This window comes from Seriola dumerili, unplaced genomic scaffold, assembly GCF_002260705.1.
Source record: "Seriola dumerili isolate Sdu_G_001 unplaced genomic scaffold, Sdu_1.0 BDQW01000056.1, whole genome shotgun sequence".
Lineage (NCBI taxonomy): Eukaryota > Metazoa > Chordata > Actinopteri > Carangiformes > Carangidae > Seriola > Seriola dumerili.
The window spans coordinates 4,929,168-4,999,982 of NW_019174311.1; the positions used below are offsets into that span (position 1 = coordinate 4,929,168).

Here is a 70,815-nt window from a genome sequence, read left to right on the forward strand (position 1 = left end):
AATCCATCACCTGCACAGCAGCAGGGTAATGTCCTGCTGACTAACCCATGGGGTTAGTCCCCCTGACCCCCCCCCCCCATTCTTCTATCTTTTCCTCTCCTCTTCCTCCACTCATATTTCTCCTCTCACAGCTTAAATCAGCAGCACCCGGCCGCTTCCGCTGACAACTTGCTGCCCATCACTGTCGGTGCGTGCACGTAGGCCAACACGTACAAATGTACAAATGCAAGTTTATGCATGCAGAATAATTGTCATGGTCCACGTACACGTGATATCTTCTTCCCCTGTCTCACACACACACACACACACACACACACACACACACACACACACACACAGGATCTTTAATCTTGTATAAAGGGAGGTTGGCATAAACACTAGATCCCATTATTAGTTATGGCCACTTTACAACCACAGTAAATCTGGAGATGAGCTAGACCCAAAATAGAGATCTAACTCTTGCGTCAGTGTATCATCACTCTGCCATACACTGTATAATGACTGTTATAATTCACAGATTTCAAGACTCATTATTCATATTCTGGTATCAATTTAGTCACACTATAGCTTAATGCGCACTGTCAGTGGTAGTGTGGGTAGTGAGAAGCAGTCTCTAAATTCTTTTCGCAGTATTAAACCTTCAGTAGCATGGTTCATTTGTTTTCAAGTGAAATAAATGCAAATAGCGATATAGTAAAAGAAGCACCATTTTAACCTGGAGACAAACCAAAGCAAGTTATTCTTTCACTCAGAAAGACCACATATCCAAGTGCGTATGGGTGTATGACAGTCTTATATAATTTTTTTCCTTTATTCTGTAATTACTTATTTTGTCTTTGTATGTTTTGCAGGGTTGGGGGTGGGAGTATTATGTTCTGGTGGTTGCTTTGTATGTACAGATGTTCTACAGGCATGTGTACGTGCAGTCACATGTGGAGTGCTAAACTGTTCTAAAAATAAATAAAGATATTGTTGTAATAAAAAGAAAGACCACATCTGACAGGTTCTGAGCAGAAGTAATATATTTTACTGTTGACATTAATGTTTAAAGAAATCATACACCTCACAGGCAGATTAGTTTGTAACCTTATTTGCCTTATTCTCTCATTGTGGATGAACAGATGATGTACAGCTAAGGTCCATGAAAGCTGTCACAGTACATGGCATCCTGGCACAGATATCCTATGATAAAATAAAGAATATCACTTCCCAGCATTTAAATGCTCTACGTGAAGCACAGTCCATGAGTCAGCCTGTGGTAATTTCAGTAACCTGGTTATATGGCTCTGATGTTGATTTGTTTTGCCCGGGCTTCCTTACACTGACAAATAAGTCAGGATATCGTGGCACTTGTGCCCTTTTTCTCACCAACAGGTGTCAGATTCATTTCACTTCATATGAATGCCATCAACTGTGGAGGAGTTTTCCATATTTTTTGTGTTACTTATTTGAACCACTTGAGTCATGGAAACTCTGTCAGCTTGTGCCTTGAACAGATGTTTGGTCAAACCCTACAGTATGTAACAGGCAGAGGTCTACAGAGGGCTACAGTGACCCTCCATCACCATCATCCAGATGAGGAAGATGACGAAGCGTCTGAGGAGACAGCCGGAGAGGGCGTGGGGAGATCTCGGGCATGGGGAGGGTGGGAGGGAGTGTTGGGTGGGAGTCGGAGGTGGATAAAGAGAGGGAGAGAGTGCTGTACCCCCCACCCCCCCCCGCCCCCCCAACCCAACCCCACCCCACCCCCCTCTGAGGAGTTCTGGGAACCTTCATGACTGACTGGAGAGTCGGGGATCCAGTGTGAGGTGTCGGAGAGCCCGGTAACAGCTGTTGTCCAGGGTTGAGGGTGTTGAGAGAGTCCAGTTCTCCTGTCGCTGTCATGGGCTTCACGGCCGTGCTGCTGTCCTTCCTCCTGGTGTCTCTGAGCTGGTCCAGAGGAGCCGTCATCACAGGGGTGAGTGACAAGTTTCCGGCTCTGCTGCACACTGTTCAGTCTGTGATTTTATCAGGTTTTAGATTCATGTGATCAGTTCTTAAAGGACTGTCTAATTCCTCTAAATGACTAATTACTTATCTATCTAATTAGATTTTACATTGTTATTATCGTCTCTTTCTGCAATTATCTGCAATTACTCACTTATTTACTATGGCTGCAACTAACAATTATTTTTATTATATGATGATCTTTTCATTTTTTTTTTCAATTAATCACACAATGAAGTTATTCTACAACATGTAAAACGGTGCTCATCACAAGTTTGATCGATCAAAGATTAAATTCACAACAAAATAAAACAGAAAAAAACAGCAAATCTTCACCTGCTGAGAAATGTTTTGACTTTTTGCTTGATAAATTAAATTGTTTGCAGTTGACAGATCAATAATTGACTAATTGTTTCAGTCTATACAAAGGGAAGTGTGCTCAAAACTCTGTTTTACTTCAACAAGACTGTTGATTTCTGGTTTGATTTTCTCATATTGAAATGACAAATTCACATAAACTATATTTTAATGGAAACACAACAGCTCACTTTGGTGGATAATTTTATAAAATTTGATTACACATGACTAATGAGAGACCACATCCTCCTCCGCTTCAAGTCCACTGGAAAAACGAGAGGAAATTATCTCAGTCCTCTGATTGATATTCATTTGTAAATGGATTAGGGAGATGACAGGCGATGGATAAAATGGCTTTCACTGTACGGACATGAGAGGGTATCTCTATTACAATAAATAAAAATGAAATATTCAAACACAAAAGGGTATCTCTATTAGCATTAATAAAAATAAAACTGATTCACTGGCATTAAAAGAACTGCCCTCCTCTTCATCTCTCTCCGTCTCTTTTATTCTTTTCTGTCTGTACCACCTCGTCTCTCTGTGTCTGTCCTCAGGCCTGTGAGAGAGATGTGCAGTGCGGGTTTGGTCTTTGCTGTGCTGTCAGTCTGTGGCTGAGAGGGCTGAGGATGTGCGTCCCAAGAGGCGTGGAAGGGGATGAATGCCATCCCTTCAGCCACAAGGTGGGGAGAAATGTCATGTTACTAATCTGCATCCATCCAACCTGCATCACACTCTCTGCTACACACACACACACACACACACACACACACACACACACTCACACACACACACACTTGAAGTTCAGATTTTATCAAGTGCTGGCAGGTTGGCTGAAGCTTTAGAAAAGCTGCTGATAACTGCAGAGGCTATTGATCTTCTCCACAGAGAAGCGGGCGATCAGAGCCATACATCACTGCGATCATCTGGAGATGGCAACAGTTAGTTCTGCTAACACCACATCCGTCTCCGGATTCAGACTTTTAAAGAGCAGCTTTTTTTTTCAGACCTGCCGCTCCACCTGTCAGTTGATGAAGGATTTACACTGTCAGATTATTTCCCCCCTCCCCTTTTTTTTCCTCCACTTTCAGGTGCCATATCCAGGGAAAAGGCAGCATCACACCTGCCCCTGTGTCCCTCACTTGGTGTGCACCAGATACGCTGATAGCAAGTATAGATGTACTGATGACTTCAAAAACATGGACTTTTAATGGACGCCTAAACATTCAGATGAAGAAGAGCACGGCAGAAACGATATTTCAGAGTGAAGAGTTGAACAAGCTGTGGATCCAAAATGCACATTTCATCTTTACTGACTGTATTCTTCATTTGTGTACTCTATGCACTATAATATATAGTTTGTATTCTCTTAATGCACACCAAGAGGACAGGAGAGGAGATGGCAGGGCATTGTGACCAATCAACAAAAAACACAGATTTACTTAATGAAAACAAGGTTATTTGTAAAGCTGTAAAACATTTGCTGTTTTATTTTCATGCTCATTTTATGTTAATTTATGAAGAGAAATGTGTAGATATAATTGTCAATAAAAGTATTATAACAACATTGTGTGTCATGTGATGTGTCCTCTGCGGAAGGTTTTTTTGTTTTCTGTGCTCAGTTTGTGTTGCTTGATTAAACATTATGTGTGTTATGGGATGGAAGTATCAAATGGTTTTAATCACAGTCTGATTATGATAAAGGTCATAATCATAATCAGATTCTCTGTGCCTTCTCGAGCACATGTGACCTTGCTATATAACTGAACTGATGACTAAAGGCATCTGACTTGTGCCAAACATTTGATTTGTGCAGATGTCAGTTAAAGGGTAAATACACCACGTTCCACCACCAACGTTCCCAACAGAAGATTTAGGTTCAGGAAAATAATTCATTTTTCATAACATTCCCAAGAGTTTTTTTCACTAACATATGGATCTTGACAAGCTCTGGATAGTAAAAAAAAAAGAAAAAAAAAAAAGAAAAGAAAATTAATGATGCAGTGATGTGATGTCGTATTTTTGTGCACAACCTGGTTTGAAAGAAAGTTTAATGAACTTTTGCGACCTCATTGCACAGATGCTGCTACCATACCAGACGATGCAATTTTATCCTTTTACATGATAAGGATATGTCTTTGTTATATGAAGTGAGAACAAGAGTACCTTTTGTGCAATTTTAATGTCTTTACAACAGACAGAATCCTTTCATTTATTGTTATTATTATTATTGTTGTTGTTGTTTATATTAGAAGTATTATTAATACTACTAAATACTAGGGCATTATTGTACTTTTTCCTTCATTACACAGTCATTGTTATTTTGCAGATCAAGTACAAAACCTTTGATGAGCTTATGAAATGCCGAGCTTTGCTATAGATTCATCTGCTCATAATATATGAATTTAAGAGTAGCTCGGCTTCAGCCATGTGCAAAATAAAATGCTGCTTACACATTCATGCATAACTAATGATAACTGTCCAAAGACATAACACACATTACACCGACAGGAGCCATTTTTTCTGCATGATTAAATTTACAATCAATATCTATACGCAAAGAGTCTGAATACGTCCTCAGCTATTGTGCTTTGATAAAGGTTACCATCGGTATTTCATGGGATAAATTCACTTACAAAAAGGTTGTGGAATCAGTATAAAAATGGTTTTAAAATTAGATTCAATGTGTAATATTAACTGTGTAAATATGAAACAAACTTTCCAGTCAAAGTCAAACTGCAACTTATGCTCTGGAATTTGAGTAAGCTCCTTAAAATGCACTGAGCATTGTTTTATTCTTTGTTCACACCACAAGCCGTTCCCCTCTGTGTCTTGGTTTGTGTGTCATTGTTATCAGATAAGCCTCAGTTCACACCTTTGGTAACCCGTGGAAAGTTTCCATATCGATGTTAAACAAAGGCTCTGGACATCAGGTCGCCTAATCTACATATCAGCACATTAAACGTGCACTTTTCTTGCTTTAGTAAATTCAAATGACCTGTTAGATGATAGAAGTCAGTCCTCTGAGAAACCTCCTAATCAATTCATTTTGCTCAACTGTTTTCTTCAGTGTGTTTCAACAATGTCCAAGTTAACTTGGTTTTTCAGTAAATTCTCTCTGCAAAATATTTTCCTGATTATCAGTGTTCATTTGTTTCAGTGGTATATTTGCTTCTGGATAAGACGTAATTTATAACCATATCACATATTTCTTATCTCCAGCTGATACATGATATCAAGTTATATGGAAGGGCACATTGGAGACATAACCTTAATGTGTTGTATATAAAGGGCTGAACTCTGTGACTGAACTTCACTCGTCTGAGTCCAGCAGCAAAGTGACCAACATGATGAAGTGGCTCGTTGTCCTGTCGGCCCTCGTGGCTTTCTCTGAATGCCTCCATAAGTAAGTCTGATGTGGCCGGTTGAGAAGCAACCTGCACCGTCATTTCTTTGACATTTTACACCTGAACGAACTGTTGGAAGACAATCTCTTCATCTAGTATTCCTGAGGGAAAATCTAAAGGCCATCGTGCTGCTTCTTGCTTTGAGCTATCACACCTTTCAGATCGGCGCTAAGTTGAAAGCAGAGCTTATTTTCTAAAGTCTTCAGCTATACGATGGCAGACATATGTGCATTTTGCTGATTCTTTATCCACTTTGCTGTGTGTGTAGGATGCCCCTGATCAAGGGCAAGACTGCCAGGCAAGCCCTGCAGGAGAAAGGATTGTGGGATGAGTACAGGAAGAAGTACCCATACACCCCAATGAGCAAGTTCATCCAGTCTGGTACTGAGGGCATGACCAACGATGCTGACGTGAGTCCAGAGCAGAAGATTTAGATTCGGTTCAATATGAAGTCAAGAAACATCTACTTACTGTGCTTCTGTCACAGCTGCTGTAACATTTGAATCAACTTGATGTTGATCTTTATCTCTGCCACATGCCTTCTCATGTCCCTCTAGTTGTCCTACTATGGCGTGATCTCCATTGGCACCCCTCCTCAGTCCTTCAGCGTCATCTTTGACACTGGCTCCTCCAACCTGTGGATCCCCTCCGTCTACTGCTCCAGCCAGGCCTGCCGTGAGTACCGCTGAGATTACTGCTGCAGCCCAGGCTGCTGTTCAGGCAGTTTGTGGACTATTGGGGGATTTAAATGTTTGCTGATAATGCTTCCAGCAGATGGACTAACTATATGTTTTCTAGCATATACCTTTTACTCATTACACTACATTTATTTCACAGCTTCAGGTTCAAGTTACTTTATGGCAAAAATTGACAAAATTGCTAAATGATTACATGAGATCAATGGACAGTTTGAATACAACACATAGCATAGACTGTTGTAGATTGAAATGCTTACTTATATAAACTGTAGGCTGTATAAACTAATGTAGTAAAAACTCCCATTTGACCAGCTGCACTGAAATGTTTCATGCATAGTGATGCATCAGCAATAATAACCCATAAATATGATTATATAAAGCTGACAGGATCCATTCTGCAATATTAGTATGTTTTGTTGCTAATAACTCTGTATTTCTACTTAGATAAAAATTTGATAGCATTGTATTTATTTCCTACTGAGTATTTTTACTTTGAGATCTTTCAGTAAAAGATCCAAGTTGCTTGAAATTGTCATAAAATGCACATGTGAAAGAGAAGTTGTCCCTCTGCAGAGAACCACAAGAAATTCAACCCACAGCAGTCCTCCACCTTCAAGTGGGGCAGCCAGCCTCTGTCCATCCAGTACGGCACTGGCAGCATGACTGGACGTCTGGCCAGCGACATTGTTGAGGTAAACAAAGCCGCTGGAACAGAATGCACAGCGTATTTAGACTTCAAGCAGGCATACAGTATCACCGCGGTCTGTTCAACTCGTGACTGACAGCTGTCTTGTGTGTCCAGGTGGGCGGTATCACTGTGTCCAACCAGGTGTTTGGAATTAGCCAGACAGAGGCTCCCTTCATGGCCCACATGGTGGCTGATGGCATCCTGGGACTGGCCTTCCAGAGCATTGCCTCTGACGACGTCGTGCCTGTCTTTGACAACATGATCAACCAGGGACTCGTGTCCCAGCCCTTGTTCTCCGTCTACCTGAGCAGGTACTGAGACAGGATGGAAATCTGTTGGTTGGGAGCGTGTGAGTCATTTTTACATGAAATTCACTCATTGTTTTGTTTTTTTCTCTCTTTTAGCCACAGTGAGCAGGGCAGTGAGGTGGTCTTCGGTGGTGTTGACAGCAACCACTACACTGGACAAGTCACCTGGATCCCTCTGACCTCTGCCACCTACTGGCAGATCAAAATGGACAGGTACACAGAAATGCATCCAAAATCAGTGACTCAGACCAAAACTGTTGATTACCTTATCACATGCAGAATATTGGCAGTAAACATAAGTGGCACAAAGCCTTCTGGCTTGACTGTAATCAACCTTCTATTCTTCCTTCTCCCAGTGTTACCATCAACGGACAGACTGTGGCCTGCTCCGGTGGCTGCCAGGCCATCATTGACACTGGCACCTCCCTGATCGTTGGCCCAACCTCTGACATCAACAACATGAACGCCTGGGTTGGAGCCTCAACCAACCAGTACGGAGAGGTGAGTCATACCATCATACCATACCATTTGACATAGACTTTCCCTTTTCCCTGAACTCAGAGTAAACAGACTTTTAATGCTCTGACGTCAAAACTCTCAAGTAAAAATAATTAAGCAGGACTCGGTTACTTGCTTCAGCTGCAGCAATGAATAGAACTTCTGCTGCTACGTGGTCTTCAACTCTGTGCATGATGTTCTTCTCACAGTCTATAGTGAACTGCCAGAACATCCAGAACATGCCTGATGTCACCTTCACTCTCAACGGACACGCTTTCACCGTCCCTGCATCTGCCTACGTCTCTCAGGTCAGTTAGACCCCAGCCGCCGCCCACTGCAACATAAAAGTTCTCAGCACTACAATGAAGATTTGAGTGAATTAAAAAAATGTTTTCTCTCTTCTCAACACAGAGCTACTACGGTTGCAACACTGGCTTTGGCCAGGGTGGCTCTGACCAGCTCTGGATCCTGGGAGATGTCTTCATCAGGGAGTACTATGCCATCTTTAACGCCCAGGCTCAGTACATCGGTCTGGCCAAGTCTGTGTAATCAAATAAGACACCAGATGAATAATCTGTAGGTGTGTATTTCCCCGTAGGGGCTTATTTGATTGAAGACTGAACAAAAGAAGGGTGCAAATGGGACACTGTGAACAACACAGACATCAACATGTTGTATTACCTTTGCATTAAAGAGATTGTAGCAACTAAAACATTCTGTGTGTGTGTGTGTGTGTGTGTCAGTCTGACTGTGGTGGCTACAACCAAGATCCTATATCAGTGCAGAAAAACATCTTTAACAACATCTTTAGTCACAGTCGTTCTGTGGTGCAGTGTTGCACTGAAAGGTCACAGGAATAAGAATCACTCCGGTCTATTCATTCAATCTCTCTTCAGAGAAAGCTGATCTTTTATAGATGATACCAAAGGGACTGCCAGCAGCTTTTTTGTGCAAAGGAAGAACAAGCCGAGAATAGATATCGAGCGGCTCCCACAACAACAGAGGGCCAGCTGATGATGACAAACACTGATATAAGAAAAGATAAACTGATGACACGACCTGATCTCACCCTTTAAACAAGAGAGAACCACAAGGAAACCAACACAACCTTTCACCAGATCGTGTGCATTATTGTAAGGGAGATCATTTCTTTAATTCCATTACCATTTCATTTTAATGCCTTCAATCAATTTCACTAAAAGCTCCTGTTATGTACATTTTAAATGGTAGTTCAGTGATTTGACATTACACTCTTAGAAAAAAACAGGGAACTCAAAAGTGACAAAAGTTCAAATAAAAGCAGCAGAAGCCAAGATGCCTTGTCCCTTGTGTGGTTCAAGCTCTGTCTGGATCTAACAAGGCCGGACCCTTAATTTCCCATAATGCATTTTTGTTAAACCCTCTCTGCCTGGGAAATGTGTTTCAAACTGTGCACAGGCTGAGAAGTGCTAAACCTGACTATTGAACTGACATGTATGTGTACAATCAACGGAGTTCCCTTTAAAAACACAGTGGTGTCACTAACAGATTCAGTCCCACGTTAAAATCAGAACCTAACGAAGCTTTCACATGAATTCACTGGTGGATTGCCAGTGTGGAGTACTCCACCATGTCAGCCCGCTCGGTGTCAGCAGCTTGTGTTTTGGGCATCCTTAGGTTTGCATACACCTCGGTGGGTTTCTCGTGAGCTCTGAAGTCCACCGTGGTGTAGACTATGCCACTCATTTCCTGGGGGAGACAAACTTTGTCAAGAGACGGGATTGTAGAGGAAGTTTGCATCATAAACATTCAATCTGCTTTTAAAAGCCAGTGACAGTGAGTCACAGAGGCTACGTTCCCAGTTTAGCACTTACCGGGGCCTCTTGTTTCAGTGACTCACACAGAGTTTCTCCACATCTGTCTGCAAAGACAAACAACATCACGCTGTGAATATTTTTGAATGTGTTCTTTCAGAAACATTCAGATCATCCAATTTAAGGAAACTGCTTACCAGACGGTTTACGGTTTGCTTTCACTCTGAAGCAAACGACGCCAATAACCGAAGTGATCAAAATCATGACTGAAATGGACACAATGACAGCCAGCGGCAGGCCAAAACTCCAGGGGACCCTGGGAAGGAGACAGGACACATAATTGAGATAATCCCACGTTCCCCTTCAGTCAGAAAGAAATATCAGAAAATGAGTAATCTACAGAGAGAGTACCTGGGACTGTCCCTGTGGTCCTGTGCCAGAGCAGGACCAGTGGAGTCTGGGAGTGTTGTGGAGGTGTTGAGGACTGTGATGGTTGTTGGCAGTGCAGGCTGAGACTGACTGTGGTGACTTGAAGCATCTGCAAAATACAAAAATATCACAGAAGCTTCCTGAGTTAATGGCTTGAGTTACGGTGGGATTTCTCCTCCACAAACACAGGGGGAAAAACTACACTGAAAAACTATTTTGCAAATCAACATTTGTCTCATGAAGCTGTTGTAATGCAGTTTTCGCCCAAGTGTTATTGGGCACACTAGAGGCTATTGCATAACACAGAACATCACATTAATGAAAATCATGAGAATACTTACCTGAGACCTCCACATAGTAGTCCCTGTAGATGTGGTTTTGGGTTCCCTGCACAATACATCTGTAGAAGCCTCCATCCGCAAACTGCACGTTTGATATTTTGAATTCAATCCAGCCGTCCTTCTCCGTTTTTGTGACTCTTCCTTTCAGTAATTCACAGGTGTATCCTGTGCTATCCACCAGCTTGTAACAACCTCCTGGATAGAGTTTACAGCAGGACTTGTTGTGACTATTGTAAATTGAAGGGAAGGCAAGTCTCAGCAAAATGTGTTCAAACTCTTCAATCTTCTGCTGCCCTCTCAGATGAGGGACATCTGGAAAACAAACATTTCTCATCAATAGGTCAGTACAGGCACTGGAAAACAGAAAACTACAACATTTAGTTGTTTGTTTTTCATACCTAATAAAAGAAGAAAGACAAAGGAAAACTTCATCTTCAGAGTAATGTTGACTGAGTCTCAGCACTTTTCTTTTTTTTAGTCTTCTACTCTTTTTAGAGGATCTGAGGCTCCTCCTTACCGATGAAAGATGAGGAAGTTGTCAGTGCATCAGCTGGGAAGCACAAACAAACTACCAGCCCTTTGAGAAATGTTGTGGCATAAATTTTCATTTTTAACTTCTTTTTTAAATTCGGACACAGAACACAGGAGAGAACATTTCTGAAGTTGTAGTTTATGGTGTAGTTGTGTTGGATTGCTTTACATTGTCTCTATATTTCTGTTATTGCATCAAAGCCATATGTTTTCTTGCACAAATGTTGCACAAGCTTAAATTGTCATTAGCACATTGTGATGCAAAGTAACACCACAAACTGTGTCACAGTGACTGTAGAGCTGTATCTGTTCCTGTTTGTAGAGTGATTGTACTGGAATGACTTTGTTTTAATGTCTGTTGCAATATTTGAATATATATATATATATATATATATATATATAGATAGAATATAACACATTATAAATAGCTTATAGATATCAAAAGTCATTAGAGTACGCTCTAGCATTAATGGACAAAATAGATAATATACACAAAGTTTACACAAAGTGATTTATTTGGTGTCAGCTTTCAGCTTATTAAACACTTCATATTGACTAAATCAAAACATATCCTCCATTATGGAACAGAAAACAAATGCAAAAGGTATGTACAATTTAATATTCAGTAAAGACAAAGTTGTGGCATTCTAACAATTAACATATGTTATTACAGGCCAAAAATAAACACTCCTTTTTCATTCCCTCTATTTGAAAACTGAAATGTTCATTTAGATGCTCGGTAAATTTTCTAAAACATGATATAAGCCATTTCATTCTCTTTGATAACATTGTCTTGCAAATCGAAGCAGTTGAGGCACATGAACACAAATAATTTTTAATAATTACAGACCAACTGTTAAATGCACAGCCCCTATGATTAAGTTAGAAGCGATGGGTGCAATAATCTGAATTTACAAAAAGCTGTTGATCTTATTAAACGGTGCAACTGCCCCGAGCAGATGATCCTGTGGAGGACATAATGCTTTAGTTCACAGCCAGCTGAGTGCATAAATAAGTTGAGGTCACTGTACTTGTCAGCTCATAGTGGTTCGTATTGGTCCTGGTCGGCGCAGGTTTGTACCGTGGTGGGTTTAAAAAGACGTCTATTCGTCGGTGAAGGTGATGACATCATAGTGGATGCCCTGCTGCTGCAGCTGCTCCAGCTGTTCAGGTGTAGCTTCAGTGTAGACGGTCTGGGTCTGTGCCATTGTTGCCTCTGCTACTGCTACAACAACAAAGATTACCCACTTAGTTTGATTCACTGTCAGAGTGTTGTAGTTATTATTGATTTTCATAATGGTGATTCCATAGTTCATGTTATTGTTAAACTCATAGTTAGCCTGGTTGCCTAAAGGACCCTGTCTGTTGTTGAGCATGTTGTTTGCCCATTATCTATAAGTGGTGTATATCCAGCATAAAACACACAACATTCACCTATGTGCAATAATAACGGAGTGCATGGACTCATGGTCTGCTTTTGTACCTCTGTTTTTTTTACTATTTATTGTTTGTTTTTAACTATTTATACAGATTGCAGTGTGTCTACTGTAGTATATGTTCCTGTATATAGTTATGTACAGTATGTATTACTGTATGTACCACTGGAGACAGTAATTTCACTGTACACTGTGCAATGACAATAAAGGCATTGAATTGAATTGATTTTCTGCATTTCAGGGAGCAAACTGTTATCAATCATTTTACTAAAGTTTGAAAATCAACTTCCAGAGACCTAAAACTGTTCTCGCCTCCATGATGGTGCTTTCAAAAAAGCTCTAAAAATCAGCTCTTATGAACAAGGCTGGCCAAGAGCGAGCTTTTGATTTTAAGGCATTTACATCAGATGTTATGAATGACATGCTGTTTGACAGCTGACTCTCAGCTTTGTGTGAGAGCATCCTGAAACACACCATCAAAATGGGTCCTGCTCTCAACTGCATTAGGAGACTGTAATAACACAAATTGAAAGAAAAAGACTAAATCGAAAATAGATTAGAAAACAGAAAAAGACTCAATGATGGGCTGGACATAAATGTCAATAAATTAAATTGTTCCAACTTCTAATAGGTTTCATAGTAATTTTTACATATGTGCTTTTATTTTATATCTACATATATTTCATTTCCGTATGGATATTGTTATCTGATCTGACAGATTTTAATAGCAATATGAGAGGGAGTCAAAGGCAGTTTTTAAACTTAGAAACATCCATCAATCCATCCATTGTAATTATAAACAATCTAATAATGTAGTGGCGGACTGAATATAAAACAAGTTCATTGCGATCTGCTAATTAAGAGAGCCAACCTGTGACAGCAGAGTGAGCAGCAGCCTCCAGATCTTCAGGATTCACTATCTGTTGCTCCGAGCTGACAGGTAGATACTGGATCTGACCGTCATGACTCACAGCGATCTGAACACATGAAAAACACGGAGCAATGAGCTTTTGTCAAAATAAACCACTCTCACTGTAGAGCCTTTTAGATGACCTGCCTCACCTGCTGCTCCTGCACAAAGGCCCCGTCGTGCTCATACTGGATGATCTGTCCATCTGGCATCTGAGAGAGAGTTAGAGAGATCAGTCAGAACAACACGGCATCACCTTCAATCTCATGTATCCATCATGAGTTAAGGTGACTTCTTATGAGGTGATACACTGACCTGTATGTGGTTGCCGTCAGCTACTACAACATACTCCTGAGGGATCAAGTGCTGTACTCCATCCTGTGAGATGATATACTGGACCTGGAACAGGACATGAAACATGAGATGAAAGCTAAACGATATGATGAACGCTCTGTTGTAAATATATATATTTTGTCTTATATTCCATTAAAATCTCGTAGATTAAAACATGAAGTGGGATAATCTACGAAATGGCTCTTACCTCTGTCACCTGGTTGTCTCCTGTCATCAGGTGCTGAACTGTCTGTCTATCTAGGGTGGTTATCTGTTGAATATATGTGCCCTCCTCCTGATAAGGTACACATTCATGCATTTAGTTATAAATTAGTGTGTATATACAGTATGCACATAGAGAATTATGTGAAGTTACAAACATGTCAGGTATCATGTGAAAGCTGGTACCTGGTCTGATAGCGTCTGTTCCTGAGCTACAATGATGTGCTCCTGTCCCAAAGCCTGCAACCGCTCTGGAGTGATCACTGTCTGATGTGCCTGCAGAGCTGTTGTACACACACAGACACACACACACACACATGCACGCACGCGCACGCACACACACACACACACACACACACACACACACACACACACACGCACACATGCACACACACACACACACATTTGAGATTTATTTTTACATGAATGTAGTTTCTGTTTATAATCTGTAAATCAGTTTTGAACAATAATCCACGGTATCATTCATTTATCTTTAAACTGTAAGTCTTGTGTTGTGTTGTTCCTCACATTGCAGTGTGGCTAGGGCCTCCTCATCACTGTTGACTATGATGGTCTGCTGAGATGTGGCCGTGCGGCTTTTGCGAGTAGGATGATCCTGATTGTGGAGACGCTCCATGTGAAACTTCAGATGGCCATTACGGTTAAACCTGAAAATAAAAAACAATCAACATTCATAGCTATTCATTACCACTTTACGCTCTTATGTAACATTTTGCATTAGAGTTTTTCATGTTAACTAAATACAAGTTTTGTGGCAACTCAAATGAGTTCTGATCGCACCTTTGTCCACATAGTTTGCAAGAAAAGGGTTTCTCGTTGGTGTGGGTCATCATGTGTCTGCGCAGGTCTTTCTTGTTTTTGGAGGCAAAGCTGCAGTTTGGACACTTGTGGGGACGTAGGTAGGAATGCTGCTCCATGTGAGCCTAAAACAAAACAGCATGTCGTCAACAACTGTCAGAGAAGTCAAGGTCTGAAACACCCTGTAACAGTGCTGCACAATTTTGAGAGACATACTGTACCTTGACCTCAGGCCAGGAGGTGGAGGTGAAGTCACAGTCAGGACACTTGAAGGTGTTGGGATCCAAGTGCGCCCTCTTGTGGTTCTCCATGTCAGAGCGTCCGTGGAAAGACTCCATGCAGATTCGGCAGGAAAACCTCTTGGTGCTGAGACTGGGAGAGCTCACTGCAGAGGGAGAGGTCGGAGCTTCACTGCTCAGCTGACAATAAAAGAAAATGACACAGTCAGAGAGAGGGCATACAGAAGAGTATTTCTCTGTATGCCAAAAAATGAAATTACAGCTGATAGTTACCTCCACTTGTTGCAGTACGCCATCAGGCAGCGCTGAAGTAAGATAATACTTGTCGCTTTTCGTGCTCTCTGATCCAGAGACCTCTAAAGCCTGAGAAGGACTGCTCTCACCATTACTGCAAAAACAGCAGTTTAATGACATTAGAGATTGTTGAGACATTGTAAACCTCAATCTATTTCTCAGTGTAACAACATATGTTTCTCATAATCTGGGACAATAAGACCATGTGTGTTCTGTTACCTGTATCCAGGACTATGGATTTCTTCAGCGGTCTGCTCCACCACACTGAAGTCCCCACCGCCTTCGTAGGCTTCGATGGCAATCTGGGTGAGCTCTCCTGTTTCAGAGGTGGCTGCCTCGTAGGCCTCTTGTAGCACTGTCTCACCGTTCTCAGACACGTGGAAGGTCATGACCTTTTGGGCCTGGCCCGGTGCTGCGGTCACTGTATTCCAAGTGCCCTTCTCCAAAGCTTTGCCTTCTGACTTCAGCACTGCCACCTGAGGAGCGCAATCAGTAAATATATATATATGTATATATATATTGCCACACTTTACACATAAATGTCGCCACTTGCAGCGGCCGCACCAACCTGCAAGGAGTTTCCAACCAATTCACGAGCATTGCTCATATTCAGCAGCAGGTCCAGGGCGTTCTGGGCGGATAGATCACTGGATTCAGCTGAGGAGGACAGGGAGACAAAGTCGGCAAGGTTACAGACCACACCAGATATATTAACAAACATCTCTTGTGGAATCATCACTGACCTTGTTCATAGATGATGGTGGTGTTTCCCAATGCATCCTGGGACACTGAGGCATTTTCCATCCCCTGCATGGCTTGTAGTGTCGCAGAATCTACTGCAACCTAATGAACGATGGTGAAAAAACAGTTATGGTCTATCATCTTCCAAAGGCACGAAATAATAACACAAGCTAAAATTAAATCCAAATTGGACCTGGGATACATCACGAAACCTCTAACAGACTCACTATAGTGTTCTGTAAGCCCTGTGGTTCGTCATGTTGTTGTTTGAGCTCCTCTATCTGCTGCAGGGTGAAGAAGGGTCTGCGTCGTCTCCTCACAGGCTCCTCAGGGTGAGCCACGGACCACTCTTCAAATGCCTCAGGATGGCGGCACTGGACATGTAGACGCAGGTTCTTCCTGTGCTTTGTCATGAAGTGACACATATCACAGGAGAAAGGCTTCTCTCCTGTAGAGATTTAAAATACTAAATGAATAGGTATCATACAGTGCTACATTCATGAGGTGAAAATAAAAACATGCTCATGTTAAATAAACTTTATGAAGGCCTTTCTGCCACACTGACCTGTGTGCTTAATGGCTAGATGGGAGACCAGGAACTCCTCTTTAGAAGTGGAGTATTTACAGTAGTCGCACTTGAACGGCCTGTCGTTGGTGTGGGACAGCTGATGGTTGAGCAGCAGCTTCTTGTTGTCACAAGTGTAGTCGCAAAACTCACACTTGAACCTGGCAAACGCACATCGAATCATTATCATCATTATGATGATATCGTCACACCAACATCAACCGAAATGACTTCTTCTACTCCAAACTGCTAACCACTACATCCATGTTTTTAAAAAACAGAATAGTAAATGACAGAATAAATAGGTGAAATAAAACTTTGCAGTACTGACTTGCTGTCTCCAAGACTCTGGATGTGGGTCAGTAGGTGCATTTTGAATGTGTACCGCTTCTTGAAGGATTTGCCACACTGCAAAGACAGAAAGACATCATCACCATCATCGTCATCACCATCACGAGATTTGGAGAACTTCACACCAGGAAAGAAATCGTCCATAGAAATCCATAAAATTATGAGTGCACTCACTTTCCTGTAAGGACTGTCACAGGTATGCACAAAATTATTCTATTGGGCAGGTAAATCATGCATTCAAAGAAGGAAGGCAGATGAAACAAGCATCTTACAGGGGTAACAATCTAGCCCCAAAATCATTATAACCTTTGACCTTAACAGGAAATCCTCAACTGCTTGCCATGTTCAGCAATTGTGAACACTAGACTTAGGTGCAAAAATGCATCAAAGATTATAAACTTGACAGAGAATGTATAGAAATTCATTGCATTGTTTGTCACGGAGTAACATGTATCAACATCTCTCCTGTAGCTGCCACTTCTCAAACAAAGTCACTTGTGATTGTTGGTAAACACTTGAAATATTTGTTACATATATTTTTGATTTGTATAATCAATGTTTTCTGACCTTATCACACATGTGTGGTTTCTCGGAGCTGTGGGTTTTCATGTGCTGGGTCAATCTTTTCTGCATGGGGTAAACTCTGTGACACACAGGGCAGGGGAACTCTGACACCTTTGGAGCCTGTGAGAATCACAGCACAAACAACAACCAGTCAAAACAGAAACAGACTGCACTAATTCTTCTACAAAATGAAGAATGCATAATATCAGTATTAAACCACGAGTTTAAAATAATTAAAATATCAACCAAATATGGGACATTTCTTACCAACTCAGTCTTTCTTTTCCTGTGGGAAGGAGAAGAAAAAAATCTGTGACAAGATGTGAAAATCTGCAATTAATAATTATCAACGTAATAACTTACAGTTTATGTATGTTGCCTGAGTTACTTACTTCTCTTTGTTATGGACTGCCGAGTGGCGGATGACATCTTTCCTGTAAACACTTGTGTAATCACACTCCTCACACTTGAATGGCTTGGTACCCTCATGGTTGAACATGTGTTCCTGTAAAACAGCCCCCAGGACTTTTAAAAACATGTTTGTAAACTGAGAAAAATCTGAGTGTTGTGCAACTGTACTGCAACTAACCTTGAGTGAGGACCAGCGCTTACAGCGATAGTTGCACTGGAGGCACTTAAAGAGCTCTGGGTCATTGCCCTCATGAGAGTCCACATGGAAGCGCAAATCTTCTTGAGTGAGGAAGCGCGAGCCGCAGATCCAGCAGTTGTGAGGCCTCAGGAGCGGTTTGAGAGATTTATAGTAACGGCTGGAAGATATTGATAATGAGGAGAAGCTTGTTGTGAAAGTTGTGTAACACTGTTTGCCACACAACTTTATTTCATAATCTGATACTTACTTTCGATTGATATACTTCTTATACTTCTTGCGAAGGAAGCGCTTGGAGGGTCGGCCACGTTTCCTCTGGAAGAACTCCTCCTCTGGCTGCGATGTGTTGGATGAAGGATCTTTGTTCTCGGAATCCGACTGGCTTATCGTGGCCTCAGCAGTGTCTCCAACAGTCACCATAGCAGGACCATTGTCTAACCCGGAAGAGCTTGCCTCTTCAGGTATACTAGCATCAGCACTAACCCTGGGCTTCTTAGCAATACTTTCTGCTTCTGTAACAAAAATATGTAAAGGAATGAAATTGAAAATACAGAAATCTAAAGTGTAAGTTTTGTAATGCAGACTCCACGTTTTTTTTTTTTGCTCTATCAAAACTCAAAACCCAAAACCCACCTTTGCTGCTGTAGCCTTCTTCTAAAGAGCTGTATTTCCTCGGACGGCCAACCTTACGTCGAGGACGCCCGTGAGAAGAGGAAGAAATAGGAGGAGCAGGCTTCTTCAGAGTGGCAGGCGGTCTTCCTTTGCAATCCTCCTCTGCTGGGTTGTAGTCACTATCCTCTGGAGATCAAGAGAAGAGCAGGGACAGGGAGAAGTGAATATGATTCTTACTCTGTTACTGATTCACTAACCTTGAAAAGTATTAATGTTTATGTTATCTGACTGACAGTTCAATGAAAATCTTCCTCCCTGACCTTCGGGGTCATCAATAGCACCAGCATCCACAATATCATCCTCTTCTTCTTCTGCCTGATGAGGCTCAGCAGCCTTCACCTTTGCTGCCTTCTTCTCTTCAGCTTCCTCTCTCTCTGCCTGCCGACGGGCCACTGTCTCACTTTTAGGAGGCCGTCCACGTTTACGCTTCTTGTGCACATCCACTGAACAACCAACATTTCACAAAGAAACAAAAATGAGATAACGTACAGGCAGAGAGATGTCTCACTGTGATCCATGATCAACTACTTTACCTGCAGGTTTGAAGTGCTTGTCTCTCATGTGGTTAATGAGTGTGTCTTTGGAAGCACTCTTGTACGGACACATCTTACACTTGAACTGCTGTACAATCACTACTTCCATCATCTCCTCCAGCTCAGCTAGGTTTGGAGGTCTGTCTCCAGAACCTTCTGCCACTGTTGATGTCTCCATCTCCCTGACCAGCCCGGCTTCATCCTGAGGCCCCTGGGAGCCCTGGGGCTCCTCTTGGCTGGGTGAGCACTGCTGAGCCAGCTCAGGCTCTGGATTGGAGGTATATGTCCCACTGCTGCTGATGTAGGGCCCAGGCTGGCTCTCGCTACACTCCAGTGCCTCAGGAAGCCCGCCTGAACCTGCAGTGTCTGCCAGAGGATGGTCTGATGAGGAGCTGTCATCGGCATAGAGAGAGGCCTCAGGGCCATTGCTGCTTTCCAGGTAACAGGAGTGCTGGGGCTGCTGTTGGGAGTGCTGCGGCTGATCTGGATCCTGGTTCTGGTCGTCATCTTCATCATCATCCCTAGCTTGGTACTGAGAACAACCCGGTTGCTCAGAGTCTGCAGCTGCAACACATTCTCCACTATACTCAGCACTATACTGCCGACTAGTCTGGGACCGATGGTCTGCACTACTGTCGATGTAACTGCGTGAATGATGTGGCTGCTCTCCATCATCCACTGCACACTCAAGATACCCAGCGCTGCACTCCACCACATAGTGACCTCGACTGGTAGGGTTTGAGTCAGCCCCACTGCATTCCACGTATCCAGGCAGGTCCTGGTCACTGTTATCCCCGCTGTAATCAGGGAAGCCTGACTGGGAGCGTGTCTGGTCAGGCTCCTCACCTGAACACTCTACATAGGAAGATGAAGACTCCTCTGTCTGGTCTGGACCATCTGCACTGCAGTCCATGTACTGGGAGGGGTGGGAGTGCTGGGGCTGGTCAGGCTGACTGCTGCTGTCCTCTGGGTAACCTGAGTGTCCAGGCTGATCATCAGGCTGGTCGGGTTCAAGGTTGCCCTGCAGGTCTCCCTGGTCCAAACAGGTAGATGTGGGACCTTCAGCAAGAGCTTCTATGGCTATACGATCGGACAAGGCCGAAGATGACATCTGAGCTACCATAGGAGCACCTATAGCGGACAAATACATATAGATGAATTGTACATAGTTTATTGAAATAAGATTTTCATATCTCTATTCCCATACTTACTTGTGTGTCATCAACTTATGTGGATTTTAAATTACAAAAACTCACTAGAGGACTACAACAAAGTTGGTGCTGTAGATTCCTATCAAGTTGACATAGAAATATTAAATTATTTATTTGCTCTATAAATACATGCTGTATGAACATGGAGGTAATTTCCTCAGCATCATTAACTTTCAAAAACGTTTTGAAAGGGGCTGAAGAATTAATGTGTTAGTAGTAACAGTAGCACACTCACCATCATCTGGTCCTTGTAATATCAGATACTGGGTTGTTTCTGCACCCCCATCTTCTGCACTGGTAACAGATATGCAACCTAATAGAAAAGCATTAAACAGAATCAGATATCTGTTACTTTACTCTAAACTAATCAAAATGACACAACCTTAAAGCTGCTCAGCCTAAGACATAACAAAACATGGAGTAAAAGTGTAAATACCATTCATGATGTCGGGGCCGATGGTGGACTCTATGATTTTGTCAATGGCAGACCCCAGGTCTGACGAGGTAGAAGCAGTTGAGTCAGAAACCATCATGGCTCCTTCAGACACAGCGCTGGAGTGGACCAGCACTTGGGCTGACTCAGACACCAGCACTGACTGAGTCACTGTGGAGACGCTGGACACGCTGGTGGACTGGGCCACTGAGGACGAGTCTGGGAGGTGGACTGATGAAATTCTGACATCTGTACTGGAGCTGGTTTCTGGGATGAACACCTTGACAGGGAGGGGCAAGAACATGATGTCGTTATCATGAAACTTTTAGGACACAACATAGCTGCATATTGTTTTTTTGGTGGCTTAGTTGTATAACTGTTTTCTCCTACATATGTACAAAGCTTACCACAAGTCCCTCTGAGCTCTGTCCCACATGGCAGTCAGACTCTGGGGCCTGTGCATGAGATGCAGCAGCATCGCTGCTGTCTGCAGACATGGCCTCCGATGACTCCATACCCATGCCGCTTTCAGATGGCTCCTCCATCCCTGAGGGGCCTGCATCACTGCTGCTCTCCACCTCATTCTCCTCCGAATCCATAACTATCCACAAAAATTTAACATAAACTCAATATCAAATTTTAAGTGCATGCTGTACTTAAAGCATGCCTGGAAAGCCATTACTGCAAGTTCATTGTGTTAAAATTAATGCAGCTCATATCATCATGCACCATATGTAGTTCCTTTGTTGCTTACCCTAGGACACCGCTGTTTGTCATGAGTGTCAAGAGTGTTTGCACAACATAAGATATTTTATTGTCCCAGCTAAGCTATCAAAATAGAACTAGATAGAGCTAGATATACTATAGAAAAGTATAGAATGACTTCTAACAAAACTTCAAAGCCTCAAGACCTGCAGAGATCCTCGATGGCAGAAGACTGTCCAACTTTCTCGACTATGATGATATAGAGGATGCTGAATATGGCAAACAGTAACTTGAGTAATCAAGGAGAAACTTGCTATTGAACATAATATTCTATTTCTGAAGGTTATCATACAGTGTATGTTGCGTATCTATAATTAATTCTGAGAGACAGAGCAACCAACTGGAAATGAAATATTAGTTTTTGTGGTTTATTGTGGCTTTCAATGTCACTTTCAAGTCACTTTGATGTTTGTGTATCCTTTTGAGGTCTTTTATGTTGATTACGTTGTAACAATGATTTGTATCAGGGTTAGTAGGAATGTAAAGCCCTTCATACCAGTGGCCTACATATGGAAACAAAGTTACAGTCCAAAGGTAGACGGTAAAATGTAAATTATTTTAAGGTAACCTTCAACAGTGTTGATGTAACATTTTCATTTCTCTTTTCATGTTGTGAAACATTACACTTTTAATTCACTATATCTAACGGCTGTGAATGCATCTTATGCTCCAGGGTATTTCATCCATAGCAGTTTTCTTATACCACGTTCAACAAAGGATATTGAGTTCATCATCCATCACTTAATGGTAAGTGACAGTGTAAGTGTGTGTTTGTTTCGGAAACTTAGACACAGGTTTGCATAAGTAACGTCAGCACTAATACCTGTCGTGTCTACACGACTAGCTGTATGAATCCTCTCAAGGACGTAAATGTTGGTATGAATTAAATCTTTCTATCCTGGGTAAGAAAAGCTAACGTTTTCCCCTTGATTACACTTAAACCATGAGCATCGGTTAAGTTATTTAGAAACTTGATGCCATGGGAACTAACGTTTTCTCCAGAGGAACCTGAACAGCTAACATTAGCTTTTAGCTGGCTGACCAGCTTTGTTTTCATGTCACTATCGTGTTTTACAGAGCTGCAATACATATATAAAACGTCTCCCAGTCTTGATGTTATAGTTTGGTAGGTTGAATAGAATAACAGAGTGGAATGAAGAGGATGTCATCGGTCTAAGCAAGTCGACATTTCGGCCGTAACAGCCTCCAGGACGGCATGTGCTAGCCGATTTAAACGGGCCTAGCTGCCCTTCACCCTGCCTGCTCCGCGTCGCCATTTTACACCAGGCAGCCCCTTTTACACTCAGGCATTCTGAGAGCTCTACTGGGGACCTCGAGGGCCTCAGCTGCGGCAGACCGCCCAAATGCTCTCCCTGAAGAAAATGAAAATATTTTCCTTCACCGGCACTACAATCTCCATGCTTTTTTCTTACCGTGTATTTTCGGGTAGCAAGGTGTCCTTTAGTGCAGAGGCGCTAAACAGAACAGAAATTAGTAACCGATAATTGTTGCCTCATTCTAGTCGGGCGCCATGAGTATCTCCTTGCTTCCTGTCCGTGCAACCGGATCTTATTTATTGTTTTTGTTGAAAAACTGACCGGTCGTCTAATCAAACATTCATATGACGACCAATTTTGACAATATGTATTTACCGATAGTTTTGTCGTTATATATTGGTCCAAATATTCGGTAAATTAGATGTTTATAAACATTTAGTGGACTATTGTTTTTAGAGGAAGGCGTATTACGCAACTGGGTGCGGAGTGATATACATCCGCTTGTCTCAAGAGACTGAGGCGCCGTTCAAACTTTAAATCATCGATATAACTAAAGCCATTAAATTATATTTCTATCACGCAGGCCTGTGCTTTATACACGTGCATTTTTGGTCTCAAAATTCACAGCGTAATTTCATTACATGAATCAGGTACCAATAATATACTTAGTGGTTCCTGTCGGTACTTCAGTGTATTCTGAATAGAAGAACAAGGGAGTGACAAGTCCTGATTTATTGCTGGACTTTAATTAGACTGCATTAGTTTTAGCTGGTGTACCTAATAAAACTGCCATCTAACTGTATAATACGGCCCATATATTGTATATTTTACTGTGTAATGGAAAATACAAATGACTTTCACTCATTAACTAACATTATTGGGATATGTAGGAGAAAACACTAAAAAGGGGGGCTCAGTTTACACACGTTTCTTCTGCGGACAGCTACACCCACACTCTAGGGTTTTAGTAATGTTTTCATAATTGTAAGATTTGAAATAAAATCAAATTAAGAAATGGGTCTTTAGCAGGCATGTTCATTCAGCAGCTCACAACAGGTTCACTGGAGAAGAAATGTAACACTTATGTCAATCAACTCTGAAAGCCTTCTACTGTCATCCAAGGAGGAAGAACTATAATCAAGTAATGTAATAATATAAGATACAGATGTACTGTAGGTGGATCAAACATGACAAATCCTTAATGAGGAACCTCATAATTATCAATTCTTTTGATTACACAATAAGAAAAAGGTATGTGGGCTGTAATGTGTGTGGGTGCTCCTCTTTTTATAACTTTAATTACACAGTAAGATGAGGTTGTTAACACCATCTTTGCCAAACAACAGTTTTGTTTGCTATCACTGAACCCCATATAGGTACCCAGTACCTACATATGTAGAGTATGATTTATGCCTGCAAAAATGTCCTGTTGTTAGTCCCTTGTTGCCCACAGTCATGTGTTCTTTCACTGTACCCACACTTAAGTACCAGTGGGATCCAGTAAGACTTTTACTAGTACCTGAATCATGCAATAAAATTACAATTTCTGGCTGTATTATGTGTAACCTCACTGCTGTGGGAGTGTGGATTGAAATGCTTAATAGTAGAGGATGTGGGTATGATAGTAATTTAAAAGTTCCATATACTATTTCAGTTCATACAGTACTTTCATGAATGAGTGAGACAGTGGAAATGACAGGTATAGTTCTCATGGAATGTTTATTGCATTTAAAGTTCAACCCTTAACACAAAACACATCAGTCTCATAAATAACTTAAGAGGAGACATGTATTGTCTTCCAGTGCAAGTAATAGGCTTTGAAGCCATTTCCAGAAATACACAAATAGAATTATACAAAACAAATAAGCTTTAGGACACAAAAATAATATAAGATACTGCTATAAATACCAAAATAATCTAATACTGTTAAGAGTCTGAACCTGTCAGACATAAAGAAATTGTTCAGCAAATCTGGAATCTGATCCAGACAGCTTTTGATAATATTTAAGTTCTGGTTATTGTCTCAAATTTTATGAATGATATCACATCAGTTCACAGATTATCAGACTGAGGGCAAGTCAGTACCAAAGATCACAATTTGCTTTCCTGTACTGGGCTGTTAAACTTATTTTTAGGCCAATGCTGTATGTTTTGGGATTTGCCAACAGCAATGATGGCCATTCATTTACATCCCAGAAAGCACGCGCATTATACAACAGGTGCTACACACAAATGCCACATCACATTCTCCCTGACACCCCGATTTCGAGCTCATCCTTGCACCTTCATCTCAGCCTTTAAGAGTTTGAGCACATGAGGAGGTCATATTTCACATAGCCGACACGGTCCACCTGCCTGCGGGAGTTCATACGCCAGTAGAAGCGGTCCCGGCAGAAGTAGATGTGACCTAAAGCAGAAATATTGAAGTTAATTAATTGAATGCAAGATGTAGATTATTACATGTGACTACCTGTTGCTATGGTTTTAGTTGATTTTGTTGCGTACATAAGTATTTGAAATCGACAGATCTATTTACCTCTGTACTGGAATACATCGTGAGCATCATTGGGGACGCCACCAAAGACGACGTCTGTATATCTGGGGTAACCATTGTCGATTTTCTGGGCCTTCACATCAAGCCTGTGTTGATCAGACACAAAACCATACCAGAAAATGTCATTTAAGATGTTAGAAACAATAAGTCGTCCTCCTCTTAAAGCACAGACTTTAATAATGTTGTAAAAATGCTTATTTTAACAGTAGGTTGACTGAGCAACCACAGTGGAGGGGTTTAACTGTCTTGTTAAAAGACCAAATAGGTCTTAAAGAAGAGCAGACATGGTTGAGGTTGAGCTGAAACTCTTGCAGCAAAACAATTCTTCCCAACCTGGTGCAGATTTTTCAGGGTGTAAATGCGTCGAAGGTGCAATTTTAACTCACCTCCAGAAGTTCTCCCCGCTGAAGAGCAGCACTTTACCTTTCCCCCTCTGCAGTGCTCCCTCTACCTTCTGAATGGTGTTGGGGAGGCCAAGCTTCTCTATGCTGCGGGGACCCAGAACACTCTGCCCTGTGTACACCCAGAAGCGGGCCCCTACGTATAGAAAAGAAAAATGATACCATGAAGCTCGTCTGCACTTCTAGTTTATGTGTTGATGGTCCTTTATGCAGCTACACTGTATGAAGCCTCTTTACCTGAGAAGAAGTACAGTTTCTTAGTCAGAAGGTCCTCAAAAGCAGAGTCAATGACTGCTGGCAGAGCTGGCCATCTCTCAGAAACAGACAATGGTCCCTGGAGTTTTCCGTCACTCCTGCTGGACATCTTCCAGTAATGTCTGTTGATCAGCACATAAAAATTAACACATCAACCAACACTGCTGGTTTTTGTTGATGTTGTCATTTTGGCTTGCGTTACAAAGAGGAATAGACTGATTTGCTCACCCATCCTTGAAGAAATGTAGTTCATTCTCAATCACAGTGATGGTGTCGAATTTGGTCAACTTGCAGGCATCTTTGGTCGGATCCACAGGCCGTGTGGTGGTAGTGGTGGAGGGTTCGGTGGGTCTAGGATCATCTGTGGGGTCAGTCTCCTCAGCGGTGGGCTTGGGTGGGGTGGGATCAGGGCCTGTTTTGGGTCCTGGGGAAGAAAAAAAAACAGTGATGGTTGAGAGAAATTGAAATACTGTATATTGATGTTTTTTTTTTTGTTGCTGTTTTTATAAGCATGTGAAAACTGAAATTACCATAGAGATACTGAATGCCTTCAACGTCGTCTTTGTTCAGGGAGAAGTCTTCCACATAGCTGTACATGGGGTACATGAGAGCGTCTCTAATGTTGGAGTGATCCAGGCCAAGGGCATGTCCAAACTCATGGGCTGCCACCAGAAACAGACTGTAACCTGGAACACATACAGTAAGGAATATTAAGGGTGTATTATATTATAGATACATATCTACAGCATTTTACCCACTCTGTTCTCTGAGTCTTATGTTTATGTTACTCACCCTTGTCAGGACAGAAACCCCATTTCTTGTCCTCATCATAGTTGTCAGTGGTACCGCACCACAACTTGCCATCTCCTCGTCCCTCGCTGGTGCAGGAGTCGTACTCCTTACCCAGGAACACAAAGGGGAAGTGGCAGGGCTCTCCCTCTGAATTTCCACCGATTACAGCGGTGTCTGGCCAAACAAAGATATAACAACCACAAGTAAGAATAGAAGCCGTTGTTACACCGCTCCACATTGTTTATGCATTGTGGTTCCTTTCACTCACCACGACTGGGACAGAATCCATATGCCTTGTCGTTGTCAAAGTTCTCTGTGGTGGCACACCAGCGGTAACCATCACTGCGGCCCTCTGTCGTACAGCCTTTGTACTCCTTCCCCAGAAAGACGAAGGGGAAAACACACTTAGCTCCGTTGGCGTTTCCTCCAAATGTGTACAGAACTGTCAGGATGAGAACCAGGGGCAAAGGATGAGGATCAGCGTGTCACAAAAAGCAAATGCCCGCATCTAGGTGACCCCTGACCTATGATTTCCCCAGGCGAATAAACTGTCAAGCTTACGTTCACTTGGGCAGAAGCCGTATTTCTGGTCTCTGCCGTAGTCAGCGGTGGTGGCGCACCATGGCAGGTTGTCTGTACGGCCCTCAGTGGTACAGGTGGTGTAGGATTTACCCTCGAAAGTGAAGGGGAAGTGACACATGGCGCCGTCCGCATTCCCATAGCTGGTCTTCACAGCTAAGGTGACGGAATGAAATGTATTCATTTAACCCAGTGTATAATTTGAACACTAGGGGGAGACAACTACACGTGAATTGTTGATAGGGGCATTAGTAAGTAAGGCTGATTACCTGGTCCTGTACCCAGGGTCCAGTACTCATCATCGTCAAAGTGGGCGTCTCCCTGAATACCCTCACCAGGGGGATAAGCGTGGGCCAGAAGGCCATCCTTACCATCAAATGGGTATGGGTCTCCGTGGTCTAAATTGATGATTAAATTGTTAGTTACAATTCAACTATGTGACATCTGTATGTACAAAACAAATGAAGTGACCACCATGCAAGCACATACCAGCTCTTCCAAATGAGATCATGATGTCAGCTGTTCCTTCAAAGAGTCGTGTAAAACTCAGGGGGGTCACATCACTCCACACCTTGAAGGCTCTGGCAAAGGCGTCATCAATCAGAGTGCTGTCCATGTCTGGAGAATAGTTAATGATCCTGTAGAGGAGAGCAGAATGACCCTTCCTTTAGACTTGTAACAATGTCAGTGATGATACTCGGTGATACATCTCCATCAGAGACTTGTATGTTGTCCCTTGCATTGCAAAGCTAATTATAGCATTATAATGTCATGATGGTTGATTCTTTCTCTCTACTCACCTGTAAGTGACGTCGTTATGGTCCCACTTGAGGTCTCCCTCAAAGGTTTGGTAGTTGGCCACATCAGGAACCCCGCAGCGAGGCCGTTTCATGGCCTCCAGGGTGGACTTGTCCAGCTGTCCAGTCTCCTCCAGCCCCATCTGCCTCTGCATTCTCATCACAGCCTTGGTGGTGGACACCATAGACTGGAAGCCGCTGCGGTGCACGGTGTCTAAGTAGCCAAACCTCTTCAGATAAGTCTGGAGGAGAACATAAACCACATTAGTGAGTCTAGTCCAGGTAGACGAGGAGCAGGCTAGAGTGGATCCTTATGAAGTAAACTTTTACTTCGAAAACAAATTAAAAATCTGTGCTCATGTTTTTGTGACACTTGCTTTCACTGTAACACTCTCATATTTCTTGAATTCAGAGGAAAATCATTTTCTTTTAATTAACATTATAAAAAGGAGATCTGCTCAGGTAGTTATTTCCCTGCACAGCTTGATTGCATTCTGTTTTAGGGATTTGAATCTATCAAGACAAAATGAACCATCTGCTACTCACTTCCGCCAGCTCCGTATCAGTCATGTTTTTGATGATGTCTCCTGGGAAAGTGACAAAGACGGACTTGAGGGGAAGGCTCCATCCATCCTGCATGCCTATCCCCAGAACTAAACACGCAACTAAAGCACAGTATCTCATGATGAGATCTCCTGTGGATTGCTGCAAAATGTAACCAAAAACAATTCTACTGAAAGCCTTGCAGTGAACAAGTGCTCAGTTAGCCGAAAGAAATGAAAAAGCTTGTCCCCTGACGATCAGCTGCGTTTCTCTCTCTTTGTTGGCTTCCCTCTTTGTTTTGACTGGTGGCTCCTGTTGTTGTCTCTCTGCTTTGTGCCGTTGTGGACCTTGTATTTATGCAGAGTAACTTCTTAGTCACTTAACTTCGTACCCACCCACTACCAACCTCAAACCTCCCACTTACATCTTAATAGAGAGCCCTGTTGAAAGGGGCATGGGGAATTTCCAAAATATCTACATTCTACATTTAGCTTTACCTAACAGCTAATGAGCTGTTACCTAATTGTTTTTTTTTTTTTTTCTTGTTTTTTTTTTTTGGACACATTTCAGGCTGTAAGGGTGTGGTGTCTGGTGAACAATGGTAGCGGTGGATAAGGCCAATCATGGCAAATTATTATGGTTGCATTCATGTTATGTTAATAAAATAATGCATGCTGCCAGAAAATCTACACAAATCATTAACTAAATCACAAATTACTGTGAACGCTCTGACAGTTGCTATTATTGCGAGAATTTACATCATAAAAATTGGTGTAAAAAAACTTTCAGGAAATAACCATACAGAGCCTAAATACATTGTTTAGATGCTCAGCGTACATTGTCATCGTCATCTTTTAATTCATGGGAGAAGCTCTCTTGCACATGTTGTAGCTCTACCTGAGTGCAACACATTCATCATGGGACACAGCCAGACACTTCTGTTATTTCTATGCTTAAAGTAGTGTTATACATAGCTAAATAAAGTTTGGTTCCACTTTTTTCATGAATAAAAATTTCCTATTTTTTTTAAAAGTTGGATTCTGAAGAAAATGACAAAAGAAGCCAAAAGAAGATTCTCACAGGGGGAAAAACATGCAACATGTGTTGTTTTATTTTCTAAGATGGTAAACATTTAGATGTCTCTACTTCTTGAGTATGTTTTAAGTGTTCTATGCCAAATAATTTGAGGGGTTGAAGAAATCCCTGTGCATTTAGTTTTGCAATTTGTTGCAGTGTGTTTGTTGGCTTGATTTCCGGGGGACTTCATCATACAGTGTTGCTGATGCAACATGTGGCATCATTCCCAAAACCCAATACATTGGTAATAATGTCTCATTTGGTAATGAGTAACCAACTGTTTCTGTATTTTTCCTTTGAACCTTGGAAGAGGATGACACTTCTCTATATCACTTCCACACCATCTTTTGTCTTAGCTAATCCATGATCTTAAGAGTACCAACTATGTGCAGTAGAGTGTGCGTGATGAGTGTATGTTGATATTTTTGGGTATGTGCGTATCAAGGTGTTGTGGGCAAGGATGTGTCTCAGCCAGGATGTCATGACTCACTGCGTTCCCACGTGAATGGCCAGATCTGCAGATGAGGGACTTACGTAATTGCTCCATTACATTTTCATGTGCAGGAACATAAACAACTCTTTTTAACTGATATGCCGATAAAATACTCCACGTAAAGTAGATTGGGGTATTTCCTATCCAAGCCCCTGTAGAATACTGGTATACTCCCAAATCATACAGGTGGTTGAGACAGACTTACTTAATTTGGAGAATTGTAACGAATTTACAGCACATCCTTTCTCTTGCAGATTCCCTAGTGACTTGCCTTACATGGTAACGGTTAATGGAGCTTACAAATAATTCTATCTGTGGTTTGTTGAGGCGGTGTATTCTTCCTTCCATATTTGAATTTAAGGTTTCCTGATGTGGTTGATATGTTGCATTGTTTGACACATTCACACCCCATTTACTAACTTGTTGTTGACGTGTTTAAGAAATGTTGTCATAGGTTTTCATTTAGCTCTTCTGCTTGTAGTGATTCACAGGGAGCCACAGCCATCGCAATACATGTCTTTCGCAACATTAGATTAGTATGTCTGTCACAGGTACAACAAGGTTTCATGCGCGTTGTCAGTCCTGAGAACACACATACCTCTCCAGATTTTGACAGTTCTCATTTTATATTATCACATTATTTACATGATATTCTTGACAACAAACCCAACACATTATTCCTGGAAGATAGTAAATGTAATTCTGCATGAACTGAAAAATGTCCTTCGCGTGCACTGGGTACAGACATTTATAATAGACATTTGGTTAACACACACACACACACACACGGCTACAGTTTACATATTCATATTCTAAACATATTTTTGTTCAAATGGGTTATGTTTCATTCAGACTAAAGCAGCTTCAAATAATAACCTCAACACAAGCACTCTTTCATTTGATGCAAGGTTATTTCTTTTTATATGTGTCTCCTCAGCAGATCCCCAGGCCTCCTTTGAAAACATCTGTCACTGATTTTACATGGCGTCAAAGCCTTAATGAATATGGCTCCATGTATTTTAACAAATGCCACATTTCATTTGGTTTCGCCACTTTGTTCCCAAAAAGACGTCTGGCACAGAACCTCGAAAAAATACACATTTTTGTGTGGCATTCTTCCCAAAACGTCCCTCAATCACAGCACAGGCTGTTGGCACACACCATGCAGCTGCATGAGGTGGCCAACTGCGTCATCACAGAACTGGATAATATCATAGTAGAGCAGCAAGACCCTCACTGCTCATGTGGGCGGGATCTTTATGATTAGGTTAACCATGGAACAACAGGGCCGTGTAATGCTGAAAAAGCGTCATTTGTCCTGGGGCAGCAAAACAGAGGGAGGCAGAATACTAGAAAACACTCCTGCGTGTCACAGACGTGGTCTGAATGTTGGCATTTTAAGGTCAGTAGCTGCTCAGAGTGAAAACTCTTGATTATCTGTGGAGCTTCACATATGAAGAAGCATTTTCCCATCAAACCTAAACATATTTCATGGCCTGATTTACTTCAGCTCGCCTAGATTTTCCTGTGTGCACTGTACAGTTCAGCACTGTACAGCGACTTTTGCAACTTTATCCTTAATTGTGACCTGCCCTGTTTAGTTTCAAACTGCCTTGTTAAAGTAAACTATTTACATCTTATGATATGGTTCTAGCAGGCAAATAAATGCAAAAATCACTTCCTGTCTGCCACGGTTGATGTGGTTCCTTGTCCAGCTTCCTTGCTCAGCTGTGTCATGTTTTATGACGACTTTGTGTTGACTTTGTGGTGGGACACAGAGACTGTGAAACACACACGGCCGTCACTGTGTTTGATGTGGAGGAAATGTTACCCCATCACCAGGTACTTTACCCAGCTCTGCTGAGTCTGCTGGGCCTTGCATTTATTCTGGGTATTGTTTTGTTTTTATAACCCACTAAACTCTCACAATAATTTATTTTGGCTTTCCCAGAAGTTTGCCTCTGTGTTTCCTTCATTTTTATTTTTGATCATCCTATGTTGTGCACTTCATTTTTACAACAACTATGAAGCCACAGCAGTAAGGAACAGCGTGTCTAATGTATTGTCTCTGAATAATTGTAACCCTTTCTAATTAGTGAAGATACTATGCATGCTTGTGGGTGAACATGGCACACAAAGATCCTTAGAGCCCAGCAAACAAAACAAATGACAAAACCGAAACTGATCAAAACAGGCAATCACCAGGTTGAAAGCCGGGTTGTGCCCTCCAAGCCCTCAAGCGTCGCTCGTAGCAGCTTGTCTGTAATGAGTTATAAGTCAGTGCTATAGGTCCGACAGAAATAATTCCACGAGCAAACTATAATCATTTGCCTTAATGTGAGTCAGTCATCTGAATGGGACCGTAGGAGCACAGGAGGCCACGCATTTGACTCACCTCCCTGGAGCAGCAGACACGGGTGTTACTTCTGCTTCAGCAAATGCTTTTATAAAAATGTAGACTATTAGTCACCCTTGGGAATATTTCTTGCCTGCCATGTCAATATTTGCGCAAGAGTCTAATAAACTTCTGTAAAGATAATGAGACAGAAAAGACACATGCCAAAAATGAAAGAAGTCATACAGATAAGAATATTTTCAACATTTTTAGATGTGTTTTGGCATTTTCAGATGCTGACAGGGCAATAATAGAGAAAATAACGATCCGCATAGTGATGTGTCATCCTGTGTGTCAAAGCCCAGATGAGGAAAATAAAACACTGGGTTAGTTTAAAATAAGTCATTCCAAGACGACCACTCATACTGTGACAAAATCAAACAAATGGACAAAACAAAATGTAGATAATCTGATACTCTTGAAACCTTGACTGAGTCTGAAGACTTCATGTGGTTCACATTAGCAGATGACGACTTTTCTCAATCTGATGCGGGGAAATGAAGTTTCACTGCACTGCCAGGGATCAAAGCACAGTGCCATGTCAACCTGATCAAAGCTGTTTGAAAATGCATGGCATATAAACCATTCCTGCTTATCACTGTTTTCCTTCCCAATGCTCTGGCAGTGAGTCCTTGGCAGCAACCGCAGACCAAAAATGCACACTTCCTCTGCTTCCACGCAGGTACTCCACAGGATTGGGACACAAACTGATGAGCGAAGCAGGATATGACAGAAAGTCTTTTAACCAAAGCAATGCAGGAAAACTAATGTTTTTCACTGACATGGTATGGATACGTACATGATTAGAACATTCTTGGTGTTTTTCTGGGTAATTTGTAGCTTTGAGAAACACACATATCCACACATATAGTTGTGTACGTGGGTCACCCTCGTGAAAACAGGAAATTATGAAGACAGAATTTGAAGATGTACGGTATATATTTGTTGCCGTTTGTTTTTGCAGTTTCTGCCTTCATTAGATAGTGACGGTGGAGAGATGAGAGGAAACGAGGGGAGTGAGAGACGGTTCCCGGCTGAAAGCGAACCAGGGGACACTGCGGTTCATCATTGGCATCTTAACCCCTAGGCCACCACGCCACCCCAGGGAGATATATATTAAATTGATACTGTAGACAATTTGTATGAATTCATGTAATTATATAATATCAGTAAAAGGCAGCAGGCGGGTTTGGCTAAGAGCCATGTAAGAGGGTTGAGTACATCTGCTGAGGCGTGGGCTGCCAGCACAGAAAAAGTCCAGGCAGGCGGAGTTGTGTTGACTTTATGGACAGCCATCTTCACCACCACTGTTAAAAGCTAATTACTGCCAGTCATAAGCAGTGGCCTTTATGGGCGTTCCATTCTCTGCCATCCAAAGCACAGCCACAGGCTGTCACTCCCTGGGTCACGATGTCAGCTCTGATTGCACCAAATATTATCACTGCTTATTTAGCTCCATATGGAGCAACGCCTCCATAACTTTTGTTAAAGAGTTGTTTTCAAAAATCTGCCATGAGAAAGAGAAGGCGTGTAAACCAAAACAAAAGAAGTGCTTTGTTACAGATAACACTGTGTGATAATAAAGAGGTCATGTATGGTAAAGTCCATTCATCAGATTTTTTTTTAAAACCACAGTTTTAGAAAATGAGAAGAGGTTGGGAATTTACCCTTGTTGATAAAGGACAAGCAGCTGATAGCAGGCAGGAAGTGAGTCAAGCTCAGCATTTCAGCTGCCTCTGCACACTTTGGCTCAGACTTGTTGAGACAGGCAATTATTCCTCCGTTTGATGTGTGTTCTGTGTGTTTGCTGAGGTTTGAGCCCAGCGTTACCGCATGTAGGTTTGCCGAGGTTTGAACTCGCGCGGCCTGAAATAAATGCAACATTTCCCTCCGGGACAAAAATCTGGATTTTTTGCACAAACAGTGTGTCATTTTCCGGTAATGCAGCAAAACAACTTGAACCCTCACGTTAGTGTTCGTGGTTATACATCTGCTGATGACTCTGCCTGTGTCACTGCAGCGGACAGCATTACATCCAGCATAACATTATCCCAAGCGTGGCACTTTTACTGTAAGTAACCTGTTTATAATGCCAGAGGAGTAAAGCAATAAATAATACCGATTCAAAACTGATTTCAGTCATTTCATCCTGTTGGTACATTACACTGAAGTTCATAGAAGGGCCTTTGACAACAGAAACAACATTTTGGGCTTAGTGACAACGTGTGGGGTGATCTTATATGGATGTGGGAACATTTTCTGGCTCATGCTTTTAGGATCTCTGTGCGATAATCAACAACTTCAAACAGCTGTTTCATGCTCACAAATCCAGGATGATAAAAAAAAATGTTGTTTATGATAAAAATAGATGATAAACTACCTTGTAAATTCTACTGTGCATTCTTTTGAAGTGCAAATTCAGTCTCCAGTTTTTTCTCTGCCATATGTGGTCCACGATACCGAACAACAAGGCAAATCTGAACCATGCTGCTACCATTATAGATGAAAACGATTAAAATTCATATTCTTGTGGATTCACTGTCTAAGTACGGTGCGCCATGTGGCCGAATTTGTCACTCTGTGCAGCAGTGTACTGAGTCATGGGGTTTTTGTTTCAGCTCCTTTTATTCCCGTTCCAACATCTCATTCTAGATACGACTCAGAGATATTAATTAGTTTCTTTCAGGGAGCCCGGCAGGTCTTTTGAACTGTCATCAGAAGATTTTAAATAAAAGTCTACGGATGCTGAAGTGGCCGTCAGGACCTGTGGGAGAAGCTTAATGAAGGAACCAGATGTGACCTTGGTACCTTCCATCACAGAGCCAGATCAACAGCGGGTCCTCCTGGCACTGCTCAGTTTTAATCAAACATAATACCAAAAATAGTCTTTACCAGCAGATGGCACTCTGTCACAAGGACAGTCAATGAGGCCAAAAGAAGAGTTAGAAATAGAGCTCTGGTACAGGGAATTAGTGTCAAAAAAAAATGCAGCATCAAGGTTTAACAGCCACATACTGTCTGTGGAAAATCTCTCATTTACCCAAGGAAGTGAATTAAGCTGCTAACAAAGCAGAAAACAGCTTGATCTGTTACATACAAACTTCCCGTTGAATGAAATCCTGTGAACCATTTATTGCATCTTCTCTTTATTTGGGGGGGGGGGGGGGTTCACATAGGAGGCGATTTCCCTGCATTTTACAACCTTGCTTCAAGGCTGCGCTTTCAAAATACCTCCCGAGGCAGAGATTTGTTATAAAAAAAAAAAGAAAAAAAAAGGAGATAAAATATTGATGTTGTTCTAATTTTGTAAGCCTGTTTGGTGAATAATTGATTGCTAGGGGAAATGAATTTGTTTTATTTGCAGCACCCTAATGCTGTTTTATTTAAGGGGTTTTCATACATGCTGTGAGCCTTTATTGTTTCTCAGAGGTTCAGTGAGTGGGAACAATCTGTTTCTGGAGGACTGTAAAAGACAATTGATCGCGCCACCTTTCGGTTAAATTCACAGCTAAAGATGATGTCAGTTGATCCGCTTTGTGTTATTGCTTCGCTGTAGTGCAACTGTTTATCTAAATCATGTTGTGTATCTTAATAGGCCGTGTTGAGTTGTTCCTGGGTGCAGATTTTTCATCTCCTGTAAATTTGCATTTGCTTTTTCAGCACAATTATTGGCCTTGTTTTTTTCTGAGCGATTGCTTTTCTGTGAAATCACACATGCAAAACAATGCCAGCAATCAACTGTACGAGATATTGTTCTGTGTTTTTACACCATCGTATTGTGAATGCTGGTGTGACTTCATCATACCAATTCTTTTATGTAGGTGTTACCATTCTTTCAGCCCTCTGAAAGGATTCGTGTTGGAGCCATGTTACAGCGGTTCTCCAAGACAGATATTGGTATATAAATTGCTCTGACAGGGAGGCTTGTTTCCTGTTGTGCAGCAGCACCAGGGGCACAACACTCCTCCTTATTCAAGACACCTGATCAAAGCCCATGCAGGTAGATCAAACTGCTCCTCCATTTTTAATGAAAAAAGCCCCTCACTGAGACATATATATCATGCCATGCATTTTCCCCTCAGCCTGCCCCCGTGACGGTACAGATAGCCATTGGGGAATTGAACAGTCTGTGTCGGTTAGAGCTTGGGCTAATGTGAAGAGCAAATTATTGACCTGAAACATGGTTGAAACAAACCATTTAGAAGAAATATTGATCAAAATAGGTGCATTCACCAACGGAAACGGAAGCAGGTAGGGGAGTGTCGAGGTCACTTGCACTCTTGTTATTACAATAGTCTATTAATATTAATTTGCCTACATCCCAAACGCGACACAATACACAATACTGAATTTCCCATGCAAATGTGCACCAATCCATTTACTGAAGCTGGTGTGCAAATATATTTATAACATCTTTGTCATCATATGATTGGATGTTGCTAGACCCTGAACCCGAGCTGTTTTTATTGCAGAATGTGAATATGAGGTGGGTATAAAAAGAGGCCCCTCTCTTTCCCTCAGGATCTGCGGATAGCAGCTACATTAGCCCCAAGGACAGTAGGTCACTGCAGGGAAAGGTCACCTCTGCTTTTCTATTAGAAACACACCGCTCCAGTATTTACCTTCCTCTTATATGTAGTTCTTATCTGAGGTCTCTTTCCGCTTGATACTCAACCCTGCCCTGAAACTCAGCACCTTTGTCCAGGAAACAAAGGTGGTAAGAGTAGCTCCACAGACTGAATTATTAGTGATATATTGTATGTAAAGCAATCCTACAATTGATTTGTATAGCTCTTCGATCAGCATTATATTGCATAAAAGTGTGCACCTGTTCAGTGTATTTTTTGCTCTATGGATTCTGGACATTTTATATCTGAAGAGGCAACTGAAGTGAATCTGGTTGCACAGCTTGAGAGATGGAGACCTCGCAGACACAGCAAGAGTGAGCGGGCCTCACTCGGATTACATGGTCTTTCCAGGAACATCAGACGTCGCCAGATATCAAAGGAATTCATATACAGAGGAGAGAAATGGGTTGTCAGAGCTGTGACAACTCTCAACTGTTATCTAGGAGCCACTCGCTGCATTATTGCTCCGTGGTAATGAGAATTATGACTGTGCTGCTGAGCGGCAGCAAGGTACCAATAGAAAGTTGAGATATCTGGGGCTTAAAGTGTTGATTGGTGTGGAATAATTATAACTGAAGAAGTGCTGACTTGTCAAGAGGACTGAATAGGTAGAAAAGCCATATATCACTCTTTTTGTATGAGTGTATTCTCAGATAGCATACAGGAAGTGTGCTGAAGGAACAGACTGATAAGGGCTATTAGCGCATATCTTTACAGCTGCATCTTCTTTCTCTTTCTTTCTTTCTTTCTTTCTTTCTGTCGTCTGCTTTTGGCCAGTTGAGAGCCACAGAAATAAGCTGTAAACATAACAATTATGACCTTTTAAGCTTTGATGGCAAAACTGTTAGCAAATCACTTGGGGTCCAATATTCCCTCTTCTTGTAGCTCTGTTTTGGTCTGGCTGCTAATTCATCACCAGCTAAATGTAGACATCTTTTCCTAACATACAGCAAGCAAATGAACTCTAGCGGATGGAAACTAGAATGATTATTTTTTGTGAGTTGTTGGTCTATAACGTTTCATTTTATATATCATCATAGCCTATAGGCTGTATTAAGAAGTGATACCGATTAACAGTCAATTAAGCCACTGTGAGAATAATGGAGTTATGTTACAATCTAACTAGCATCTAAAGCCACTAGTCGAGATTAAATTCATAGAGACATCTCTCAGCCTGTTCGCTGATGCACACAGTGGGTTGGACACAGTAGGTTAGGTTAACACTGACTCAAGCTGATGTTCACTCACTCACTCGTCCGCACTGCATCTAGCTTGGAATCTGTGTAACTAATAGCAGCCTGCATCTGTAGGAAACAAAGATGAGGGAGGTGAGACCCTTAAAAACTTAAAAAGGGTACCTTAGCTCACAGCAAGCCTACTGGTTAAAGTGCGCACCACCTAACTGCAACGTCCATGGATCAACTCCCAGCTGAGGGACCTTTGTTGCGTGTCATACCCCATGATTTCTGTCTGCCTCAAATAAAAGGTAAAATGCCCAAACAAATAAAAGTTGCCAAGTAGAAAAACCCAAACAACGAGCTGAGTGGAATGGCAGGTTCATCCCTTCTAGTGGCCCCTTTAGTCAGTTAGTAACATGATCCCTTGTTAACATAAAAAATAGGATTGTAGTTACGTTAAAATGAGTACAACGAATGGGAACTTGATTGTGCAACCCTGCCTCCCAGACACTATGTTTCATCAAGTTGGTTTCCCAGTTACAGTACGTCACAGTGAGAATCACTCCTTGGTTTATGTTCACAAGCAACATTTTTTGAGTCACTGCAGGGAGCTGGACTGGGGACCTGGATTCCTCACTTCTGTGGTTTTGCTTATATGCAGCTGAAGCACTTTGGTTAAGGTTAGGGAGACTTCATGAGTTTGCGTAAATGTTTGGAGACTTCATGAGTTTGTGTAAATGTTTGTTAACCTCATGTTGAAAGCCACTGCAGACTTTTTCTGTGTTAAACGTGATCTTTCCCTAAACTTAATGAAGTGCTGTCAGTGAGCATATTAATTATACGTTCTATTGCCAGTAATATTAATAGACACAATTTCCTCATTATGTTAACAGAAAACATGATTCGGTCAACATTACAAATTTCCTTCAAAACATATTTGCTGTGTTGGGGCGTCAAGTGGCGCAGTGGGTTGAGCAGGCGCCCCATATGTCGAGGCTACAGTCCTCGCTGCAGTCGGCCCTTTACTGCATGTCATTCCCCCTCTCTCTGTCTCTCTATCATAAAGGCATAAAAAGCCCAAAAAAATATACTTAAAAAAAAAAAACATATCTGCTGTTGTATATAAACATAATTTCTGGGCGACAGGACTGGACTGTGTGCGTCACATTTGTGCCAGAAGTCATCCATCAAACTAGGAAATAACATAAAACAATAATATCAGAAATATGTATATTCCACTCTTCTACTGGAATCGAAATTGTAAACCTATAAATAGCATTACAGCACATAATCATTACACATTTATTCATCCACTTTTTTTCCTCAAAAGTGTGTTATGTACATTCCACCTGGCCTATACACAAAGCAAGATACAGGTGGCGTGGATTGCATTAAGGTTTCAATTGACACTGTCACTTCAGCCATCCGAGCATCAAAAGGTTCCCTCCTTGTCCCCGTCAGAAACATGTTTGTCAAGACAGAAAGAGAAAATGTCGAAACCTTACATAAGATTGTCACCCAGTTAGGAGAACATCAGTGAACTGGCCAGAGCTCTGAGTCTTCACAAGAGACAGAACAAAATGACTTTACATTCTCTTACAGTGTTTTTATGACAGTGGCACTGAACAGAATTGAATTACTAATCTATAGATGCCCAAGTTTGGCAGTATGCAAAATGTTGAGCTTACAGTGTAATAAAGATACTCACAATCCTCAGGTTGTCTATTCTAGTCAAGTCCGTACCGATTAAAATACTGAATAAGGCCATGGAAGCCACTGACTCTAGTGGTAAGTCGTGATGAAATTATTAGCAGTCCATGTAGGGGAAAAAAAAAAGCAAAACCCACTCTTGCCACCAGCTGGTATGGAGGCTGGATAAACATGAGCTTTAAGTGCATCTTGTCTTTCTCCCCCATGAGTTGCTTTCGTCCTGCAGACACGAGTCTCCTGCACGCAGCTTCTAAAAGGTTAAAACCTCCCATTTCCTCCAGCTGCTTGTTCCTTATCCCTGTCCGTCTCCTCTGCAATGGAGCAGTGCTGTTGGATCACAGAGGGACTCAGCTCCAGCAGGGAAGAGTTAAAGGATTACAAAACCCTTCTATCAGCACATACACACTTCCTTGCTGCAAAAATCTCTCCCGTAGTGCTGCTTGCTCTTCAACCGTTGTGCGATTAAGACCCTGAAGAAGAGATGAGCGTTCACAGCTGTGCTGCTATAGTCTCTTATTTACACTATTATTACATTCATGTTCTTCAGCCACTGTCAGTTTAAACGTACACACAGTATTACAGTAGTAAGATGAACCTGCTGTATTTAACGTATAAATGTTCATAGCAAGTTTTAACATTTGATAATCTGATACTGACCAATCACAATAACTTATATTGCACATTTTGTAATGTTCACACCAACTGTTTCACCATAATGAACAAAACTGTTAAAGCTTAAAGTCTTCGGTCCGTTACTAAGATAGACACAGTCTCCGTCAAAACGACTTCCATTATTGCAAGTTTACAGATACCCATCTTTCCTTTTTTTATTCTCTGACCAAACCACTAGTAAATCCACTCCTCCTGAGTTAAGTTAAATGAGCTTCCAGTATTTACTATCCAACCTGCTTCAGTCACTACAGCATCATAGCACTTCATACTCCTCATTAGACTACATTCAAATGAGGAGAGGGCCAATGCTTGTGCACTGATCGTTACTTTCCCAGCCAGCAAACAGCTCCATCCCTTGGCTCAGACTGCGTTCTGCTCCAGTAAGGGCGGATGCTCTTTAGGTTGCTGCAGCGGTTCGGACCTCTGGTCCTGCTGCTGCTCAGGTGGAGGTGGCTGCTGTTGTGGTGGATCAGATTTCAGGATTTCCGTCTGAGTGAGCTGCGGCGGTGGCGCCTGCTGTGGCTCTGGATTGGGCATCTCTTTCCTGTCGCTGGGCTGAATCTCCAGAGCTGGTGTGTCCTTGCAGCAGAAGTACTGCTGCCAGATTTTCCGGAAGGCTGTGCGGAACTTCTTAATGCGGAAAGCGTAGACAATTGGGTTGACAGCGGAGTTGCCGTGGGTGAGCAGGATGGCGATATAGAGGAGGACTATGGGCGTCTTGCACTCAGGGCAGAAGAGTGTGATGCAGTTGATGATGTGAAGGGGGAGCCAGCTGCTAGCAAAGAGAAAAAGGACCAGAGCCAGAGATTTAGCAAGATTCAGCTCCTTGTCATAGTACTTGTTGGGGTCCGTGTGACTGGTGGTGATCTTCTTATTGTTAAGTTGCTTGTGAATCATGTAGAAGATCTCTGCATAGATAACCAGCATGAGAAGCAGGGGCGGCAGCACCCAGCCGAAAAAGTTGAAATACACCATGTAGTCCATGCTGATGACGTTTTCGAACTGGCAGGTGATGATGAGGTCAGAGCTGATGGAGCCGTTCTGCTGGAGGCGCCCCAGGTTGTTCCAGCCTAACATGGGCGTGAGTCCCACGATGAAAGCCACCGTCCAGCATATCACCACTGCCAGCGCCGCTCGCCGAGGGGTCACCACCCGCTTGTACCTGCAAAAGCAAACAACGCAGCATCATGTCAGCACTTTCTCTCACAGAGCTGCCGGAGCACGCATGCTTTCTTTTTTTTTTACTTCATTTTTCATTGTGGCAGTGTGCTTGGGCCGACAAAAAATATGATTCACAAGGGAGAGTTATAATTTAAAACACAAGCCCCTTGACACTTTACACACAGCTCCTTGGAGCACCATATGCCCCCCTGTACAAGACAGACTCTGTAAACCTTTATATGAACACCTTGCCCTTTTCATGCTTATTTCGTTCAGTACAAAACTGAACTACAGTTTTTAAAATTGGCTACAGCGGTACAGTAGACACAAGCTGCAGTACTTGGCATGCTACAGCAGCTTTACTGGTTTGGCTTTTTCATTGTTTGTAGTGTTTTATGGGAAGGAAGCAGGAGGTAGAGGAAAGATGCAGAGGCTCTAAAATCTTATCACTGCTGCACTGTGACCAAGAAATGACACAGAGAGACTCAGTCTGATACTCGCCTAAGGCAGGGATGAAAGCAGTCATCTGATCCAGCATAGCTGGGAAGTGTGTAGAGTAACAACTGATTACTTTTGGAGCACTAATGGTTGGTATTTACAGTGTCTGATGTTGTAATTGCGGGGGAAAATGTTAACATTACAATAACCTGACCTTTGCTGAAGTGTAGCCTGAAGCAGTAGAAAATGCTGCAATTTAGCCCGGCTGTCACAGGTGCCACATGTTGGATTAGTATTGATTAGGGATGTATGTGTTAAGTTAGGTTCTGTGTCAGAGGCGCAGCAAGAAGATCGTTATTTACACACTGAGCCTGGGGACCGGCCTGCTCGGAAGAGATCAGATACTGATCTAACAAGAGGAGTGTGTGAAAAAATAAAAGAGAAACAGCAACACTTCATGGACTCAGAAGTTCATTTCTGATCTATATAACAAGTAGTTATATAAGTTAATAAAGTGTGTTATATAAGTGTAAACAAGAATAAAATGTAGCCGTGACATACACAACTATCTACTAAGCTTGGATGGTTTTAAACAAAAGAAGACTGAGAAATCAAAAGCTAAAATGCACAATGACGTGCTATCATAAGCCTGGAAGACTGACTGGTGTCTTAAACGGGAGATTAAAGTCTGAGGCTATCACAGACAATATCCTCAGACAATAAATTCCCAGCTTATCTTTTTTAGCCTTTCACCACCACTGCTCAGCCTTTTGTTTCTGCCTGGCATGATAAACCACCGGTGGTCCTGTGCATCAACTACAAAGAGGGGAGACTGAACACCGCTGACAACAGACCTGAACTCTTTTTGTGCCCTCCAGAAACACAAAAAGAGAAAGGGATATATCCTGGATACAGCCCCACCCACGAGTGTACTAATTCTGTCAATGCACTACTCTTCCACACATATTAGAGATCCTGAGGACAGAGAGACTAATTAAAGCTGTTAGTTGATCAGCCATGCTCTGGTTAGCTGTCAGCAGGCTACTAGTGAGTCAGATCTATATGCACATACAGGGACCGGCATCCTGTGAAGTGAAACATGACCCATGAGGAAATCAATGCCTACAGGAACACAGCGCTGGAGGTCTACAGTGACTTGTGTTGTGTGTGAGGCTCAACATCATCATCATCATCATCATCATCATCACCTTTCCACGTGGCACATGTTCTGAGAATAATCTATAGGCCTATGCCTCCTTACTTTCATGCGTTGCTGCACGTGAAACCCCCCATTACCTGGTCGGGATCTTGACCCTGAGATAGCGGTCAATTGCAATAGCCAGGAGGGCCAGGATTGAACTTTGAGTCAGCACCAGCACCGTGCACGCCACGAGCAGGCAGCTGTAAAAGTGAGTTTGAAGTCCGATGCTGATAGTAATGGCCAAAGGGATGACGAGGGCTCCTACAGCAATATCCGCCAGAGCCAGGGAGACGATGAAACAAAACGTGGTGTCTCGCAACGATTTATTAATTTTCACCGCCCAAACCACCATCACATTCCCGATCACAGACGCGAGTGCAATCACCACCTCCATCCCTATGTAGAGCGACTCTGCTGAGAAAAGTGCTCCGGGCATCCTCGCAGATGATTATGTCCTTGATAAGAACAAGATTGATTTCAATGAAGCAGCGCTATGAGGAGCCAACACAGCACTCCTTGATTTTTTTTTTTTTTACTGTGTGTGTGTCACTAGGCTACAGTATTTTCCCAAATGTGCCGTGCGTCCATCAGTTCCACGGTGCCCACACTCTCCTGGTTATCGCGTGGAAGTTGCAGGGAAAAATCCAGTTCTTTTTTTCAAGGGAAGAAGCGCGTTAAGCAGCAGCAGCAGCAGCAGCATGTCTAAGGTTTCCTTTGGAGCAGGTGTTGTGGTCTGGAGGCTGTGGTGCGTCGCTCCTGCTCTGTGCCCTGCGCCTCCACTTGGCTGAATACACCTGCTCCTGGTGAGAGCAGCATCCTTCCCGTGCGCTCCGATTTATCCAAGAGGGCGCCTTATCTTCAGCAGTCTGCGTTTTCTTAATCTAACAAAGCGGGTTTTAACAAAGCAAATAAACAATCTTGTGAGGAAAAGCGAGCACAGTTGCAGCTCCTGTGCAGGCGGGTGCTCCTTTCTCTCTCTCCCTCGTTGTGCTTTCAGTAAGAGCAATAATGCTGCTGCTTAAAATAGCAGTGTGATTTTTCTCGCCTTTTTTTTTTTTTTTTGTTCAACACTTGCTGTCTTTGTCTCTGTAAAATATGTAATCCTAGTTTCATCCGAGGTTATTTATTTCTTGTGGTGGGTGCGACAGCTTCATTTATGATGCAGAAATAAATATATGTCGCTGTTGCCTTCTGCGGGACCGTCCCATGGAAGTCAGGTAGCGCAGAGGTGATTTGAACGCATTCACTTTCTGTTTAAAGCCATGCACGCGTTTCTCCCACGCCCCTCCAAATGCTAATGGACCTTGCTCACTTGCCCATTGTTCTGATAAAAAGGTGAGGCAGTGAACTGCCACAGCTGACAGAAACATAACACAGATAAAGCTATTGAAAACAGTAGCAATCATTGTGGCACATATACATGTTCCTAAGTGATAGAGGACTGAGTGAACAGTGTTGAAACACATGATTCAAAGCCCACTTGTTTTTCCCCTTTGCCCATATACGCTTCCTTCAGTTCAAAACACCTCAGGGAGGCATCTGTAATACAAAAATTTGTAAATCTATAACAGCGAGACTGGAAACCTTATGACTGATTTAGATTCATTGATCAGCCTTTTAAAAACATCTGCAGCTTTCCAAGAGGTCTGTGAGAAAGACATTTCCTTCTCCTGACTTCGACCCCAGTGACACAGTAACCAGTCTCTGAGAAAAACACACGCAGCACGTTGAGCAGCCAAGCACTGCAAACATACAGGAGTGAACTACAGCACTGACATCTTGGGCTCCCTCGCTGGGGTTCAAAGGTCAACATGCAGCAGGAAAGCAGCCTGAGCTCTGACCGTGGCAGGTTCCAGGCAGGAATGACTGTGCACACTGGATGTGAGAGGGTCCCACATGGCGAACTGTGTTCACTCACTGTAACTTATGTAATATGGAGGAAGGCGGAGTGGAGGTCCTGAGCCCCGGCCGAGCAGCGGTGGCATGGGATGGGACGAAATGTAAAGCAGGATAACAGTCAGCGTTCATAGACAGTGCATGACGACGGGACAGTCAGCAGTCAGCAGGAGCTCCACTGATGGCAGCTTCCATCTGTGACCAGCGTTACAGTCGGAGGCGTCAGCGTGAGGCATAGAGGTCAGCCAATATGCGCAGAGGAAGGAAGCAGCCATATGGTCTCATTGCAGTGATTGGCATCTGACCCACTTGTGACATTTTAATGAGCGTAATCATCATGGTAACGCATGAGAAATCATCCATTACAGAGAAACTGGTGAGAGCTGGCGCGCTTAGGGCAACGTGGCTGACAATCAAGAGAGATTCTGAACATTTTCACTATCAAGGTTGCATTTCATTCCTTCTTTGCACTTTTTCAATTAGGTATCAATCTGTATGACAGCCACTGTTACATTATGTCAAGCCTCAGCAGCGAGTAGCACAGGGATCCAGACAGAGGCTTAATCCGTCATTTTAGGCTGTTGTTTTGTCATTGCAGCTTAGAGACTCAGAGCAGGGAGCACAGTCATGCTCAACATGGAGAATGCAAGCAATATAATGCTGTTTGTGCTTCTCCACAGTCACTATTTTCACTGAGGACATCACTGCGTCACTGTATTCAGACTTCCTGAAGCTGGACTTTCTTTCCTGTCCAGGTCCTTCCAGGGATGAATTTCAACAACCCTGAAGTACGACTACTACTTCTATGACACACAGTTCAGTCACATTAACTGTCTTGTCCACAAAGACTGGAAATAAGCAAACGATTCACTAAATGTTTGTTAGGTGTTTCAATCTAGAAACAGATTTTACAGTTCAGCGCACTTTTCCTGCTGAGCCCTGCTGAGCTTGTAAAGCGCATCAACTGTGTTTGTTCTGATTATTTACAATTTATATGAAGGCTTCAATTGCCTGGATGAAGAACCCAGCACAGAGCCATGCACATATTCAAATGAGAAAAGATCACGTAGCATCTTCCTCCCCAAGTGTCTTGTCTGCTGACCTGGGTTCAAAAACAATATTGTTCAGTCATTTAAAAAAAAAAAAACAAATAAAAACTGCAGTGGTTCTCTCAGTGGACGACTGAACCAAACGGCAGCAACATTATTAAAACCGACAAAGACTTGGGACATCGTCCTATTAGCCAGGTCTCCTTCCAGGAAAACAGTTTAAGTGTTTCAAATAAGGCAGGAGACATCGAGGAATAAAATTGCAGTGTTATTATATGGGACACTCCAGGAACAGGAGTAGAACAGCACAAGATGGATAGCCCGCTCAGAAGACTTTCAATGAAAATCTCAGATAGGCAATAAGAGAGCACTCAAGCACTCTCTTGTATCCCATGGACAATCGAACAAGCACCCGGGAAGCTGCTACTCTATTACAGCTGGATGGGACTGGATGTGGCCCTCTGTAATTTACATGGAAATCCTCCAGGAAAAAAAAAAAAGCAATAGATCAGATTTTCAGATTTTTTCAGAAACACAGTCATTGACTCAGCTTACACAATTAGTATAAATTGCTATAAAATGGGATATTGGTACTAGAGGTCATAGTAAATAGCTGTACCATACCATATCAGAGAGTGAACACATATACAGAAGACAGAATTTATTGCCTCATGAATAATAGATTTCATAGCACTGAACAGGTGACTTTATGGATGGAAACACCTCTCATTTGATCTCTGGAGCACACAACAAGTACTTTAATATTTTTGGATTTTCCATTTATACTTAGATAAAACTACCTTGTGGACATACTGATTTCAGTGTAAGAGCTCCTCTCAGAGTTGCCAGCTGGCTGCCCCACATCATCTCGTCTGCTCATGGCTCACAATGTGCCCGGGAAATTAACCACCACACCCACTTGAAGCTTGAGCTGACAGAGTGAAAATGAAAAATGTCAACAGCGAGCTCAGCAGCTTGCTGTCTGGCATCACCCACCATCAAAACTGAGATATTTTGATGTGTGGGTCTCTCCATTTGCCCTGCTGATGAGGTTTTGCCAAATAACATACTTTACTGACTGGGCCATAGCCAGGATTTAAAAAATACTGAGGTCATGAACTCTCTAAGACAATTATTACTACCCAGCGAACAAAGTCTGCAAGATTTTTCTCATTATTTAAATTATTTCACATCTAATTATCCATTTACCCTTTTTTTTTTTTTTTTGTAACCGTGCTCTTCCTACAGATGGTCTAAATGCTGTTACAAAGCCTTCTCCACACTGCCAGGAAAACACTTCTAATAACAAAACAGTAGCCTGGATCCCCTGGTTTTGGACATTATTGAATATTTTGAGTCCAGAAAGTCATAATCAAGTCATGTGGAAATTGTATGTAGCTGTAGATTGTAAACTCCTACTCAGGACATTAAATCCCCCAAGTTTCCAGAAGCAATCACAAGGACATGGCTCTGTCTCAGGACACTAAACTTAAAGGGGTAATTCAACATATTTGGAAATATGCTTATTCCCTTATTTATAAATTGTTTCTTTAAGTTAAGTATAAAGAATGGAGACAGAAAGAAACAGCTCTGTAGAAAGTTTGTAAATCCACCTATTCAGCACCTCTAAAGCTCATCAATTTACATCTTGTGTCTTGTTTTTTTTTTTTTTTTTTTAAATGACATAAATGACATTGTAGTTGCCTGTTCCTCGAAACAGTCACGATGTATTTCACAATTGAATGACACTGTTGTTTAAAGGAGCTATTTGTACGTTTTATTATTGCTACATAGCTAACATTAGCATTAACAGCTATTTACTTTTCAGTATTGCTCAGATCTTCAGCCATTGTTGTGTTGTGTTTACATTACAAGAGGTTATAATACGCCCTCAGAGCAGCCCTACTTCTTCATGGCAGCCTGGACTTTACAGCGACTTAGTTTCAAGAACTGACGAGACGGGCTGACCGGGCCGGGGCTAGCTGGTTAGCATGCTAACTTCAGTAGAAGAAAAGAAGTGATACAAATAGAAGCAAACAAGAGTCAACATTGGTGATGCTTTCCACTGCTGGAGACAGCTCTTGGCGAGTAAAAGAATGACATTTGATACTGAACTCTGGTCAGTAAACAGCTGTTAATGCTAACACTGGCTATGCAGCAGCAGTAAAACTTACAGATAGCTGCTTTAAGAGATAGTCTGACATTTTGAGAAACACGCTGGTTCTCTTTCTTGCTGAGAATTAGGTGTTAGATTGATCGACAACAGACAATGTCTTGGCTTTAGCCTCATATTTACTGTACAGTGAGAACTAACTTTGTGAACATTCCTCTAACAATGTCTTTCTCCTTACATATCTGTATGGGAAAGTAGGCTAACAAGCATTATAGTTATGTCTGTATGTTTCTGGGGTAGGTTGCTTTAAGATTATTTGTTCTCCTTTCACAGGTTTCCTCAGTAGTTGGAGCATAATAGGGGATTCCCACATGTGTTTTTGTCACTGTATGTTTATAAGTGTGGGTGCTAAAATGTGAATAGGAGCTTGACTCCTACAGAAAAGCTAAACCCAAACCACAAGCTCCCTAACGCAGCTCCGCCACGTCATCCAACACCAGCCCCAAATAAGATTACTGTGCAGAAAGTGCAGAGCCTCTCAAGTGTTCAACTATAACTCCCACAGCTCTTCACTTCATCTGTCTTCACACAGTAAAGCAGAGCAGGGTGCCACTTCCCACTTCTCTGAAAATATCGAGGATAAATATGTCATTCACACCTTGCATGTTGACATTTTCAATATTCAGTCAGCCCTTCCTGCTAACTGATGATTTGGGTGTAATCAGGGTGATGTTTTTACAGTCAAACACTCCCCAGCAGCCTACACACCAATCATGAAGTAGAATTACAGTCAGAGCTATTTGTAGACAAATGTGGTGAAAAAAAAAAAAAAAAAATGTCAGTGAGGAACCCATATCCTGTTTTCACGAGAGTGGGTGAATTGGCTTTACTTTGTTTTGTGCTGCTCAAGGCTATTTTTGACATCACTTAAGTTGGCCTCCATGTGCCAGGTGTAGCCGATGCTAACAATGTAGAAAAAAGACTTATGATGGTGGTTGAGCAGATATTGGAAAGGGGTCTGGATAATGAGAAGGAATATTTAATATCTTTGCCCAACATGTGCTCCTGTTACTGCTGTATAACAATAATTGGAAGCACTTTGAAAGCAGCATGTACAGTAGCACCCCTCCCACGATCACAGCTTGCTCATGAAATATTGATGCTCTATATTATATCAGCCGTTGATTGCAATATTCTAATTTGTTAACAAAGATTATAATTAGGGGAGTACAATGTTTAAAGGCATGTTCTGCATATATGCTTATAGACTGCTTAAACGAGTCTCACTACACAAGTGGATCACACTTGAATTCAGAGGAAGTAAGAGAAATAAAGTCAGACCTGAAAAATTATAGCTTTCAAAACACAAGTCAGCACTTCCCTTTGAAATCAGACTCTTGTTCGCGTTCGCCTCAACAGCACTGAAGTCGCTCTCAGTTCAGAATATGAAGGCAACACAGAGGAAACTGGTGGCAAATCAGTGAAAGGGAGCGATAATATAATTAGATGAAGGAGTGGGAGAGAAGCATCAGTGAGGGCTCTGCGCAGCAACTAGATAGATAAGAGAGCAGATGAAAGGAAATGGAGGGAGAGGTGGAAAAATGTGTCGGTTAATGACAAAACTCTGAATCTAATCTATTTAAGAGGTGTGGTCAATCCCAAATGAAAGGACTTGATGTGGCCTCTTGCGCTTTTTCAGGATGTGTCTTTTAAGTCCCGGCTGTTGTCGGCGTACTTTGCTGTGATGTTCCTTTTGAAAAGGCAGTTTGCAGAAGTGGGTCCTGACGAGTAAAAGAAAACTGGGTCAAACGTGTAGTTTTGGCTCTCTGTGGGAGAAGACGTTGTGCCCCAGCCCCAGCTTGTTTGATGTCGGCTCGGTGATTTTGGAGGCTGTCAGGATCCAGTGTTGTAGAAGAAAGAATTAATAATCAAGCCTATAGCAGGGTACATCAAGAAGCTCCACTATTCGGTGTGCACAGTCTGCATACTAAAGACTGTGTGTTTGAATTCTGGATGTTTGTTGCCATTACTGTACCACAGAATGAAATTGGGTTGGGACTGTTGACTGGTGCTGGTCTATCATGCACAACACTTTGGATGGCACTAATCAGACTCTGACAGACTTTGGGGAATGATGCATCACGCACAAACATATTCTCAATGCTGCTGATTAGCTGGGTAGAAGTTATTTCATCTCCTAATTTATTCTGATTTCTCTGTAACGTGTGTGTCTCAGTGTTTGTCTCATTGTTTATAGCTTGTGCCGCGCATAACATACTGGATGTTGCTGACTCGCTTTTGACAAAAAGTGATGCCTTTCATTGGTGTGCTCTATTGATTCTTTAAGCTGCATTGATTGGCTGAAAGCAGATGTGGCAGTGTTTGTTTAATGAGCTCTGGCAAGGAGATCATGTAGTTGCCAAAGGAAATTTACTGTACGTCGAAAATAACTACTGTCCATGCATGACCTTTATTTACATATTCACACTGTCATAAGGAAAAGAATCTATTTCAATTCGGTGACCCTGCCTGTGACCCTCCGTCAAATTTTTCATGCAATGTACATTATTAGTGCAAAAACCTATTGAAACCTTTGATTTGGTGACCCATGGCCTTCTTGTATTAAGATTTTGACACTCCTGAATAACAATCCTGTCAAGTAGCAGCTATGCGGATTATAGGAATGCTAGGATTATTCTTCCATGGCTTCATGGAAGAGACACAAGTAAACATACACTTGTTCAAGTTTCCAGTTCAGACTGTCCTCCCAAGAAAGATTTTCACATCACGTCATTACAGCAAACGACCAAAAAATTACAAATGGTTACGTTCAAGTGACAATTCTGTCGTGGTGATCGTAGGAAATATGAAATGTTTTCCATCAATGGTTGGAATTGGTTTGTTTTAACCATAACTGTTCCCTAACTGTGAAAAGGCTGCTTCATTCCCCTTTCAATAGGCTGTTTTATGGGTTAGGGTTAGATGTTATATCATCAGTACTTCAGTCAAATGTTTTAAGTATTCAGTACATTGGTTGTGAGATGTGGTTCATCTTTATTTACAGGTTTGTTATTTGTTGGAAGCGTCAGTCCACTTTGTATGGTTTCAAAAGGGACAACAGGGATGAGAGTAGATGGCAGCTTGCTGTGAGGCTGCAGTGTTTTTGGCTTACGTTATTTTTTGGTTGAATTTTTCCCTGGTTTGCTAATATTTTGCTAATATCATCTGCCTTTTCTATGGGGTGGCGGCTCTGTATGGTTATCGTTGTAACCATAATGACCAGTTAGTTATTTTAACCAAAACCATAATCTTTCCCCAACCCTAACCCTTGTTTTCTGCCTAAACCTAAACAACATTCAGTGTGTTTCACTCTGGAGGACATGAACCAACAGCTTATACTGTCATTGATTTATTAGGTATTCCTGCATCATACCTTAATAAAATTAAAACAAACGTAATAAAATAAATAATTAAAATAACGTTCATTTTTTTGTTTGAAATTGATTTAGAGGATGTTGATTAAAGTCTCTGATTAAAATGTATGGGTTTATACTGAGACGGGTTTTCTAATATTTGGTCTACTCTCGATAATATGAATAGGAATCCAACACAAACCTGCATTATTGTGTGTGTGCTGAAGGGACATACGTGCTCTGTAATTGTTCTTTACTCATACCCAGGGTTTAAAATGAGTACTTCCTTAATGTTAGAGAACCCTCATCATCATGGTAACAATAAAAAAACATACAGTTAAGGTTGTGGGACAGTCGTGGTTAAAAGAAACAACAATGACTATCAGTTTCACATGGGAAACAAAGTGTGGCCTCCTGTGTGAAAGTCCTGTGTTTTGCCAAGCCATCCACCCACCTCCACCCTCCGCCTAACATGGACTTTGTCGCTCTATATACTCCATCACCTGACTTCCTCCTTTGCTCCTGTCATTATTAATTGTCTAACAATAAAATGTAACAATGCGTCCCAATAACCTGCTTCAACACATGACCTACGGGGTTGTTTCTTTACTGTAGCCGTCACACAGCTGTGTATGATGTGTGGTCTCCATATAACAAAGCCCACCACCAGCAGCCCTTGGGGATTTGTTGATGTAAAGAGGACCAACCTCAAGGCCAACATCTGCTCCTCCCACAGAGAACATGAGGCAGGATAGGTGTGCGTCAGTGCATGTGTGCTACATTCACATTGCATGCCAGTCTGCAAGGCTCACTGCAGCATTTTCCCTCTTCAACCATCTCTCAGTCGTAAGAATCCCCCAAATAAAATGTGGAAAGGTGGAAATGTAAATGTTATATGGGTCCTCTGAAGCTTTTGAAATATCCAGCGCATGGTGTAAACACTGTGGGCAAGACAGCAGCTTCTCACAGCCTCCAGCACTGATAAATTTCTATGAATAACACATTGTGTTTCATGCAAAAAGCACTCCGCCTGTCTTGTTTTACTGCTCCTATTATCCAGATAGAAAAAATTAAAATAGCTGCATGGTTAGATTGTCTGTTGGTCACACTAAATGATTTCCAGAAGTTTACCTCAGCTCAGCAGACATAGTTTACATGTAGGCTCTCCAGAAACCAGTGCTCTCTTTGGCCTCTCTATTAAAATTGGACTGCCTCAGGGAAATAAATATTACTATCTGTAATACTTGAAAACAAACAACCGCTTGAGTCAGAAAGAAGGGAGACACTTTCCTTCCCAGGCATATTTTACAGCATATTCCCCCTCTTCACACTCCCTGAAAGAGAAACTAGAAATTCATTTTAAAGGGGCCCATTTGCCTTTTGCCTTTCAAGCCATCTGAGGTCTGATCGGCGGCGTGATAGTTTATTAATGAGATAAATTTCTGCACTCTATGGCCACTTGCCATTTCAACTGAAGTGCAGTATTGCAAATGAAGGAAATTATTGGTGAATCAGGGATCATAAAGCACCATTTTGGAGAATTGTGTGTGTTCTAAGCTATAGCAAATAATTAGAGCGATGAGAAATGCATTAATTCTTGCTTTTGTGTGAATGCTGGAAAGCGGCACACAATAAAGACTTCAGCAATATGAGCACTTCTGTCACCGTGGGAGGGAATAAAATCCCAGAGAAATATGAAGACGCATTATTAATATTCAGCAGAGTGATTACAGGCACTGTTTTAGTCTGTCATTTGAACTGCCATGATTAAATTACCAAGGCAATCATCAGTGTAGTGCACTGTGCCCTGCATCTTTAAACTGAAATAGACTTCACCGGGTTTTTCTTTGACTGATTTAATGTAAGCAGGTTTTCATGAGCTTTTAAATCACAGGACAGTTTAATTGAGGACACTGAGTTTTAATGTAAGAGACCAGCATGTAGTTCTGGATGATTAGGATGTAAACAATCATGTAGTTTGTCATCCTTGAACCTACTTTAACTCATTTCATTGACGTTCCATCCATCCGCCCATCCATCCTGTGATTGATGTATTTATCTATCCTCCATTTATGAATCAATTCTCCATCCATTCATCCGTCATCCTTCCATCTATCCTGCAAGTTATCTTTTCATCCATCTATCCATCTTTCATCAATCCATCCAGCCATCCAGCAATCTTTCACACATCCATCCATCCATCCATCCATCCATCCTTCCATCCATACATCCATACTTCTGACTGATCTTGATTGATATTGATTGTGGATAATTTGTGCACAAATTGGAAGGTTCTCATCGGCAGTTCTATGAGATATTACTTCCCTCCTAAGTCTATCACCAACCATGAATATTAACCAACACATATGACACCAGGATAGATCGATGTGACTCGGTTCCTCGCTCAGAGGGTACAATATACATACAGTATGCGTTGTTCTTTTTGCATGCACTATTTCTATATGCAGATTGCTTCATGGCTTTGCATGTTCATAAGAAATTCTCTCTGATTACTGCAGTGCATTACAGTGCATGTGACAGCCATGCAAAAGCTCTTGATTAAATGCTTTGTCCGGGGTGAAATGCATTCCTTACGCACTGATGTATGCATCCTCCATCATCTACCAGCCTCCATATGGGAATTCATGTTTGTTTCTATGGCAACAGCTATCAGTGTGGGAACTAATGCTTTTTCAAATTTTCAGTGGAGAAAACATTTGCAGTGTTTAGTGATATAATCACTCATACAGACATTGGCACCAAGTTCTTATTAATTGCAGTGACGTTGAGTTGAATGTTTTTGTTTTCCATGGAAAGGGCCAGGGGAGGTAAACACCTAGAAAGACAGATGAGACTGCTTTTGCAAAACTACCCAGTTAGCATTTTTTCCTCTCAGTTGCCCCAAATCCTTTTAACCCAGCTGGACCAGGGCTGCAAACAACTTAAATGTTTTACACACGGGCAATCCAAGCCTGTTCACACAGTAGTGGAGCGGCTGAATTAGGCTTGTGAAAATAAATAAAGTGAAAAGGAGAGGTGGTCCTCAGGGATCAAGACCTATTTGCAGGTGTGTATGGGCCCATTAAGAACCAGGTGGACCATGGGTGTAGGAATAAAATGCTAGGCCATAGGGGTCATATAAGGACTGTTGCCTTCTGGGAAAAAAAGAAAGAAAAAAAAAAGAAAAAAGAATTTTTCAGTCAATGTGAAGCCATGGGAAAAGGAAGGTAAGAGTATAATGTGTCAGGATTCAGCCAAAATGACTGTTCCTGAGAAGAAAAACATTGGCATTTCCTTCAATCGACAGCTGCTTTTCCGGTGGCTATTGTAGTGCTCATGCTTCATTACACAGAGATGGAGAGGTAAAGAGTTTATCAGTCACCACAAACAGCCGCTGGAATGCATTAAGGACACTCCTTGCCTCCAAACCGATCACTGTCAGTGTTGGCAGCGGACAAACTGCTGACTGACTCATTGTTCCTAAAGCTGAGGTGTTACAAAACTGTGAAACAGCCAGTGGCATCTTCCTCCTCTATTAACATATTCATGTGCAAGAATTGATTCTGTGTGACACAACTGAACACACGCACGCTGCAGCTGCAACTGCAACTGCAACTGCAACTGCAACCTAAGGCTTTGTGCTACCTTATGTGATATTTCAAATTATTAAACAGGGAGAAATGTTATATTCTCTGAATAGAAAGATCAGAATAAAGAAGAGTCAATGTGAGATGAAATAAAAGTATGATATTTTTTTCCATGGATAGCAACTTTCACTGTATCTTCCTGAGATTTATTGCTGCTTTCATAATGAGAAGGTCACTGGTTTCTTTCTGGACCCATCACACAGAGTGCAGTTTGTAGATAGTTGTATCGCAGCCACTGAAAGATCCCTAAATGAGACCCTAAACCCACAAGGCCAGATATCAAAAGTGGACTAATAAGGTTACATTTTGACACTGTCCTGTGTCTTCAGTCCCTATAGGCACCTATATGATGTGATAAATGTGCTGCAGAGGTGTATGCTATGAAAGCAGGTTAAGAGAGTGCACACACATTTAAAATTTGAAGAGATTAATATTTCATAAATACATTTCCATTCACATAGGGTGGTATACATTCTTGGTTCAGGAAGGCATGGGCAGTATTCCTGCAAATGATGTCCATGTGCATATCATGTGGAGCGACATTAATATTCATGACACAAGCCGTTATTCCGTTTTTCTCATTTCTTTACACTCCCTTGTTTCTGTCTTGTTGGGCTGACTTGAATTACTCCATCAGAAATGTGTTTCTGGGGATTGCGTGAACATTGACACAGATTAATTCACATTTTAAAAACATGAATTTTCTCAATAGGAATGAGGCTGGAACATGTCTATGAACAAGACAGTCACTGAAGCGTTAAGATCACAAAATGCTAATGTAAAGGTCACCAATTAAAAACGGAAGGATTATGTTAGTTCACATGATGACTTCCACAGAACTTAAATCATGTCCTACCATGCACTTAAGCATAAGGCTTTATGACCGACCAAATGCCTGCAATAATATATTATGGAAAATGGCTGTATGAAAATATTCATGTTCTTTTTTGTTCTTCATGGTATGTCAGAGAGGTGTTCATATACTGTAGATAGCATTACAGAATACAGGGGTTTTTACTATTCTGATCATTCTGTGTATCTGAGTCGTATCATGAAATTCAGTACAGATATTCACAGACCAAGGGAATGAATGTTATTGTGACCCCCTAAACTTTCCTCTAGTACCAATTTCTGGCCAAAATTTCCAAAATATTGTCACCCTCAGGTCAGCGTTGGCACATTGTAGACAGATTGCTATGAACTTTGTTGAATATATTATTTCCCCCCCATGAGGATTTTGATTTTACTGATCTCACACTCTCTCTCACACACACACACACACACACACACACACACACACACACACACACACACACACACACACACACCACAGAGATGCAAGCTGAGTAAAGTCTGTCTCTTTACTGGAACTCTTTGAGTGGCTGTCAGTCAGGGTGTGCATAAGAGCATGCAGCTCCTGTACATGGGAGAGGTGTGCCTTCAAAAATGAAAAGAATAAGTCAGCTAAATTAATAAACATATTTGAACCCCAGCCCCTTGGGTGAAAGTCCTACATGTCTTCCATTCTTCCATTACAGCTTGTTCCTTTAGTGGGCTTTGTCACTCTTTATGCTACCTTATCTGACTTCCTAAAGTGTTTCTGGCAGAAAGCCTTCGACGATTTCTAACTAAAGAAGGAACAGGACAGTAATGTTACAGAACTTACTAACACACATTATATGCACCATGTGTTTAGGCTTGAATGCTTTTAGTCCGATATAGACTAGGGTAGTTGTGCATTTCAGCCTCTTGTGGCTGAAATGAGTAACAAAAACACACCTGTTTTCACAGATGAAAAAAACAAACTTTGAAAAATGAGCATGGAAAAAAATTCACCTGTTTTCACAGATTTTAAAAACAAAAACACTTGCCTGTCAGGTCCACCATAGTTTCCCTGTGTAAAGCACTTTGTAATGTTGATTTATATTAATAAGTTATTATTGTTATTGTTATTATAATCATAATTTTATTAACACTTATTGTTCCACTTCAATCATTCAATATGACATTTTTTAATTCATAGTGTAATAAATACTGCAACCTGTAGGAGCCACCAGTGGAGCTTTAACTTCTGGTCTTGTTCACTTGCATCAGTTGAGTTGAATGCACTTTGTTGAGTCATGATGATCATCCTTATTCCTTTGTTCGGTGTGTTTTTCAGGTATTTTGGAGCCATATTTCTGCCAAACAGAGAAAAATAAAGATGATCTCTGTTTTATAGATGCCCATTCATCTCATGGGAAGCATATGAACCATCACACAGTCTGTAATATATTGCCTCCATATATTTCGTTATTATTAATCATAAAAAATCTCTGTGTCATAGCACACTGAGCAGTGCCTTGTGAGGAGGAATGAGATTGTCTCGGCTGGATTCATGTTGTATGGTTTACTGACAAATGAGGGCACAGATTAAGGCACACAAGCATGCACACACACACACACTAACACACACACACACGATGCTGGAATGCAGATAATCCCAGTGTTGTTAAGGTATCTGCTGAGATACTCTTCATGTGCTCAAGTCGACATAAACTGTCTCAGCTTTATCATCCTGTAGTACAGACTTAGTTTAAAATGTTGAAGTCCAAGACAAGTGACCAAATATTTTAATATCTTATTCTCTCAAGCTACTTTCATGTGTTTGCTGTAATGACATGCTATATTCAAATCTGTGTTCTCGGGTTGTGACTGCATATAGTTTTAGAAGTGCTCATTGTAAATGCACATGAATAATGCATGCCAAGGTCAAGGTCTTCTATCAATTTTCTTTAAAGGATCTACTGAGGTGTCCAAGTCCTTACCCAAGGGCAGGACATCAGGATCTTGCTTGTGTGCATACTGATTACTAACCAACATTACAGTACATAACCTTTCACAAACAGACCCAGTGACATGAGATACTGAGGTTTAACTCCACATCCATCAGATTATTGTTGACGGCTCAATACAGGGTTGTTGCTATTCATATAAAACCCATCTAACGCTATTTATCTATCTATCTAACATGCCACCGCAAAATGGTGTTAATCATGACCAGCTCTAACTAAGTTGTTTTGTGCTTAAACTAAACCAAAACCTCAACCCTGACAGTGGCGGTGTCAGATCAGAAGAACTCATTAGTAACAGTGATAGAAGACAGTGACAAATGATATTGTATATCAGATTAGAAAAAGCTAATATGTGTCAGAGCAGAATTAATTAATGACAAAAGGGGTGGATGTCAGCTCATTCTGTATAAAATAAGCTGCGTTCAGCCTTTCAGACCAAAGTTGAGCAGTATTTAACCCTTGTTAATCCGTGGTTGTGAGCACAGCTGTGAATCCAGGTCTGTTAACCTGCACCGATCCATGAGCATCAAGGGTGAAATAAGATTAGTTTGTTGTTGTTTTTTTCACCTGCATTTTTCATCATTTGATAATCCATACCTAATTAAGCACATTAGTCATAAATTATTGTTTGATTTCCATTTCATATCTTTCTAGGAGACGTCTTATTCTATCTCTGTTAGGCTCCTCAGTCCAACACAGAGGTTTGACTTCGATACCCAAAGGTCAAATTGAGTTAATTAGATACTTCACCCTGAGAGCACTTGAAGCAAAACCTGATCTACAAATAAAATCAGCAGCGCTCGCCAGGCCCACTCCTGGTTGTTCTTTCAACAAAGAGACTGAAAAAGAGCACACAGACGCTCTAAAGTAAGCAACTCCACGGGACAAACCTGCTAAATTATGGATGACCTGGACAACTGAATGAACAAGTTCTCCTAATGGAAAACTTTTTAAGCAGCGCAGAGAGATGGAGAAAGTGGGAGGAAGAGAGAGAGAGAAAGAGAGAGAAAGAGAGAGAGAGAGAGAGAGAGAGAGAGAGAGAGAGAGAGAGAGGCTCTTTTAAAAAACGAAGCTCTGTATCTCAGTGGAGAGTTGGGTTTGGAATGAATATTTCATCCTTCTCTCCCTCTATATCCACTCACTCTATCTTTCTCTATCACTCTGTTTCTGACAAGACGAGTTCTGCTCGAACAGAGTATCTGTCTTTTTCCAAGGCATTTCACGGCCTTGACCATGCAGCCTGAATCTCAGCCCCTCGCTCCCACCGAGACCAATCACAGGTCACGCCTGCCTTCCAGTTGTGGCAGCCCTGCGCTGACAGCCAGCCAGTTGAATTTAAATTTTAGCATGGTGGGGATTTTTCTTACCATCACACTATTACATTCCCCATCCTCTTTCTTTCTTAACCTTGGTTCTTCTTTTTCCCTCTGCTGTCTTTCACATGCACCATATCATTTCTTTTCTCGATTCGCCTGTCCAGCTCTATGATTTTTTTACTTCTGCGTCACATCTCCACTTCACTGACCCTTCTTCTTCTTTTTTTTTTTAGCTCTCTATCTTTTGATTTCTGCACTAATACTACATACAGTACAGCCTCCCACACCATCCACCCACGGACAACACACTTTTGCACTCCTATAACCCTGTGTTTTGTATTTCACCAGCTGCTGCTACGCAGTGTAAGCATTACACTCACGCTGACACGAGGGCATTGTCAATTAGAAGAGGGTTGTAATGTTAAACTCCGGGGCGCTCTCAACAGGAGGCTAAGTGCCATTTCAATCAGAATACAATCAGGGATGACACTTAGCCGAACCCTGAATGTGACAGCTCAACGTTGACATGCCATCATAGAAATGCCAATTTAATGGTGATAGTGAAATTAACTCCCCATGTCTTTGGAGGTTTTTCCATTTCAAATCGCCACATTATTTTGTGCGCTATAATATTCTATGTGAATGTGTGTGCGTGTGCGTTTCCTCCTTGCCAACATGTGCCTATCATGTCATGTCACCTCTAACATTGTCGACAATGATGTGTTGGCAGGTGTAATGAACAGCAGTATTCCACCGAAAGGGTCTCCTGTCTCGGCTCCATCACTAACAGAGAGAGTCACTTGGCTCGCTGTGAGGAGCGCTTGTCTCGCTAACCTGGAGGAACCTTGTGTTGCAACGTAAACACACCTCTCTTGACATATCAGGGCTGATGGTATGTCACTGCCTCATTCTGCAGCTCCTTTCACCTTTGCAGGTTTTGTGCTGATGGATGAGGCCACCAGCAGCTGCAGAGGAAGCTTTGAGTAGTTCCCGAGCTTGAAAGTTACTGTGCTGTATTGAACATTTACTGCAGGAGGAGCACACACAGTCAGTGACATGGCAAGCAAAAGCAAGATTAGAGTAGGCCAAATATATTTTCTTTTCCTTATACAATAATAATTATCGTTACAAAATCCTACACATGCTGCACAGCTACAAACATGAAACATCGACATACATAAAATGCATACATACAGTGAGTGCTCTTGACCACATGAATAATGAAAGACCACTCATGCTGTTCTCAAAATAGTCTACTGTCAACATGCCAGCCTGGCATGACAGAAGGAGGATGTTGAATATTGGATTGCATCTCTCATTGCTGCAATCAATAGCTGGCAGGTCAGCGTTCAGCCTAAGAATCTGATGCACCAAAATGAAAAGGATGTTCAAGGTTATAGAGAGGCTGGAGTGCAGCGACCAACTCTGGCCCACGTTAGAGAAACTATCAACTTCAGAGGTAAAATAACTGTGAATTAATGTTGGGGGAAAGAAAAGAAATTAGTAGGTAGGAAAGGAAAACAAAAAGGAATGAAAAAAACATTCTCTGTTTTCTGCAGACACAAGTGTTTCTTCTATCTCACTCCTCGCCTCGAGCTCGTACTCACAACGAGCAAAACTGGCCTTAAGGAAAACATTAAAAGCAAAGGCAGACTGAGTAACACTGCAGTCCTCCCTTGTGGGCTCACTATTCTCTGATATTAATTGCGCAAGCACTCCTTAATGAGTCAAATGGTGTGAGGGTAGATATGGGAATGTGGGAGTTTATTTTACTGTATCCTCCTTGGAGGTTGCTGCTCACTCTTTCCAGATGCAGCTCAATGAACTATCTTAAAGAAGAAAATATGACAGGGGGGAAAATTTGCCTGAAAGAGGTCATGTTGGTGAAGATCTGAAGGACTGCTGCTCCACAAGCTCAACACTTGACAAAAAAAAAATATCTGGTCATATTTGAAAAGGTTACCTGCGCACAGCTTCGCATGTCACTTTCTAAAAAGCTCATTTTCTATTACTCATGTCTGCACACAGCTCTCAACCTGTCTGTCTGGCTCAGTGAATGTCAATCAATCCACTGAAGTTGTTGGACAGGGAACTAAGTTTAACAGCCCTTTAAAAGTGCTGAGGTGCTGAGTTTTCCAGCAGTAACGGTCTTTCCCTCTCTGTTCAGTGGGCTTATCTCTTCCTGCGAGGTGAAAGAGCACACCTCCCAGTGAGATACACTGAGAGCTGCTGCTGACTTGTGGAGAATATCACTGGTATGAGTTTTCTCAGTGGGGAGGGTAATTCATCCAAGTAAACAACATGATAATATAGACTCTAGCCTACAAGCCATACTGAGCGAGATTATAATGGACTGCAGCATCGCAGCACACCAGGACTTGTTAGTTGTCTTATTAAGAAGTATTGTTCCTTCTACTAATTTAATTTTAACAAGGGAGAAATATTGGGCTCCTGCATTTGAAATGGGCTTCAGTTTCACACTTGCATTGATTTTTCCTACTGCATTTGTCTTGATGATTGTCTGCAGATTAGAAAACCATACGTCGAGAAAGTAGACTCTGAGGTTTTAGCTCAGTACCTTTGAGGAGAAGCGCAATAAAGTAAAAGTCAAATAATCTACAGGCTCCAACTTCTTGGTCCCGAGCTGTTATCAGCTCTGCAGGAAAGGTCCCAGCACAGATTTCGCCTTTTACTGTCTGAGCTCTGGACATTCAGTCCCTGCAGCCTCAGCCTGAGAAGATACTAAAAATATCTAGGGCAAATGTCTGAATCCTGTTTTAAGTTAATTCACTCCAATGGAGTTCTTATAGCACTCTGCCAAACACTACCCCCCCCCCCCCCCCCCCCCCCCCCCCCCCCCAACTGGGCCTCATAAAATGGTAATGAGAACACTGCTGTCTGCTGACAATGAGATAGACGCAAGCTAACACAGATGCACTGGCAGCAGATCCAGATTGTCTGCTTATTTCACTGTTTGAAAAACGCTGCATACTGGAAAAGAGAATCGGCTTGGAAAATCTTTATCTCTGGTAGTTTGACTTTGTCTCTCTGGCTCAGCATCTACAATAGGAAAACTGTTCATTCAGAACCGAGCTGTTTCTTTCACTGACACTGAGCACTTTGGTCTGGCAAATGAGCTGCGTGTCCTACTTCTCCTGTCATCGCTCCTGAGAATGATTCATATTTGACAGCAGCAGAAATCAAAGCAGCAAATTCATTTCTCATAACCTGTCAATTTGGGAATAGCACTTTAAAAACTCAAGAGCAAATGCTCCGCTAGCTCCAATGAAGTCAGCTCCAAAGCGCTCTGGCTGCTATTTCTGTAATCTAGCTGCTCTTTGCTGCAGTCCCCAGTGAATAGCAAACATCTTTTGTTAACACTTTGAGCCCTGTGTAAGACCTCGACTCTCTGGGGGCTGCTGAAGGTATTAATATTTCACTCCCTGTACATAAGATGAAACTTAAAAGACCATCAAACTGACAGAGAGTGTTTATCTAAAGGGTCAGCTGACACAACAGATGGAGAAAGATGTATGTGGATCCAAATCTTTTCGATCTCAGTGGAGGAGAGTATGGAAATCTGCCTTTCCTCCTTGTGCTGCAAGCTGCAACGACTTAAGTGCATCCTACTGTGTACACTACATTCAAGATGCTACTGTGCCTGAGCAGAGTTAACATAAGGCGAGAGCAGTGTTTCATAACACAACTTAATGCATTTCTGACCAGAAACTAGGGATGTCCTGCATGGTCTGCTGAATAAGGAAAAAAGTACACACTCTGTATACTTTCCTCCAGTCCTATGGAGCTTCACTGCGTCTTTCAGCTCATTGTTTTCATGTAACTTTACTGTTTTGGTTCGCTCTCCCTGTGAACATCATAGTGTTGTGTCAGCCACAACAAGCAGCTGTTTTTAGGGAATAAATGCTCTAAAAATAGACTGTCCACTAACTGCTCAGCACACAGTGAAAGACAGACACCGTTAGCAACTAGCTGGTGAACACAGCAGTGTATTTATCAAGTAAAGAGCCAAATACTTGGTGGAGAGTAAGGCAGAGTTAAAAGGAGAGTGAACATTAGACTTTTATTCATAATGGTAATTAATTTATTTTTGATTGCATAACGCTATGGGCCCTTTTCCCATAGGATTTTGCTATGTCGCTTCCTTACTTCATTTTTAAGGGAGTATTGAATAAGCCTCTTTTCCTCGTCAGCTTTTGCGGTAGTTTCTATATATTTATCTGTAATCATTTCATCTATATATCGTCCTGGTTCTACATTTTATGTGTCTATTATGTCATTCTAAAATCAGTATTTCTAAGTTAAACTTAATGACTTGAGTTCTTGTAAGCCTTTGATTTCACTTTTTCTAAACCCTGACAGAGAGCCTTCTATTAGCCTTCACCTTCTATTCAACCTGCGTGGCCTGATGTCATGTTATCACACAGCTGAATGCTGCAGTGCCTCAGTGGATTTTTTAAATTGTAGTCGAGTCTTTGAAGTCTGTTATACCAGACAAGAGGTAATGAGGACAAATGAAGGCTCGCTGTTCGGGCCCATTATTGGAAATCACTCCTCTGAACAAATGTACAGCACAGTGCATTTAGACAGCAGAGGGAACGTCTGTAGTCGTATTATTCATTCAGGGCAGAGCTATTTGCTTCATGGCTGAGTCATGTTGGTCATTTCAGTTCATCTGAATTACATAGACTGACATACCAGCTAATTAGATACACAGTGTAATGCAATATGATGCAATAACCCTGCAATAAAAACTTTGTCCAAAAGGAGTTGACTTACCTCTGCAGTCATTTGGTGTTGTGGTGTTGTATTGAACCGCGTTATATTCAAAGACGTGTAATGTTTATACATAGGGGTGGACGAGGTGGACGGAGCAGTAGACGGGCGTTGCAATCTATAAATGCTGTGGTATGTGGCATTGGTTAGTCTTAATAAAATGTTAATTAATTGAAAACACCTTTCAATACAGTGCAGTTGAGCACAACAGCACCACTAACTACAGCTTTAAATATGACCATAGAGGTGAATCATCATGTCTCTACACACCGTGTTAACAAAGTCTGAACATTATAAACTCCACAAACACAGGATGTATTTTATTTATTACACACATGCACCTAATAAACTGGTCACTCAGTTTATATCTGAGTCCGTAGCTTCAGGTTTAACATGACCACTGCACTCATGTACATGAAGCTGTCCAGTACTTCTGACATAGTCCTCCCTGCACGACCTTTAAAACTGTTGTATCAGCCGCCTTTGAGAAGCTGTAACATGTGCACTGATTCACCTCAGTTTACACTGGCTGCAACTGATGCTGAACAGGCCATCCACAAGCATTAAATATTGGCATCTGGCTGGGGCACAGGAAGAGGCAACGAGATGAGATAAAAGAGCATTTTACATTCACTCCCCTCTCTGTGGTGGAAGCACTCTGGGATGTTTACCTGAGCATTTTCCTTTTTTTTCATGCGTGCACATCTGGCTCTCTTTGAATCTATGCAAATTTTGTCAACTATGGGCACTTCGGTATGAGTTTAAACATCATTCTCAGCAGATTTAACAGAAGAAATCAAATAAATTTCAACAGATTATTAAATATGAAGGTGAATATATCATGCTAAAATGTAACCCTCAGAACAAAAAATGATATATTCATGCAGTTCTGATTTACTAATCAAAGTCCTGTAGATGCACAGAAAATAACATTTTTATGTGTTGTGAGTTTTTCTCAATCCCACCATGTCAAACTCTGCTTGAGCATGTTGGTAACACACAGTATACAATATAATGCTTTGCTTGTGCTTTTATCTCATCAATTAATGCCATTGATATCACGGTGAAATTAAGATTCATTGTCTATATCAATATGTGCGAATATTAAGAAGAAAAATGTGGTTTAAGAACCCAGAAAAGTGTGAAACCAGATGAAAAAGGTTGCATTTGGAAAAGACAACACACAGTTCTGAGAAAAAAGGAGGGCAAGAACAGAAGCATCCTGGGAAATAAAACAGGGAGAGATGCCATAAAAAGTATCTTTTATGTCAGCCCAACTGGAGCTGCATAAATAATTTCAACCATCTTCTACTGCACTGTGTGAATCCACAATTTTGTAAATGATAACGAAAGCATAACAAAAAGTAGGTTAGCCAGGAAGCCAACTAAGGGGAAATCCAGAAGTATAAACCCTGCTCATTTCAGTTTGCCCTCAGCCATCTCATATCACCCACAAACCAGCCACTTATCCTCTAAGAAGCTGAGAGAACTGCAGCTCTAATGTGGTGACAACTGTCAACATTCATACTTTGAAGACACAATTTAACTTCCATTTTCAAATCCATTGTCCAACTGAGACACAGTACATGAAACCTCCTGTCATTTAATCCAGAGCTGACTTGCTCACTTGTTCTCTTTCTGTATTTCTGTGCAAATATACTATAGCTAATCCTGCAGGGGGAGATAAAAGTTAAACTGCTATCAAAGTGAGTGGCACTGATCTCATATTTGATATTTACTGACTTAAACCTCCTTTTAAGTGATTGTAGACTCCCCAGACAAGGGTCACGTAGATCTCTACTGTGGCAGGACATTAGAAATAAAAGGCTGTGAATCACCAGAGCCTAAAAGGCCTGGTGACAAATCCATCATCCTGTGGCTTCACTGCTCATTGTTACTGTAAAATGTTCTTTCTTTCACTATATATGACATAATATCATCTTGTACCTGCTTTTATACAGTAAATTCACATTGCACAGACAGTGTATTGATTGTCTTGCAGTCCCATGAGAATACAGTTACCGTTTAATTTACTGTAAATCAATCTGTCATTGCAAGTACATGGGGGTATCCGGCAGAAAGGTGTGTGTTTATAATGAGGCAGCTAATGAGGAGTTGTTATCCACAGCCTTGTACAGAGTGACACGCTCATACCTGTATTTTCACCAACCTGCTGTTTTGCCCTATTAATAAACTGGAGGCAACGCTCATAGGGAAAACTCTCGTCAACTTAATACACTCACACTGGGCTTCAGGCCCACTGTGTGTGTGTGTTTGTGTGTGTGCCCTGTTGCCTCATTAGCAGCGGGGCGAAGTGTTGTTCTGACATTCGTCTGCTTTACCAGCTGTAGACTGTAACAGGCCTAAACAAGGTTGCCCCCATTTTTTTTCTGCAGATACTCAGTGCCAACCCCTTCAAGGGTGCTGTCAGCAACTAACCAACAAAACACACCTTACCTCCACATCACTTACAAAAACAACATTTCTCAAGCCTATTCCCATTGGGCAATATTACAGGGAATGTGTGAAATGAGAAGGGGGGGGGGTAGCCACAGTTACGTTTTCTTGTTGCCTCATGGGTGCTGTAACAGTGTTGGGAAACAATCCAACAGTTCCTCTGCAGTAAATGCAGCTCTTTGCGATACTGTTCCATACATGCATTATGCACATGGAGCACTTTGCTAAATCATGAGCACACACATAATTTGCCATGCACATTGATACACTAAAGCATATTGTAGCCCTGTGCGTACAGTTTCATCGGGGCCTTTATGATCAATTATTCAGCATGTCTTTTATTACGGTTTAGTGTACTGGGCACCGTTGGCACGAATAAGCACCTCTTCAGATCTGTGACGGCTGTTAAGAGCAAAAGCAAAATTCATGGTGGTCACATCTGACAAAGTGGAATCATATAAATTAGTGGTCTGTCGACTTCCTGTAGACATTGATTTTCTCTGACTTTCTGTAACCAGCTCACATGAAGACTCATCATAAACGCAGTGGCTTCAAGCTTTGCCCTAATACAGCCTTTTTCTGCACCATGCTCACCTTTTCTCTGCTTTCACTCGAGCCTGAAGCCAGCAGACTTGAAACTACTTGAGACCCCATTTTTCACAACTGAACAAGCGAGCTTCTCCTCCAAGTGAATGATGCTTTTACTACAGTTTTTTTTTTTCTTTTTTTCCAACCATCATCCAATCTCTGGGCCATTTCAGTAATGCACCTACAATATTAGTTCTCTGTTGTAGAGAGAAAGGAGTCTCTCTTTAAAAAAAAAAAAAAAAAAAAAAGCCTCTTAGTGCTCAAATCCTTTTTCTTCTTCTTTGTTTCCACCGGGGGGCGGGGCATTTTAATCTTAATGCCACACAACTTCTGTGAAAAAAATCGTGTCCTGATCTACATGAGGAGAGTAATGGCAGAGAGTCAAGAGAACTGACGTGAAAGCGATTGAAAATCTGTCATCGCAGCAGCCATGCAAAATAGGTTACATGTGTAGACTGAGGCAAGGTATATAAATCTGTTCAATGGATGATCTCATTCTTCTCTGCTCATGTGGAAAAATAAATGATACACAGCTGAATGTTCTTGTTGTTAGGTTCTGTCAGTGAGTTGTCAGGTCTAGTCATGTGAGGGACAACAAGAAGAGCTGTCGGTAAAATAAATAAATAAATAAATAAATAAATAAATAAATAAAAATCTGTCAGCTTTTTTGCACAAAGGCTTTTATCTATTGCTCAGGGCAGGAATATTAGTTATGCCTGAGAAATGGACTATTACACACAACATTACACAAATTCAATACCACACAAGAACTTATTTGCAGTGTGGGGAACATTGCTTGAATCACCTTTTCACACTCCCAACCTTCAAGCACTCTGGACCAGTGCATGTGGGGACAGTGTGCAACGTTTCCTGCATTTTTCTTTCTTAACATATAAGAGCAGACAAGCGCCACTGAATATCAATAAAGCATGAAAGCATTCCAGCTTGTGCAATTTTCATATTGTTAAATCATACTGCTATTCTCTCTCCTTCAGGAGCACAGGTTACAGTGATTGAAGACCGATAGGTTTGGGCTTCCGCCCACAGACACGGTGAATTTAATGACTGTCTCCAGCCTTATTCAGCTCTTATGATGCTTGTTAAGACGGCACCGTCTATGTTAGCTTTCGGTCCCCGTCGGCTATGACTTTCCCCACGCCTGCATCCTACCAAGAAAAATTCAAAAAGACTTGGAGCCCTCCAGGAAGACAATTAGAGTCATCTTTCTCTCAGTGTGCAGCGTTGCCGTGACAGCAAGCTTTGAGCACATTGCTATGCATAATGCAGCTCTTAAAACTGCACCCTTCCCTGGTCCGTGGGGGAGCTTCTGCAGGATGATGCGTGCCACGCTGCTGAAAGACTAATGAACTGAGCTAATCAAATCTGATGAGTAGGGGAAATCAACTGGCTCTCATAACCCGCAGTATACTGTACAGTACCGGGGCGCGTCATGACTGAAGCCTGGGCTACAAATAGCAGCTCCTCCACCTCTGACACTAGGTGTTACAGCAGTGTGGGACAGAGGGTGGTCACCAAGGCTGGCTGTGCAGAGGGTTGGGCGGTGATCATGCTGCTGTGCTGCGGTAATGTGTGAGTCTTTGTGTCAAAATCACACACAGCAAGAGCAGAGAAAGAGAGATCATGAAAACCCTATTGGAGATGACAGAGTGGAAACGGATAAAGTCAAGAGAACGAAACAAAGACACAAAGACACATCAGTGCAGAGCGGAGGGAGAGTGACAGAGGGATGAACAGAGAGAGACAGGTGAAATAAGTGAGAGCGCATGCCAAAATGGAAAAAGGGGGGTTCTCACTTGCTGCTCGTTTTAGCCGACAACTTGCTCTTAGCCCCCGAGGGACATCTTCAGCTTCTCACACATGTCCATAAATATCTCGGTAGGATTGTGTGTATCATCCCTGCGGGGGGGCTGTGTGTGTGTGTGTGTGTAAGAAATAAAGCCGCCACCTCTGACTGTACAAATATGTTGATTCAGATGAATGGAGGCAATGGAGACTGCTCATTATTCATGAGGGCTTGATATATGCCACACATACAGTGAAGCCTGTGATGCAGACAATTTTTGGATTTTAAGGGATTTTGAGAGCAACGCATTTTATACCCTCAATACTAATGTCCAGTTATTTAGTTAGTTTTCTATAGCACTGATGAGAATATATAGAAAAGGTCACAGTGGCGTACTGGAGCTGGGGCCAGCAAAAGCGTAACAACAACAACAACAACAACAACAGTGGCAGATCACAGACTGTGCAGCCATCTGCTTTCCAAGCATCACTGCTGCTGTCCGACAGCACTTTTGTTTTCCTCTGCACCAGAACATGACAGAAAAGACAGCTCATCCTCCTGACCTCAGCAACCTTTGGCTTGACACATGTAAACAGAGCTGCTGTTTTTATCCTTATCTCTGAGCTCTTCAGGCTGCTCCTTCAGTCTCACTGCCTCATTTTTGCTCTGATCTGCATTGTCATCTGTGAGGCCGTTACATAGACAGGTGTGCACCTTTTCAAACCGTGTCCAATCAGCTGAATTGACCACAGGTGGACTCCAATCAAGGTATAGAAACATGATCAAGAGAAATGGGAAGCACCCGAGCTAAATTTCAAATGTCATATAAGGGTCTGAATACTCATGTAAATGTGATATGTCAGTTTTTCCTTTTTAATGAATGTGCAAAAAATTTTAATCAGTTTTCACTTTGTCATTATGGATTATTGATTGTAGATTGATGAGGGATAAAATGTATTGTATAGCATAAGGCTTCAACATAACAAAATGTGAGAGTCTGAATACTTTCTCAAGGCACTGCG

The 70,815-nt window shown here is 41.8% G+C and overlaps 5 protein-coding genes across 7 annotated transcripts; 2 read left to right on the top strand and 3 right to left on the bottom strand.

The window, feature by feature from the left end:
• The first annotated feature begins 1,882 nt into the window (after positions 1–1,882).
• On the top strand, positions 1,883–3,554 carry prok1 (prokineticin 1). Its single transcript, XM_022741697.1, has 3 exons — positions 1,883–1,957; positions 2,901–3,026; positions 3,435–3,554. Exons 1-3 carry the CDS (start codon positions 1,883–1,885, stop codon positions 3,552–3,554), a joined length of 321 nt encoding a protein of 106 aa, XP_022597418.1.
• Positions 3,555–5,690: 2,136 nt separating this feature from the next.
• Positions 5,691–8,630, top strand: LOC111219015 (pepsin A-like). The gene is made up of 9 exons (XM_022741565.1): positions 5,691–5,749; positions 6,019–6,160; positions 6,308–6,425; positions 7,022–7,140; positions 7,251–7,447; positions 7,541–7,657; positions 7,801–7,945; positions 8,152–8,250; positions 8,354–8,630. The coding sequence occupies exons 1-9, from the start codon at positions 5,691–5,693 to the stop codon at positions 8,489–8,491; spliced, it is 1,134 nt and encodes a 377-aa protein (XP_022597286.1). The 3' UTR covers positions 8,492–8,630.
• Positions 8,631–11,553: 2,923 nt separating this feature from the next.
• Positions 11,554–23,250, bottom strand: znf335 (zinc finger protein 335). Of its 3 annotated transcripts, none has more exons than XM_022741927.1 (28): positions 23,165–23,250; positions 21,374–21,567; positions 20,970–21,246; positions 20,769–20,846; positions 19,323–20,453; positions 19,050–19,232; positions 18,751–18,915; positions 18,368–18,629; positions 18,100–18,277; positions 17,903–18,015; positions 17,778–17,796; positions 17,514–17,630; positions 16,927–17,003; positions 16,596–16,756; positions 16,258–16,478; positions 16,033–16,132; positions 15,858–15,946; positions 15,509–15,765; positions 15,269–15,383; positions 14,978–15,175; positions 14,739–14,881; positions 14,466–14,605; positions 14,124–14,221; positions 13,924–14,010; positions 13,698–13,781; positions 13,535–13,594; positions 13,344–13,449; positions 11,554–12,258 (listed from the first exon to the last, which is right to left on the bottom strand). In XM_022741927.1, the coding sequence occupies exons 2-28, from the start codon at positions 21,563–21,565 to the stop codon at positions 12,140–12,142; spliced, it is 4,770 nt and encodes a 1,589-aa protein (XP_022597648.1). In that variant the 5' UTR covers positions 21,566–21,567; positions 23,165–23,250; the 3' UTR covers positions 11,554–12,139. The 3 variants fall into 3 exon arrangements, with proteins under 3 accessions (XP_022597648.1, XP_022597646.1, XP_022597647.1); XM_022741925.1 differs by having other exon boundaries at positions 11,554–12,261; XM_022741926.1 differs by lacking the exon at positions 23,165–23,250 and adding an exon at positions 21,721–21,800 and having other exon boundaries at positions 11,554–12,261.
• A 1,458-nt stretch (positions 23,251–24,708) lies between these two features.
• On the bottom strand, positions 24,709–29,252 carry mmp9 (matrix metallopeptidase 9). The gene is made up of 13 exons (XM_022741571.1): positions 28,933–29,252; positions 28,390–28,628; positions 28,079–28,227; positions 27,859–27,987; positions 27,572–27,745; positions 27,279–27,452; positions 27,011–27,184; positions 26,749–26,904; positions 26,447–26,642; positions 26,201–26,340; positions 25,949–26,099; positions 25,545–25,648; positions 24,709–25,415 (listed from the first exon to the last, which is right to left on the bottom strand). The coding sequence occupies exons 1-13, from the start codon at positions 29,068–29,070 to the stop codon at positions 25,306–25,308; spliced, it is 2,034 nt and encodes a 677-aa protein (XP_022597292.1). The 5' UTR covers positions 29,071–29,252; the 3' UTR covers positions 24,709–25,305.
• A 10,775-nt stretch (positions 29,253–40,027) lies between these two features.
• LOC111219123 (adenosine receptor A1-like) lies at positions 40,028–44,382 on the bottom strand. The gene is made up of 2 exons (XM_022741716.1): positions 43,978–44,382; positions 40,028–42,244 (listed from the first exon to the last, which is right to left on the bottom strand). The coding sequence occupies exons 1-2, from the start codon at positions 44,316–44,318 to the stop codon at positions 41,443–41,445; spliced, it is 1,143 nt and encodes a 380-aa protein (XP_022597437.1). The 5' UTR covers positions 44,319–44,382; the 3' UTR covers positions 40,028–41,442.
• Between the last annotated feature and the right edge of the window lie 26,433 nt (positions 44,383–70,815).

Bases quoted from the DNA above. Each gene is read 5' to 3' on its own strand.
- prok1 (XM_022741697.1), top strand. From the start codon at position 1,883: ATGGGCTTCACGGCCGTGCTGCTGTCCTTCCTCCTGGTGTCTCTGAGC. The intron at 1,958-2,900 runs GTGAGTGACAAG...GTCTGTCCTCAG, and splicing joins GAGGAGCCGTCATCACAGGG to GCCTGTGAGAGAGATGTGCA. The intron at 3,027-3,434 runs GTGGGGAGAAAT...CTCCACTTTCAG, and splicing joins GCCATCCCTTCAGCCACAAG to GTGCCATATCCAGGGAAAAG.
- LOC111219015 (XM_022741565.1), top strand. From the start codon at position 5,691: ATGATGAAGTGGCTCGTTGTCCTGTCGGCCCTCGTGGCTTTCTCTGAA. The intron at 5,750-6,018 runs GTAAGTCTGATG...CTGTGTGTGTAG, and splicing joins TTCTCTGAATGCCTCCATAA to GATGCCCCTGATCAAGGGCA. The intron at 7,141-7,250 runs GTAAACAAAGCC...TTGTGTGTCCAG, and splicing joins TGGCCAGCGACATTGTTGAG to GTGGGCGGTATCACTGTGTC.
- znf335 (XM_022741925.1), bottom strand. From the start codon at position 21,565: ATGGATTCGGAGGAGAATGAGGTGGAGAGCAGCAGTGATGCAGGCCCC. The intron at 15,947-16,032 runs GTCAGTGATGAT...TGTCCTCCTCAG, and splicing joins CACCATCATCTATGAACAAG to CTGAATCCAGTGATCTATCC. The intron at 15,384-15,508 runs GTAACAGAACAC...CTGTTTTTGCAG, and splicing joins ATCCATAGTCCTGGATACAG to TAATGGTGAGAGCAGTCCTT.
- mmp9 (XM_022741571.1), bottom strand. From the start codon at position 29,070: ATGAGATACTGTGCTTTAGTTGCGTGTTTAGTTCTGGGGATAGGCATG. The intron at 27,746-27,858 runs GTAATCAGCCTT...CCGTCACCTTAG, and splicing joins GACCCTGGGTACAGGACCAG to CTGTGAAGACCAGCTATGGG. The intron at 26,100-26,200 runs GTAAAGAGGCTT...TTCTATACGTAG, and splicing joins GAAACTGTACTTCTTCTCAG to GGGCCCGCTTCTGGGTGTAC.
- LOC111219123 (XM_022741716.1), bottom strand. From the start codon at position 44,318: ATGCCCGGAGCACTTTTCTCAGCAGAGTCGCTCTACATAGGGATGGAG. The intron at 42,245-43,977 runs GTAATGGGGGGT...TTGCTTTTGCAG, and splicing joins AGGGTCAAGATCCCGACCAG to GTACAAGCGGGTGGTGACCC.